Genomic DNA, 60,948 nt, shown 5'->3' on the forward strand with positions numbered 1-60,948 from the left:
ATTTAATTCGATTCCACTTTTGCTTAACTGATCACTTCCATTTTGTCTATCTATTTATTTACTTGTTGAGTTTAGATGAAAATCCATACAAAGATGAATAGGGGGAAAAACAATGACATTAAATTACAGCAAGTGACATGTTTCTTTTTTAACATGAAAAGACATGTTTTCTTATTTTAGTTTGTGACAAGTGTTGCAACAATGTACTTTGAAATCGTAACATGCTTTCACATTACAAGAAACTTTTTGTTGATCAGTTGATATAAAAACAACAAAAGAAGAGAGAGTTGGATAATACCTTCCAACCTCTTTCAAAGATAAAAAGATTACAGAACTTTTAAAGTAATCATTCACTCTGAAATATTCTCAACTTGAGACAGTCAACATCAACCCAACTTTAAAAAAACACAAGTTTCCTTATATCATCATCCATACCATTTGTTGAGGATGACTCTTATTTCAATCAAATTTGAGAAATAATCTTTTAGTTAAACTCTGTTTATTTATTTCAATCAAACTCTGATTAGTTTAGATTATTTTATTATTATTTGACCTATTAATTTAGTCTATAAATAGGCTCTTTTACAACCTTAGAAAATACACCCATTTAGAGATTAGAACTCATAACACATTTAGAGCATTTTGTGTTTATATTTTGAGGGTTCTTTGTTTTCAGGGTTTCAGAGTTTAATTTTTATCTCTATCTTTTGTGCTCTTCGTTCTTTTGCCATTATAGTGGGGGGGTTCACGTTAAATTTGTGTGTTCGATTTCTCAATTTCTTCCGCTATTTACTTGTCCGTTGCATAATCAGACCGATCCCTAACACCATTCCTAGCCGCTGAATGATTGTGAATTGAACTCGAAACAGCTAATTAAAACCATAGTTGATACCAATGAATAGATTCTGCAACATCCACAGTCAATAATTCCCTACCAACAATCATTCCAAAACAACACACGCACTAGATTTTCAATAACTTGCCGGACTTTCACATGCCTACCCATACCAATAAACAACCCGAATGTTGTTTTAATGACTATTACCCCTGCCAATTCCTAACCTATAGCCTCAATCAACCCAAAGAACAAGGCACATTCCACTCCTTTTTCATCACTCAAAACCCCACCACAACCAGCTTCATCCTCCATTACAACACCTACCACGTAGAAATTCATCCACTCGGAGGGAGAAGGTTCCCATTGAAAAACAATCTTGTTGGCAATGCTTCTCAAATATCTACATTTAGCAAGTCCACACCATCAAGATCCCTCTCACTACACCAAAACAGGCTTTTAGCGGCACTTTCAGTGGCGTTTTCATAAAAAATGTCGGCAAAAATCGAGCATTCGCGGCGTTTTGTTAAAAACGCCGCTAAAATAGGAGCATTAGCGGCGTTTTTGCTAAAAAGAACCATTAGCGGTGGTTTTAAGAAAAACGCCACAACAAACCAAAGCCCAACGACGTCGTTTTCCTACCTTTCGGGTCTTTAGCAGCGTTTTATTAAGAAGCGCCGCTAATGCTGTAGGCTTTAGCGGCGTTTTTGAATAAGCGCCGCTAATTCTATGGGCTTTAGCGGTGTTTTTGTAAAAGCGCCGCTAATGCTTTGGCCTTTAGCGGCGTTTTCTGGAAAAGCACCGCTAATGCTGGGGTCTTTAGCGGCGTTTTCTGGAAAAGCGCCGCTAAGGACATTTTATCTTAACTAGTTTATTTATATTAATTAAATAAAATTTAATTTATTTCTAATTGAATATTTAAAATCTTCAAAAAAAATAATAACATGTGGAAATAATTTGAAATAAAATAAATGAAAAATTAAAATACTATTATTTAAAATAATTTTAAAGTTTTTTGGGTACATGATTACTGATTGTTTTTTAATTTATATATTAAATAATTTCTTATATAATCGTAAAAGAGATAGTATTAATTTTAAAATATTGAATTAATTATCACTATAGTTTAGGGTTTTTGGTTTAGGGTATATATATGATTATTAATTTAAGATTTAAGGCCAGTTTAGGAGTTATTATTTTAAGGTTAATGTTTAGGGGTTAGGAGTTAGACGTTAAGCGTTAATAGTTAAGGATTTAGGGTTTAAGGATTCAATGGTCAAGTTAGGGTTTTGGGTTTAGATTAATTAGTTTTTAATTTATATTTTAAATATGTTTTATATAATTGTAAAAGAGATAATAATAAATTTGTTTAAGGTTTTTGGTTTAGGGTATATGATTAATTTAATATTTAAGACCGGGTTAGGAGTTATTATTTTAAGGTTTAGGGGTATGGATTTAGGGATTATGGTTTAAGGGTTGGGATTTAAAGGTTTAGGGTTTGGGGTTAGACGTTAGGGGTTAAGAATATGATTTAGGTTTTAGGCCAAATTCAAGGGTTGGGTTAGGGTTTTAGGTTTAGATTAATTAGTTTTTAAATTTATATTTTAAATATTTTCTTATATAATTATAAAAGAGATAGTAATAAATTTGTTTAGGGTTTAGGGTTTAGGGTATTAATTTAATATTTAAGGCCAGTTTAGAAGTTACTATTTTAAGGTTTATGGAGTATGGATTTAGGGATTAGGGACTAGGGATTATGGTTTAAGGGTTGGGATTTAAGGTTTAGGGGTTAGGGGTTAGACGTTAGGGGTTAAGAATTATATGATTTAGGGTTTAAAGATTCATGGTCAAATTAGGGTTTTAGGTTTAGATTAATTAGTTTTTTTAATTTATATGTATTGAATGGTTAAATTAGGATTTAAGGTTAATTAAGGGTTTAGTACTTAAGATTTATTAAATGATAAAATTTTATACAATTAATTAATGCTTTTATATTTAAAAAATTTAATCTAAACCATTTGATATATTTAAATATTAGTTTAAATAGAATTAATAAATATGTTATAAAAGTAATAGATTGATATATATATGAATATTTAGGTATAATTATTTATTTTGGATATATAGGACCACATTATAAGAAATAAAAAACATTAGCGGCGTTTGGGTAGAAACGCCGCAACTATGTACCCATTTTTTTGAAAACGGCGTCGTATCCATTTAGAAATTTAATTTAATTTGTGGCGTTTTTTGGGAAAACGCCATAAATATGTATTATAATTTATCAAAACAGCCCCGTTTCAGAAGAGGAGTGTAATCTATTAGTGGCGTTTATGCTAGAAACGCCGCAAGGATGTATTAATGTTTTTCAAAACGTCAACGTTTCACTTCAGGACTTGACATTTTAGTGGCGTTTTTTCGGAAAACGCCGGAAATATGGATTAAAGTTTCTTAAAACGGCATCGTTTCCTTTCAGTAAGTTAATTTTTAGTGGTGTTTTTGCTAAAAACGCTGCAACTATATATTGAAGGTTCTTAAAACGGTGCTGTTTCAGAATTTAATTTTGGCAATTACGCAGGACCACATTATAAGGAAAAAAAAACATTAGCGGCGTTTGGGTAGAAACGCCGCAACTATGTACCCATTTTTTTCAAAACGACGTCGTATCCATTTAGAAATTTAATTTAATTTGTGGCGTTTTTTGGGAAAACGCCATAAATATGTATTATAATTTCTCAAAACGGCACCGTTTCAGAAGAGGAGTGTAATATATTAGTGGCGTTTAAGCTAAAAACGCCGCATTGATGTATTAATGTTTTTCAAAACGTCACTGTTTCTCTTCAGGACTTGAAATTTTAGTGGCGTTTTTCGGGAAAACACCGGAACTATGGATTAAAGTTTCTTAAAACGACACCGTTTCTATTCAGTAAGTTAATTCTTAGTGGCGTTTTTGCGTAAAACGCCGTAAATATATATTGAAGGTTCTTAAAACGGTGCTGTTTTAGAATTTAATTTTGGCAATTACGTAGGACCACATTATAAGGAAAAAAAACATTAGCGGCGTTTGGGAAAAAATGCCGCAACTATTTTCCCATTTTTTTCAAAACGGCGTCGTATCCATTTAGAAATTTAATTTAATTTGTGGCGTTTTCTGGGAAAATGCCATAAATATGTATTATAATTTCTCAAAACGGCACCGTTTCAGAAGAGGAGTGTAATCTATTAGTGGCGTTTATGCTAAAAACGCCACAATGATGTATTAATGTTTTTCAAAACGTCACTGTTTCTCTTCAAGACTTAAAATTTTAGTGGCGTTTTTCGGGAAAACGCCGGAACTATGGATTAAAGTTTCTTAAAACGGCACCGTTTGTATTCAATAAGTTAATTTTTAGTGGCGTTTTTGCTAAAAACGCATAAATATATATTTAAGGTTCTTAAAAGCGGTCTTTGTTTGAAATTTAATTTTGGCAATTATGGAAGCAATAGCGCCGTTTTTTCCCTAAAGCGCCGCAAATCTGTATAATTTGTCTAAAATGGCGCCGTTTCTTTACACGTTGTTAAACATCAGTTTAAGTCTATCGATTTAGTATCTGAGAAAGAAGGAAAAGAAAAAAACACAGAGTAAGGCAGAGTAGAGAATCGAAAGGAAAAGAAAAAAACAGAAAGACCAAAATACAAAGAAAAAAATCAGAGGAGAACTCAGAAATCAAAAGAAACAAAGCAAGAGTTGAATCGATCTACACTCTGTTATCAAAGCTGCGGAATTTTTGTTTTAAAGGTAACCCTTTTTCCCTCAATAATCGATCTACATTTAGGGTTTTCTTTCAGTCAAATTCGGGATTTTTTTAATCGATGGTTAATCTTCTTTTTTTTCTTTTTGCATGTTAGGGTCGATAATTTTGTAGAAAAAGTTATGCATGTTAGGGTTTGTACTCCATTTGTGGGGATTCTATTTCACGGTTTATTAGTTTTGGGTCACGGTTTAACTTCTAAAGTATACCTGTTTTCTTATTTTGGTATCTAATTATTTTGGTATACTCAAATTTCCAATTTGGTTTCCATTATTTTTATTCGTTTGAATGTCTTTGACCATTCTAAATGGTTAATCTGTAGCAGAAAATATCATCATTTGATGTTTATTGAGAACTGTTTCTTAGCATATGTTGCAAAACATTAATATTGTTAATGGCTTTTTTAAGTGCAGGACACAAAAGGGAAAATCTAGCTAAATTGAATCTCAAAATAATAATGAAGTTATTATTATGTTTATTGAAACCTAAATTTCTATGTATTCAACTCAACAAGTGTTAGAATGCTGCTGCAGATTAAATTTCTATGTTTATTTTACTTGGATTTTGAGTGATCCACGATTGTGGAGATAATGGAATGTGTATGCCTTTTTAAAAAAAAATCATATATTTGAAGAATAATATCTTGTATTAATTATTGGGTTTGGTTTTCTAGTTTGTTTTCTAGTCTGTTTTGCGAGATTTTCTGTTTTCTGTTTTCTGTTTTGCAAATAGTTGTTTTGTTTATTTGTCTTGTTTTGCGATAGCAAAATATATTATTTAATAATAGATCTTTTTTATATTTAGTTAAATGTAACTAATTATATCTTGTGGGTTATGAGACTCAATGTTTGCTTTGCTTAAATTGTGATCAGAGAGGCAGTCAGAGAACAACAACTTAGCTATCATCAACTGTTCATAATTTGTAAAAGAATGGTTGGTTAGATCCTAAATTTAGGCTACTGTCAAATGTTCTTTGATGTGAATTTGATATTAGATATTTCATCTGAATCAAAGTTGTTAAATATTTTATATTAATATTTGGTATTAATAATGAAGTGAATTTGATATGAAAATATTTCATACGGTAATTTCAAGAAATATAGAGTCCTATTCTGCATTGGTCTTTATGTATTGTTGTGATTGTTGTCATAATTAAATTTTAAATTTAGATTTGAATCTTACTTTAGTTAAATATTCTTTTGTTTCCTTCAGTTATTTTTTTCCTGTTTTGTTGGTACTAATTTACTTGTGTGTGTCTGTGTTTTTTTTTTTACAGAAGTTTGCTTCGAAGTTGAGGAAATTTGAGGTATTTAATTATTCCTATATTTCCCTAGATAGTTTTCTTAAAAAAAACACCTCCCAATGTTTAAATTTCGGATTTGATTATATTTTAGCTTTATCGTTTAATTAATTTTTTTAGTTTTAGAAGGGAGTTTTAATTTAGATTTTTGGTTTTAAACCTGTGGGTATCGGATTTAATTATCATCTTTGCTTTATATGTTGCTAGCTCAATTTGCGTGTAACTTTGCAGCTTATTACATAATTGTGAGGTTTAAATTATGATTGTTATTTTTGTATGTATCATTTACCCAAGAAAGAAAAATTACATAAATTATTAAAATTAATATTTTAATTCTTAAATCACGTTTTATATTTGAGTAATTGAATAAATTATGGCGATTAGTTTATTCGGTTTAATGTGAATATATAACCTATATTTCAATTTTATTGTCAATAAATTTTATAATTTTAAAATAATTCTAAATGTTATTTTTAAATATTAAAACCTATATTTTTAATATATCACCCCATATATGGTATGGATATATATCCTACATTTCAATTTTACTAGTAATGAATTTTATAATTTTAAAAATAATTATAAATAAGATACATAAAAGTGAAATACTTACATAATATAAACTTATATATAAACTTGCATAACTTACATAATAACATAATAACTTACATAATACATAGCCTACATAACTTACATAATACACAACTTACATAACTTAAATAACTTACATAATACATAACTTTGATAACTAACATTATACACAACTTACATAATACATTACTTACTTAACATACATAGCCTACATAACTTACATAATACACAACTTACATAGCTTACATAATACATAACTTACCCGTGCAATTTATTGTCAACATCAGACTTCAAGAATTAAGATATGGACCGATCTTGGATGAATTTGTCAAGGGTAAGCAACGGTTATCGAAACAGAGTTGAGACTTTTCTAAATTTTGCATTTCAATATGCAAGCCAAGAGAACATGATTATTTGCCCGTGTAAGAAGTGTGTCAACATAAACTGGCATTATCGTGAAGTTGTATACGAGCATCTAATTGTTAATGGGTTTGTTCGGGGTTATAAAAAATGGCTTTTTCATGGAGAATGCCCGCCTAGTACCTCCTCTTCAACGATGGATGTATCTTATCCTGGTACTGCTTACCATCAGTCTATTGGAGGGGATGACATGGAAGGTATGTTGTGGGATGCATTTAATATGCACAATCATGGTTTTCAGCCGTCATTCCCAGCTGACTTTATGGCATCTGATGATTGTAATGTTGGTGCAAATGCTTTTACCGAACTGGGAACAAGTGTACCTCATAAAGAGCCGAATGCAGAAGCGGCGAAGTTCTACGCGCTACTTAATGAGATGAACGAAGAACTATATGAAGGATCAAAATTTTCAAAAATGTCTTTCTGCATTCGTCTTTTCCAGTTAAAATGTTTGGGAGGGTGGACCGGGAACTCATTGACAATGCTGTTAGAGTTTTTGAGAGAAATGTTTCCGTTTGCAAAAATCCCTCAGTCATGCAAAGATATGAAGAAAATGATAAAAGACTTAGGTCTTGGGTACAACAAAATCCATAGTTCCCCGAATGATTGCATGTTGTATTGGGGCGATCGGAGAAACCAACAGTGCTGTCATGTATGCGGCGAATCCCGTTGGATAAATAGAAACACAGAAGATGGGAACAACGATGAAAATGATGCACAACCAAGAAAGAAGCCGGTCAAGATTTTGCGGTATTTTCTGCTGATGCCAAGGCTTCAAAGGCTTTTCATGTCGTCGAAGACAGCAGAGTCAATGACGTGGCACCATGAAGGACGAAACGATGATGGATTACTAAGACATCCGGCAGATTCTTTAGCTTGGAAATCATTTGACAATAAATTTCCAAGCTTTGCAAGCGATCCCAGGAGTGTGAGGCTTGGCCTAGCATCTGATGGATTTAATCCTTACAAGATCATGAGTACTACATACAGTACTTGGCCAGTAGTGCTTGTTCCTTACAATCTGCCTCCCTGGATTTGCATGAAGCAATCTTCCCTTATCTTATCTATGATTATCCCTAGAGAGAAAGGGCTCGGGAATGATATCGACATATATTTACAGCCACTTTTTGAAGAGTTAAAACAATTATGGGCTGGTGTCGAGACATACGATGTGCTGAGAAAGGAGAACTTTAATTTACGTGCAGCTTTGATGTGGACCATTAATGACTTCCCCGCTTATGCCAATTTATCCGGTTGGAGTACCAAGGGTCGTTATGCGTGTCCTTATTGTGCTGCACAAACATGTTCACAATGGTTATACAATGGGAAGAAGTTCTCTTACATGGGGCATCGTCGGTGGTTATCGAAAAATCATAGATTTAAATTTTAGAGTTCGGCATTTGACGGTACTGAAGAGTTCAGAGAAGCTCCTTCGCAGACAAGTGGATCTGAAATCTTGTTAATGTTGGAAGATATGAATTTCAGTTATGGAAAGATGAATCAACCGGCAAACACGCAAAGAAATAGAAGATCAAATGATGAAGCTAATGATAACTCCGATGAAGAGGATGATCCTAATGAGGCGGACTTGTGGAAAAAAAGAAGTATTTTTTTTAGTTGCCTTATTGGGAGCACCACCTTTTACGACACAATCTTGATGTTATGCATATTGAGAAAAATGTCTGCGAGAACATTGTCTGTACAATTTTGAATGTAGACAGAAAATCAAAAGACAATCTTCAGAGTCAACTTGATTTAGTTCAGATGGGAATTCGACCTGATCTTCATCTGAATCCACTTCCAAATGGTAAATATCGGTTGCCGCCTTCTATTTTCTCAATGTCAAAGACAGAGAAAGAAGTGTTCTGCATGGTGTTGAAGGATATAAAGGTTCCAGATGTGTATGCATCAAATATATCTCGATGTGTTAGTGTTAAAGATCGAAGACTATATTCGCTAAAATCACATGACCATCACATCTTGATGCAAGATTTACTGCCAGTTACTCTACGATGTTGTATTTTGAAGAAGGTGACGTCTTGTATAATTGAACTATCCAATATAATGAAAGCCATTTGTGGCAAAGTTTTGGATGTTCAAGAACTTCAGAAGGTACAGGATCGAGCCGCTTTAACTTTATGCAACATGGAGAAAATATTCCCACCTTCCTTCTTCACTATTATGGTTCACTTGATAATCCATCTCCCGCATGAAGCAATTCTTGGCGGACCCGTTTTCTATCGATGGATGTATCCCGTAAAAAGGTGTTAATTACAATTTTTAAAATTTTCCTTCATTCACCTATATGCCTTTAGTTACAACTTTTGATAATGTTGTATATTGTGTTTAGGTTCCTATCCAAATTAAAGTCTTATTGCCGCAACAAGCGTTATCCAGAAGGATCGATTGCTGAAGGCTACTTGGCAAAGGAATGTATGACCTTCAGTTCAAGATATTTGGAAGATGTTGAAACAAGGTTGAACAGACCAAATAGAAATGCTGGACTCACGGATCATAACTTTGCCGATAATTATTTGTTCCAAAGTTTTAGAGAACCAATCGGTAAAGTTGAAATTACAGAATTAGATGATTTATCGTGGGTACAAGCACATCGATATGTTATGTTTCACCACGAATCAATGGAACCTTTACGCAAGTAAGTTCTAGAAATTTGATAAATATTCATCAATTAAAAATTGTTTATAGTCTAACAAACTGAACATATTTTTAACATAGTGAGTACAAACAAATATTGAGATCTCGTTCGCGCTCCCGAAGAACACAACATCGAGATATCAATAAGTTGTTTACAGAATCTTTTCATGAATGGTTAAGCCAAACGGTATGTAATTGGAGCTTTCACCGACAAATAATAATATTTACTCAAAACATTTTTAATTACTCAGTTTACTTTCCATTCAATAGGTTTGGAATGGGAAGAACGTCACCGACGAAGTTAAATGGCTTTCCCAAGGTCCAAATCGGGTGGTTAAAAGATATAGTGCGTTCCTCATCAACGGATTCAGATTTCATACAAAATATCGCGAGAGATTGAGGAGAACGCAAAATTGTGGAATAGTTGTTAATTCCTCAATTACAAGTTATGCTAGTGCTAGGGACAATAATCCTGTGGAGGGAAATGTGGAATATTTTGGACTTCTTACCGACATAATTGAGTTGGATTACTACGGCAAATGGAAAGTTGTCTTATTTCGAGGTGATTGGGCCGATGTTAATACTGCACGTGGAATCAAGCAAGATCAATTTGGTTTCACAATGGTAAACTTCGCTCGATTGATTCACACAGGACAACAATTGATTGATGAGCCATATGTATTTTCTTCTCAAGTCAAACAAGTTTTTTACTCAAAAAATCCAACTGATGAGGGTTGGTACGTTGTACTCCATAACATCCCTAGAGACTTGTTTGACATGGGCAGTGGAAGTAGAGATGGCATTGACGACAGAACACAAACTTTGTCATTTCCAGAACAAAACTTAAACAAAAACATCCCTAGTACTAGTACACAATTTCAATGGGTCCGCCAGGATACGAATGAAGATATTTACGAATTATAAAATGTAGTAAGCTTTTACGATTATCTAATTATATTTACGGATGAAGATATTTCAACTATTTTATATGTGATATTATTGTTGTAATTGTATACTAAGTTTTCAACTAATTTATTTGTATTGCAGAAAAAATGCCTAGAAGAAAAGTACGAGAGCACCGCATTGTTCAAGGTACTCCAAACTCGGCGGAAACAAACAGCACTGAACAACAGACTGCTATTGGATCTTCGAATGTTCCGGTTACACCTGAGGAACCTGTAGAAGTTCAAAGTAATTTAACATTTAATTTACATGTGTGTTGACTTCTTGTTTATTTTTTTAAAATTTCATATATTACAATCCTTTTATTTTTCAGTTGAAACTGGTGGGACGCGTAGAGTTCGCGGACGTACGGTACTGAGCGATTTATACGAGCTAGATCCAGTCGAGCGTGTCCAAGTATCCAGTAATAGCTTTGGTCAGCCTGTTGGATCAGAAGCTCGCCTTTTAGCAGGATATATGGGCATTCTAGCACAGAATGCAAATATGTTGCCAATTAACTTCGAGTCATGGCATAAAGTGCCCGAGAGTAACAAGAACCAAGCTCTTGATAACATTAAGGTAACAAAACGTGTATGTCATTTATAATCCTTGGGTTTAAGTTTCGTTTACATTTACTTTCTTAAGTTGTGTTTTTTGTAGGCGAGATTTGCTCTAGAGGTCTCCGATGCTTATGTAAAGAAGGCATTGGGAAAAAGATGGAGAGACCATAAGAGCACTTTAAAGAAAGACTATTTTAAGACAAAAACAACACTCGACAAGAGATTACAAAATGTCCCGCCAGGAATGCTAAGGTACCAGTGGGAAAAGGTCATTAGATTTTGGACTTCGAAGAAAGGAGAGGTATGTGTAACTTATAAAATTTTGTAATTATTTTGGTGTATAGTATTTACTAATTAACGTACTAATAATTTCATAATGTAAGATCGTGAACGAGTTGGAAAAAATAGTAGGCAGAAACAAAAATTCACTCATACAGCTAGGTCGAAAAGTTTTGTGTGTGTAGCTCATGCAGAGGTATTTTGAATTTTTTAATATTGGCAGATATTTATTACTTTCTATCAATTAATATTTTTACTATTGTATTGTAGGAACTGTCGTCCGGTCAAAAAGTTGGACGCCTTCAACTTTTTGACATTACACATAGGAAAAAAGATGGAAACCCTACGACTCCTGAAGCTGCAAAAATTATGGTACGTTTGCTTAATACAATTTCACTTGTTTTAATTATTTATAGTGTTTATTTTCTAATGGTTTATTTCATTTATTGTAATGCAAATATTGTTAAGTTATGTTGCATTGGGTTTTTTAATATATATTGCATTCCTAACTATGTGATTTATTTTTAGGAAAAATTAAAGGATAAAAGGCGAGTACTGGCGATTGCTTCCAAAGTGATAGTTCTGTTCATATTGACGACATTGATAACCGGATTATCACCAAGTTTTGGGTCCTGAAAGGTATGGTCGGGTTCGATTTCAAGGATCTTTTGTTAACCCATCCCAATATTTTGGATCTAGCTCGCAACAATATATGCCTTGGGAGTCGAGCTAAAGTCAAGTTCGAGAGGTTAAGAGACGGATGGCTCGGATGTAGCGACAACAACCGAGCAAATTACACAACTTAAAGCGGAGGCAACATCGAGAGAAGCTGAGGTTCAAAAAAGATATGAAGAACTCCAGCTACAACTTAAAGTAGATGCAGCAGCGAGAGAAGCTGAGGTTCAACGAAAGTATGAAGAACTCCAGCAGCAGCTTAAAGCAGATGCGGTAACGAGAGAAGCAGAGGCTGCAGCGAGGGAAGCAGAGGCTACAACGAGGGAAGTAGAGGCTGCAGCGAGGGAAGCAGAGCAGCGTAAAAAGTTCGATGAACTCCAGCAGCAGCTTCAGAGTATGATGAAGATGTTTCAAAGATGCAATGTACCGCCGCCTTAGACTATCGTGTAAATATACTTCAATTTTGACTTTTAATTATCATTTTAACTTTTAACATTTTTGTAAGAATAATGCGAATTTTATTTTATTTATTGATATTTATTATATTATTTGTTTAATATATAGATTTATTACTTTTGGCTGGTTTAGATATGATTTCTTCTGATTTGTTTTTACAGGAGGGCTGAAAATATAAAAAAATTTATTTTACAAATTTGTCAAATTTAGTGGCATTTTTTTCTTGACCTTTAGCGGCGTTTTCGACAAAAAGCGTCGCTAAAAGATAAGAGCATTTAGCGGCGTCTGTAGAGAAAGCGCCGCTAAAGATAATGGTCTTTAGCGGCGTTTGTGGAGAAAGTGCCGCTAAAGATAATGGTCTTTCGCGGCGTTTGTGGATAAAGCGCCGCTAAAGATAAGGGTCTTTAGCGACGTTTGTGGAGAAAGCGCCGCAAAAGATCAGGTTCTTTAGTGGCGTTTGTGGTGGAAGCGCCGCTATAGATCAGGGTCTTTTGCGGCGTTTGTGGGAAAAGCGCCGCTAAAGACCCTGATCTTTAGCGGTGCTTTAACGAAAACGCCGCTAAAGACCCTGATCTTTAGCGGCGTTTGTTGTGAAGCGCCGCTAAAGGTCTTGGTCTTCAGTGGCGTTTGTGCGAGAAGCGCCGCTATAGACCAACACCTTTAGCGGCGTTTATTTCTAAAAACGCCGCTAAAGTTAGCGGCGCAATCATTAGCGGCTTTTGTTGCGGTGTTGTTCAAAGCGCCGCTAAAGGCCTAAAAAAGCGCCGCTAAAAGCCTGTTTTGGTGTAGTGTCTATAAAATGAATGTCCTCATGAACCACCTTTGCCCACATCAGAGATCTTAGTTTATCATGAAACAACAATATATCAATAGACGTCGATGCTCTGACAAACATTTTATCGTTACGTGCCAACCACACTTTCCAACTTGACTCTAAAATCAATATCAGCCCACACTACACTTTTCGACAAGATGAACGATTAGCTTGAGCACCCCAGGCATGTTTCCATAGAGGCCAATGACATCCGACACCAGATTGGATTTTCCACCACACCCTTAATACTAGTTCAATTATCTCCATCACAAAGGATTATTTAAAGGCAATTGCCTCTAAATTGCAATTACAATATTGATAGCTTACCCATAAAAAATACCACTAGACTTAGACTTGAGAACCACAACCTGAAGAGAAAGTAAGTAGCACACTTTCAAAATTTAAAATCCCACTTTACCAAAACTAATCAGTTCAAATGGAATAAAAATTGATCTCACAATCCTCTTAATTTCTAAGTATACCAATAAACTCAAATTCAAAATTGACTTCACATCAAACACACTTCAACTAAAGTCGAGCAACAAAACTACCCTTTTAATCATTGGCAAGTGATGCAAAAACCTTCAATCACTTAACTCTCCACAACCCCTTCTATCATCCCAAGTTAAAGCCACCCCACAATAACTATAACCACACAAAGTCACAATTAAATCACATACCCTGATTATTATATACATCACATCCTAAAATTTAATTTCATCTTGAAACAACACATCCTAAAATTTAGTTTCATCTTGAAACAACGCGACCACCAGAATGGGCAAACTAAGTTATCCGAAAACCATACCAATAGAATAATAGATGCATAAGTTTGGACGCCACACTTAATCTACACATAAGATCTTTCCGTCTCACCCACTTCCCTACTCTCAATTATTTTTGTCCAATCTCTATAATCAAATGCTCAATATTGTCTGTTTTGGTTCTGCCCAACCCCCAAACTCTCTGTGCTTCACAACTCTACAGCCCTTCCAACATCATTATTTCATCTACTACTTCACGATCATCCCCTCTAATACTAAATCCCAACCTTTTTCCGACTTCCCAAGCTTTCTTTGCTTCCCCGAGAATCAACTTCTTTCTGTTGCTGATGTCAGAATCAGAAAGTGATGCATTTACTACTGCCTCTTCTCTATCCAATATTCCTTTCCCTTTAGATGCATGCTCATTGTGCATTTTAGCTGCAAAAATACTTTTGTTAATGGAATTCCAGTCAAATGCAATTTGCACAAGTAGACAGGAACAAGCTTTCATGAGTCTAATTAAAAACAGTTAGTTAGACCCATATTAGATGCATGCTCACTGTGCATTTTAGGTGCAAATACTTTTGTTAATGGATCTGCAACCATGAGATGGGTACTTATATAGTTCATAGTGCATTTCATGTGTCGCGAATTTTCTTATGATTTAGTTATTTACATAATTGATTTTAAAAGTTTCTTAACTTTTTTTCCTCCAAATTGTGCTCAGAATTTCGACTTTTACAATCACATTATCATAGATCTGTCTATTGCTAACAAAGGCATTCTGAAGCGGAGATATCAAGCTTTCCATATAGGATGGAAATTTAATTAAAAAGTGGTTTATTAAAAAGATTTTACTTCAACGCTATCAGTTTGATAAGAATCAATGCAAGTTTAATGTAGTTTAGAGTAACCTAAATGCGTTTACACAAAAAAGTTTAGGAATGAAACCGAAGGATTAAATTATTCAGAAATTATTCCTCAAGTTCAAAATAAATATATTTCTTTCCGTAAGCAAGTATAGACAACATTGTAGCATAAATAAGAGAGAAACCTGTTGAATCTGAACATAACAGAGGGTACCTAGCTAGAAAGGAGAAAACATGCCTGGTTGGCCACGTTACCCACCCTGTGCAAGTGGTACTTGCACTGATGTTGTTTGCTGCGCTCATGGTACATTCGGTCCCCTCTTTTCAATTTCTTTTTTTCCCTCTTTTAAGTTGCAATCTCAATTATGTATATACGTATTTGTTTGAATGTTGCAGGACATAAACTGAGGTGGCCTGAACTGTTGGGTGAAAATGGAGCAGCGGCTAAAGCAACAATCGAAAAAGAAAATCCAGAAGTAACAGCTGAGATAGTGACACCAGGAAGAGTTGGTCCTCCTAATTTTTGCTGCAATCGTGTTTTTGTAATTGTCGACACTCATGGCAATGTAACCAATATCCCTACTATTGGTTGAGTTCACACAATCCCACTATTTCATCATCTCAACCTTATTTATGAATACATTATAATAATGAAATTTTTAAGTATTAACAGTGTTTAATTCCGTCTTGTTTCCTTTTTCTTGTTAATTGGAAATAATACATTATTATCCCTTTTTTTTAATTCACAAATTTACATAATCCAAACAAAATAACTTAACGGCCACCGTCTGCACGAACCAACACTTTGTCAAATTAATTTTAAGAAAGGCATAATTTATTAGGTAAATTACATAAATGGTCATTAAAGTAATGTCCGTGTTTTATTTTGGTCACTGAATTTTTAATTTTACTATTTTGATTATTAAACTATACAAAATCAAATATATAATAACCAAATTTTGTTCGGTCCTGTCCTAAGTCAAGTTAAAAGAAGGCACAATTTTAATTGAAATGAATTTTAATTTTTAAAACACTGGATTTTGAATTAAGAATATAGGAGTTGTCGTTGATCTTTTATGCTAGGTACAATTGATAACCTATGAAAGTATCATTTTAAGAAGAAATTTTAAATCTTTTTAAAATAAGATAATTTTTGTCTGCATTTAAAACCGAATGAAATAAAATTGCACTCTAAAGTCAATTACACGTAGCGCTTAAAATTGGTATCTTTTAACTACCTATTATCTCAAGTCTTGAAAATACAAGTTAAAAATTCAGTATTTAATTATAATTCCTAACTAAAACAATTAGGAAGGGTTTTTTAGTGAATTGGATTTTCTAAAATATGCATAAGTAAATAAATAATACTTTCTCATTTCTCTTAAATTGAGGAAATTTAAAAAATTATATTTAATTATTTATATTTATTTGATTTTGTAAATGATATTTCGTTTTTAATTATAATAAGTGATATCTCTCCCAACAAACTTAGAAAATGTTAGCTTAATTTTTAAAATTGATTAAAACGAATATCCAAGTACATACATAATAACATGAAGCGAATAGCAAGCCAAATACACTCACATCAATCGTACAATGATTAGAATATATATATAATAACAGTCACCTCATATTAATTAATATATAATATATATTAAATATAATACTAAGAACACCATACTGTCATTCTACTAATAATCTAATAGATAATTAACAACGTTTCTGGTAAGGGAATTATCAGTGGTGCCTCAATTGCAAGGATGGTCAAAGAAGAGAAATTGATTTAGCAGTACATCATCCCCGTCATATCTCAATAAATGGAATAAATGTAGTTCTCTAAGATCCCCTTGCTTTGTCACTGTATTTTATTATTTTTTCAACAAGTGATAGATTCGAATCACACAACTCTAACAATCTATTTAAAGTCACGATTATAATTGATTTTGTTTCTATGAACTAACGTCCTCCAAAATTTTACTTATTTCGAAAAAGCTATAATCTATTAATTGCAAACGATTATATCATTTGCCTTATTCATAATAGGGTAAATTTCCTATTTAATCACCTGAGTTTATCGGCGCTCTTATTTTGGTCACACATTTAAAAAATTATTATTTTAGTCACTCCTATTAGATAAGTTGTCAATTTTAGTTACTCCAGTTAATACATTATCAATTTTAATCACTCTACCGTTATAAATTTAATGTTTGAATTGATAATATTAATTAACTTTCAACCATGAGTATTTTTAAATTTTTTGGGGAGAAAAAATAATGCCTACAAGGTAAAAAAATTCTAATTAGTTATTTCTCTCATCACTTAAAAAAAGTCAATATTAGTATTAATGGTGTGTAAACGTAACTTGTTAAAGAACTATTCAAAGTTCCTAGAACTTTTTGTAATACTTGTTGGAAAATTCATTGTTGGCATAGTTTTGAGGGTGTGTTGCATGTTATAAGAGATTGTCTTGCGGCGCGGAATATTCGGAATCATTTAATCCCTGTTGAAAGGCAGGATCAATTTTATTATGGAAATTTGCAGGAATGGGTTAATGCCAATTTACAGGATTGTCATGATTTTTCCCTGGATGATGGTGATTGGAATTACCTCTTTATTTTTCAAGGCGGAGCGGTAGTGATATCTTTAAGGCCTCCTACAGTATATACCGATAGAGAGATGGCGATTGAGCTGAACTGAGCGTCACCTTGCCAAAATTTTGTCGGGAATTGGGTTCGTTTGTACACTGATGGTTCAGTTAATCATGACGCGAGTTTTGCTGCAGCAGGGGGAATTGTGCGGAATCGTTATGGGGGTGGATATCTGGGTTTAACAAATACTTGGGGAGTTCTTCAGTTTTTGACGGGAAGTTGTGGATTATCTTGGATGGGTTGACCATTTTGATCAATTGGGGTTCTGATAATGTGTTAATCCAGTCTAATAGTCTTGAGGCGGTTAAGGACTTACAAGATAGTCCTTTGGAGGGTTCCAATTCTGCTCTAACTAGGAGAATTCAGCAGATGCTGTCCCTATTTAGTTGTTGGATTATTATACACATATCTAGAGAAGATAATCAAGATGTGGATAAATTGGTAAAGATGGCCCACGAGAGATGGCATGGGGTGCAACTGTTTGAAGATCTCCCGTTTGGGGGAAGGGTTTAAGTTCTTGTAGCTAGTTTTTTAATTATATTCTTGTCAACAAGAAAAATATTCATTGTTGGACTTGATTAATCACTCTTTGTTGTTCATAATAAATGGTTTTATTTTTTTAATTTTTAATTGTTTCAAAGTCTTGTTAGTTGAATCAATCAAATTCTTTTTTTTTTTCGTTTTATTTCGAGTATCCATTCACTTGAAATTTATCTACTTTATTTTTACTTTCCGTAATTTGTAAAATTTTGAGTGATTAGATTTGGTTTCCATCATACGTAAATGCATATTTATTCTAGCATAAGTCCGGATTTATTCCAATTTTCAATTCATTGTATTTTATATTGAATTTATTCTAGTTTTAATTGATCGAACATGTATTACTTGTGATTGTATCAATAGTTATAGGTGTAAACTTCTTTTAAATTAATAATTTATATGATCAAAATTTAGGACTTAAATTATCAATCCATAATGAAAGTAGTTTTCCAACTCGAATTTGAGGTTTGAAACTTTTGGATACCACTCAAGTTTATTTTATAGGACATAGTTTTAAATTCAAACATAGTTCGAATGGTTCAAATTCATAAATTAAATTTATCTACTTAATAAAAATATTTTATTTATGATCCTCGCTTTAAACTGAATCATTTCTATTCAACTTCAAATATATTTTTAAATTACTAAAACATAATCAAATCACTCAAATCAAACATTAAAATATACAAATTTAAAGCTCATAAGCTCAATTTTTATTTTCTCGAATCGAAATCGAATAAATTGATAAAGAATTTCGTTTACACCCTATTTACAAGATGCAACAAAAAATTTCCATCTTCAGTAAGCAACTAAATGTTAGATCTCTTTCAAATCCCTTTCTCTACATTACTATCTCAAGCCGAACTCAAGGTATCCTCACCTACTAAGAAAAAAAAAGAAAAGAAAGGTTTGATACAAAATGAATCAAATTCATAGTTTTGGCCAATTCATTGACACATTGGAAGCAATCTTTAGTGAGTCTTGTTACGAGGGTAAACATACAATTTGATTTATGTTGCCCCGACTCTTTGTTTTTCTTGAAGTACTCGTGTTGTACATCCGAGCCAACACATATCTGGATATGGGTACGAGGATATCACCCTCCAAAAACCCTCCAATACATAAAGAAAATCTTAGGAAAGTTGAACATACCCGTATCCGACACTCATGTCAGAGTTCGAGTACAATAGAACTTGACAATAACCTACCATATATCTTCAACTGTAAAGTGAGTGAGATGAAGAAAGTGTAGTGAGAAACTAACCCTGAATTGTGTCCAGTGCCGCCATGAATCGTCCCCCATAGCCATGTCAATGACCGAGGTGATAATCTTCTTCATTTAAACACTCAAACCTCCATAAAACTGATTGAATGTGCATGAAAGGACACCGTTTTTCGAAGTTGAATATATGGTTGAAATATAACTCTTTTCTCAAGTGTCCTCTACAAAAACTTTGAAAATAAAGTCCCGAAAGCGTTTTGAATATTGCTTAGGATCAACAGCTGAAATCGATGTTGGATCGTACTGCATCGATTTATATGCATGCTCGAGCTTCTTGGTAATATCGTAGTCTTGTAGAATGTCGATTATACCGAAGAAGAGGATTACATCATAGAATACACCAGTTGGTTCTCCAACTAGCTGAGAATCAGAATCCGATTTTCTCACCGTCTTTTCGGCCCGAGCAGGCATGTTAGTACCTAACCTAACGGAAGACCACCTGCAATCATATTGAAAGATCATCAAATTAGACTTTTCTCTGTTTTTCTTTTTTTCTTTTTGTTGAAAAAAAAGGAAGAACACAAACAAACACAGGTAAAACATGAAGATATTCATATTACCGATCACTAGGAAACTGATCCTTGCTAGCTTGAGATAGCCGAGGAGCGTCTTCAGTTAGAGGATCTTGATTTCCTGCGAGTTAAGTCCGAAACATATCTTAATCAGATAAGAAATCCCTGATAACATAGTCAAGGAAAATTTAAGTTCCAAAGAACACTAGAAATCACCAGTAGGCGTGGGAACGTCGGAACCACAAGGTGAGGAAACTTCTCGAAAATGAAAACCAATCAGCAGACTATAGTCCATAATTCTCTCCTGTTCGAGAAAGTCACAATCTCGGTCGACTTGTCTGCATGAAAATCACCCAAAACAACCACAAAGAAGATTATATTTAAATTCAAGAAATCTGATCAAACTTTGAAGGCACAATTGATTCAAACAATGGTTTGGCCTTTGCTAACTGCGTCTTTTAGAGATTTTCGATAAAATTAAACCGAGTATCAATTCAGATGCATGTTACAAAACAAATGATATGGACCGAACAAGAGGGGTATATTGACATAGTACTAGGAAGAGGTTAATAGAAAAGATAATCACCTGCAAAACTCTTGGAACCATAGTTTCTGCAATCGAAATATATAATTGAGATCAAGGTCTTTGAGGGTTGTTGTCGGATCAACTTCTGATTCGGGTTTAGAAGATGTGCGACCATGTGACGAACCTTTCAAGTCAAAGCGCCTATGAATGGCATAGTGAGTACAGAACAGATTCTCCATTATAACAAAGCGCACCTAACTCATCGATCCCAAATGTAGAAAGTATGAGATTGGTTTCTAAAATCTTACAACTTTGAAGCATGTTTATGTTTGATGTTGAAAATTATGTAACATTGAGATTACCTTCTTCTGGGATGTCCCGGTCAGTTTCACACAGTGAAGACCAAAAAATTTGGTGACTAAAGTGTTCTGAAACGACCGAACATGATTATAGTAGGCTGGGAGCATCCTTATGAGAACCTGCAACATGAATCATTAAGAGTAATTAGTGCAGTTCATAATTTATACAAACAGTTCCCGGAAATCAGAAAATTCATGAACTTCTGATTGGTGAGGACCAACTATTGTCATCTACGGAAATTTACTCAATTTATAGTTCATACTGCAAAGCTAGCTTATAGTTTCCAAATTCAACTAAAAAAATGCAAAAGAAACAAGTACAACACACTTTTACTTCTGCCTTCTTCATTGTCTTTATCATGTATCTGTCATCATTGGTCAAGTAAAAGAACATTCCACTTTTTCCCGGGGATGATAATTCCCGAAGGGCATCGTTCCCACATATCGAAAGCATGTAATCAGCTGCATCCACATTGAACAATTTCCTAAGGGTCCTGGAAATGTACAAAACAATATGATGTCAGGAAATACTACTTTCATCTAACAAATTGTTTTTTTTATATTTGCTTACAACTAATTTCACAATTAAGCTACGGTAGATGGTCCGGTTTCTAACCTGAACACAAGTGGACAGTAATCCTTCCACCTGAAATCACAAGATTGATGTGGTGGAGTGTGCTTGGATCCTTCGGGCGGAAATTTGGTCCATACTTTTTCTTTCGGATCAAAAGCCGAAGGCCTTAGATCAAGGGATACAACCGGACCAGGCCTTCCAACAGAGTGTCTACAGTGTAAACAGAGAAAACAAAACATAATTAGGACATAAACTCCATACAAGCATCGGCATAAGCTATAAGACAATGCAACATTAGAGGTAAAAGAAATCACTAGTACCTGATACCTAGTTGCAAATTGAGCATTAGATCATAATGCTTGTGGCCTTTGGATATGGTCTGGCCTTGCTTCTTCATTATCTTCTTAAACTGTGGCCTACTCTGTCTTATATCTGAATTTTCAGGGTTAGGTTTTCTTACAACTACATCTTCAACCTTTGAATCCCCTTCACCTGCAGTTGAAACATCAGTTATATCGGAACCATAACTAAGATTTTTGGACTTCCTTTCAACCATTCTCCTTTGCCTCCCTTCACTTCTCTTAGCCATGGCAGACCAATTTGGCATCTTTTGTGATGGCAAAATGGACACATTTTCACCAGTGCATATCTTGGCATCTTTCAAATCCTCTAAAAACACTTGCTGAGGATCCCAATCTAGATTCTCAGATGGAGAACCAGCTGGATAATAGGTTCCATTTTGATCCTTACCATCTTTAGTCCAAATACCAACATAAAGGCTTCCATCTGGCCATTTGAAATTACCATTTCCTCTAGGAAAACCATCTTCCCAGGAACCATCATATCTGTTCCCATTGCTCCAAATCATGGTTCCATTGCCATGCATCAATCCATTCCTCCATTGACCCATGTAATGGTTCCCATTCTTCCATTGGTACCTCCCTTGTCCATCTGGCAACCCACGGCGCCATTCGCCTTCATAGCGATCCCCACTGGAAAAACTATGTGCCCCTTCTCCTTGTTTGAAGTTCATAACCCAAGACCCTTTGTATGTATCCCCTGAACAACCCGTGTAAGTCCCTTTGCCATCCATGAAACCACTCTTGAATTCACCTTCATAGGTAGCACCTGAAGGCCAAGAGAATTTGCCTTTCCCAGTCATCTTTCCTTTATACCATTCACCCACATACATACATCCATCCGTCCATAAATACTTACCATCACCATGGGGCAAATTATCACACCATTGGCCTGTATAAATATCACCTCTTGGAAGGGCTTTTTCAATATTGCGAACTTCACCAGGGGTTAACTCTTCATCATCAACATGAGCTACAGACATAGCTGTAAATATGCTGATTGCTTTCTTCTTTGCAGCAACTTGTGATTTCTTTAGTCTAGTTTCCAAGGCCTTTCTAAAGCCAAGTTTTTTGCTCATCTGTTCATTCTATATATAAAAGAAATAAAAAGGTTATTATCTTTTTTCAAACTACAAATTCCTATTTTCCTTCCTTTAACCACTAATAAACCCAAAGATCAAAAATTTATAACTATCTCTGTTCTTCTGTCTTCCTATTGCATCAATGTGGGAACTTGAAAATTTTAAGAAACAAAGAAAAGAACTAAATCGACCCCCGAAGAGAGAAAATGGAGGGAAATACAAAAAACCCAACCCAAAAATCCAATCGTCTTTTTTCCTTTTTGGATTGTCAAGTTGGCTTTAAGAAATGGGTATTTATCAAATAATGAAAAATAAAATTACAAAGAAATAGGAGCTGTTGGATTGGAGAGGAATGGGTTCAATTTTCTTTTACTCTCTTTGTTTCTGGGAAATTTTTCTGTTCTTTTTTCTTTTTGGGTTGGATTGGATGGGATAGAGGAAAAAAAACAAACAAAAAAATTTTCGTGTGATTTCCGGATTTAGCTCCTAAAATGTCTAGGAAACCAAACAATTGGTGGGAAATTATAAATTATAATGGTGATAAGGTGAACTGATGAATGCAATTGCCATTTTTAGACTGTTCAAAACCTCCCAATTATGACTAATATTAGTTCTTTATGTCTTAATCGTGTTTTCCTCTTAGGTTGTCTAAATTGTATATTAATTGTAATCATTTATCTTCTTAAAACATAAAGGACAAAAGTCAATACATGTATTTTAGGTTTAAATATTGTTTACCGTTTACTTAACCATCTTTTGTTAATATAAAATCAAGAGATTAAAATATTAAATTCTATTAATTATTAATAAAATTTTGAAATGAAATATCTATGTTAAATGCATTTGAAGGCTTAAATACTGGTTTCTTGAAACAAGTAAAACCATTATCTATAGTTGAAGACTTTGAATTACATCAAAATTTTTAAAAAATTATAAAGTTGATTTTTAGCTTTATTTTATAGAAAATTGATTAGATTATAACTCTTATGTAAACAAAAGTTAAAGTATTGTATAAACCTCGGGTTAAAGAAAGATTAAGAGAGCAACCCAAGACTTTGAGAGTTTGTTAGAGTACAAATTTGTGCAAGTTAGGAACATATATTTATGTTTTATGTTTTATCTTTTTAAGCAATCGTGAGAGTATCTCGAATTGCAAAACTTAGCTTTCGAGTGAGGAGTTTAGTGAGAGAGTGATCTAGTATTTATACAATAGTGAGGTCACTGAATTGGTGAGTGTTAAAACTAATATTATGACTTAAATCATTAATTATACTGTAAGAAAGGTAGTGAATCATTACTCTAAATAACACCCTGCAAACGCAGACTGAAATCGAGTTGTATAAACATTCTTGGTATTCATCTTAATTTTAGTTGTGATCATAATTTTAAACACAATTTTAATTTGCTAAGCAAAAAACCCCTTGTTATAATTCAATCTAGATTTGTAAAAGGATAAGAAAGCATTTCAACATTTTCTTCAACACGTTACCAAAATCATAAAATTTTAAATTAATTAATTTTTATAAAACTTCATCAAATATGGATAAAAGAAAATTAGGAGAATGATTTAAGATAAAAAAAAATACAGGGGATTTAGTTAAAGAGAGGAGTTTGTTTTGCAATGTTTTCGGGTAGAAACAAACTTATTGCAAAAGAGGAACAATAGCTACAAATAACAGCAAAAGCTTACTCAACTTTTTCATTAAATCTAGAGCAAAATCCTAATAACAATAGGACGCAATTCGAACCCCAAACCACAATCAACATCATCAAGTTAGCACATGAAATTTAGTCATTTTAATATCTTGACTACATAACTCTTTGGGTAAGTTTAGATGGGCAAATAAATACGGTGTTTTTATCTCACGCTACAGTATCTAATCTCACCGCTACCGCTGTTTTTACACTAACCGCAAATAAACGCACCGTCAATCAAATTAAACCTAATTCTTGAGTTTCAATCACAATAGGAGTTGATTTCATTGTGGGAAAAAATTCTTAATTACACTAAAAAGAGAAAATTAAATGAAAATGAAGGTATTTATCGCGCTGACCATGAAATGTTACCACTTTTGGAATTATAAAAGTTGACTTCCATTAAAGCACAGGCCAAAAGCAGCAACAATGCTTCTACTTACAAACGGCATCTCAACTTAAACCAAGTATTTTCATAGATTGGCTTAATTCTAGCAATGCTTTCATGCATGCTTTTATTTCGAAATCGACTGCATATGAACCCGAGAATCTAAAATGGTGACTGTCCGTAACATTCTTAACTATAGGCCACCCAGAGATCAAGGCTCCTGCTAAACACGTTCCTCTTGCAGCAAGCATCTTCGATGCTATTAACCCGATAATTGAGCATGATTACGATAAGGAAAAACACCCAAGATGCAACCAATCCAAATTTATACATCCTTTCCCTTGCATTAGGAGTGTACCTTTTATTCTTGAGCCTGAAATGCTCGTCTTGAAACTGACTAAGAACACTTCTTTCGTTGTTGCAGGTCTCCAAATCATACCAATCATATGTTTCAGATGTTCTTCCAAGCTTGTACCTTGTGCTAGCAGGGAATGGTGGAGCAAGGCTTCCTTCGGTGCATGGTGTTAAGCCATGTCCTTCCTCGGATAATCTGCCAATCCGCCTTGGGAACTCGGATGTTGTTGAGAGATTGAAATTGCAGCCTGCATCAATAGAGGTCAATTAGCGAGTGAAAGAAGGCTTGACAAATGTCACCTTAGAAACCAAAAATCACAGAGTAAGTGCATAAACAGAATCTTCACCTCTTGGATGCTTTTGTTTAATTCACATTACTTTCCAACCATTGCTTTCAGTGATTTAAGTTTTAACCAAAGTTTGAAAACAGATCGAGGAAAATAGTGGCAGTATACAGGTCAGCATCTTTTATAACCGAGAATTTCATGACTTTAACAAAGGCTTAGAAATAACCGACATCACACTGGCAAAGTGTATGACTTCATAAAATCAGTAGCTGTTTGAAAGGCAGTGGATAGTGACAATGGTCCAATGCATATTATTACTATTACTGGAACAGCAAATTCTTATCCATCAAAATAACAATAAAACAATCAAGAAAAGCCTAAGTGACTCAATTACTCAGCACTTACCTTGGAGTTGCAGAGTAAAGGCTTGCAATGCAAGAAGAACTTTTTTCATTCTCTTCTTGGATGCTGGATCAATAAGGTTGCCATCACTATCAAACTTCGCTGGAGACTCATATGCATTCAAGAAAAACTCGGGTTTGTTTATAAAATGAAGATCAAGATAAACCCCAATCTGGCGATAATGATATTGTGCTCGCGCACCACCTAAACTTCCTGCGACACTTACGATGGCAGCAGCTTTATTGGCAAAAACATTTGGCGGTCGAGAAGCCCAGTCAATTGCATTCTTCAGGGGTCCTAGTATAGAGCAGATAACAATATAGTTTTAACAAGATTGTTTATGTAAAACCTTCAATGCTGACTTACAAATATCACATAAAAACAAAAAGGTCAAACCAGTTAATAAGCTTGTAACCAAGTTAATGGGATGAAATCCAAAATTGGGAGAACAGACTAAACCATCTACAGTATTCAAAACCTGACATTGACATTGCCTTACACATGAAAAAGTACCAAACTGATTGGAGTTTCTAACCCAGCAAGGCAAGCAGCCTTCTATCAGCTTGCAGTGTAGAGTGGTTTCAAACTAAGGGACCTCGAAAGGCTTACATCTAATCAAAATTCTTCACATAAGAATTCCAAGGAAATGAAATTAAATTTAGGGTGTCTATTCTACTGTTTGAGTATTTAATACTTTGAGGCACTCTTCTTAAGATGCACCATATTAACACCCCCACCTATTCTGAACAGAAAAGAAAATCCAATAAACCTTATTCTGTGTTAAATAAGAGAAAATTCAATATATTCCAAACCAACTGATTACTGTGAAAAACATGAATAGATCCTTTTAAAATCAAGATAGACTAGAACATTTCACTCTTTACATCTTCAGCTAAAAAGTTTTGAACTTTGTATTGATAAAATAAAATAAAAATTATGCCTTCTTCCACCTATGAACTTAAATGAACAATCACCCCAACCTCACATATACCATATTTTCAGCTCAAAAAAATTCTCTATTTTACACTTTAATACACCCTGACTAACTCACAATTCCTCCACATTGTCAAAATTAAGCTTTTCTTTTTAGAACTTCTGATAAAATGTCAAAAGTGCTTCCAAGTCACCAAAATTAACATTCATGGTGACAACTTTGAACATTGTGGAGGAAGTTTTGTGTATATCATAGCATAAATTATAGAAAATTTAAAGAAATGAAATCCCAAAATACTTTAGTGGCCAAGAAATACTTTTGAATGCTTAATACCAGTAACAGAGTAGTTGTACTCAGGGGAAGCAAATAGGATGCTATCAGCCACCAAAATCCTCTGCCTGAAAGCCTCGACAACAGGCGGATACTTTCCATCAACCTCGAGGTCAGTGTTGAGCATAGGAAGCGGCGAAATGTCAATGTAATCAATCTGAATCCCTTCAATCTCTTCCTTAGTTAGCTCCATTGCTGAAACAAAAAACACAAAACCCAAATCAATATTTTTTTCCCAGAAACTAAAACAAGAATATTCCTTTAGACGTCAATAGCTGAAGGGGGAAAAAAAACAAAAACCCAAAAGTCCCAGAAACCAAAACAGGAACATCCCTTTGGACGTCAATTTGCAAAAGAACCTTACCATAACGAAGTAAGCCTCTATTGTAAGAGCCTTCCCTTAAAGACCCACAAAGGGCAGCAACTTTGATCACTGGTTTCGCTGCTGCCATGGCTTCCATTGCTCTGTAATTTCTCAGAACTCTCTCCAGGCTTCTCCTCTGCTTGAGTGAGTAAGTTGCTTGAGTATTGACTTGTGTTTTTTTTTTTTTTTTTGAAAAATAATAAATAGATGCCATTAAAGATGAAATATTAATCACAATCTCTACATGGGTGCCACGCGTTCGGCTCTCCTACATCTATCAGACAGTGGAGCAAATCCTAATTAATGAGACATCTGTATCCTACACACCTCACCTCCTATGGGACTTTAATCGTCCGGTTCTAAAGAACCAACAGTGTTGACTTGTTTGAATGTAGAGGAAGTGAATTGATCAGACGCAAATCTTTGGTGACTTGAGGTAGGTAGATATAGAGATTTGTGACCGTCTGATTGAAACAATTTCTAAAAATATATCTCGTCATCTGTGCTTTCCAAAAGTAGGAATGATGAGGTGTTTTTAAAAATAATTATAATTATGTCTCTTTTTTTTAACTACCTTTTTTTTTCAAGAATCATTAATATTTTTATATTTTTTCTAGGAATTATTTTATTAAGAATTAATTATCTAAGTTATATTTAATTTAAATAGATGTTTTGGATTTCATCTTCTCTTTTAGCTTTTTAGTATTTTTAGGAATTAAATATTATATTAAAATTAAAATTTATTATGAGATATTATTCACTTAATTTTGGGTAACTAACAAATCAATCACATTGGTTTTATTTTCGTCACTCAACTTTAAAAAAATAACAAAACAGTCACTAACGTTATCAAAAAGTGACAAATCAATCATTTATTAACATTTTCCGTTGCTGTATTAACAAGACCGCTGATGTGGCAAGCTAACTAGTTGATGTGGTCAGTTAACTTCTCACGTTGGACAAGGAGTCGAAGGGTCAAAAAGAGAAGATGATTAGTTAAGGGTAAAAAGAAAAATAGGAGAAATGTAGAAGAAGAAGAAGAAAAAGAATAGGAGAGGAAAGGAAAATAGGAGCTTATCTCCATTGCAAAAACAGACCATTGAACCTAGAACTATTTTTGCAAGAGAAAGCCACATTGGACAAGCATCCAAGTCCCTTTGAATAAGTCCTTTGAATAACCTGGAGCTTATCTCCATCAATTTGTGAAACAGCAGATAAATACATGCAAACAAAACATACATGGGGTTAAAAAACAACTGTAAGAAAAACAAGGAAAAAAACTTGATTTGATGGTTGAATAAGTCCTTTCTTACTCGTTTTCTTCTGATGATCTTTTATGGAGATGGACTTAACCAAACTTTCCTTCCTGCCTTCGTTACTGGCAATGACTAGCATAGATTCCTCAGATGTGGCATCTAGGGCAGAAGATACGGAGTTAGATGGCAGGCTTTCATCCAAGTTAGTTGCTAGAACCACCCCGGAATGTTTAGCTGCAGCTGATAACAACTTGGATGTTAAAGATTCAGTTCCAGGTTTTGGTTGTTGTACAGTGCTCCCCTGACAAGCATGCAAGTCCCTTTGAGCCTAAGATAAGCTAATCTTGCTAGCTGGAATTGAAGGTTTGACGGACCTAACCTTTTCAACAGTAGGTAAGCTACTTGACAACGAGGAATCTACAACATTTTCTCCAAGAGAAACAATGGTTGGCTTAACCTTAACCTGTACCGAACTACTATTCTTTAAAGCCCAAAAAGCTGAACTTTTTTTTTTTAATTGACATAGATAATGATTGAAAATACAATTGACATAAAAAAAAGTGAGAAAAGGTTTGAGGGAGAAATAATAATAAAACAACACAATGAATTTGAGTTCAGGAGGAGTCAAATGGGAAACGGTGTTGAATCAACATAGATCAGAGACTGAAGCTTCAAAAATTAGATGAGAGAAAGTTGATTTTAGAATGGAGGATGAATGTGGGGGATAACGATGACGATTCGTTACATTTAAAGTTTGGAGGACTCACTTGTAGAGATGCAGTATGGGATTGATTTGAAAAGTGGAGGCATTTCTATTTTTCTTCTTCTTCTTCTTTTCCTCTTTCTCTTTTTTTTTTTCTGCATAAACCCTAAATTGGTGCTAAAGGGACTGTTAAAATTGGTGCTAACCAGCCAACTGGACGGTTAATGCCACCAAGCAATCCATCACCTGCCATGTCACTTTATTGTTATGTTTGTAATATAAAATGGTTAAAAGGACTGTTTTGTTATTTTTTAAAAGTTGAGTGACTGAAATGAAACCAATATGATTGATTTGTCAGCTACCCAAAATTGAGTGATTGTTGATGCAATTTACCCTTATTTTAATAAAGTCTAACTGTTATCTTCAAAAAAAAAATCCAATTAACATATGAATTTCTGAACATACTCATACTTGATTTAAGTTTTAAAATTATTTTTATACAATAAATTTTTTATTTTAGAATGTATTTTATTTTTAATTTTAATTGTATGTTATTTTATTATTCTCGTTTGAACAATCTAAAAATTTTATTAAAATAAATAATTTACCATTCAATTGATCTACTAAATAATTAATTAAATTACGCTATATATATTACAAATTATTCGTAATAAGCTCAAGTGCAAAAAATCATCCATGTAAACTACCACATGTACAAAGGCAGCTGACTCATCATCTATTAACTATCACATCAACAAATGGTTTATTTGACCAATGCTTAACTAAATGTAAAAAGTTTGAAAGGATTTAATTGATTTTTAAAATATTTTGCGAGCTTCTTTTACCAGTAAATTCTAAATAAAAAAAACAAATGTGTAAAACACGTAACAATTTTTAATTTAATTGTAGAGTTGAAAAACACCCATACTCACGAATAACAATCCATAAAAAGTACATAATATGAAAAAAATATACATAATTGAAAAATAGGACAAAGTTTGTATGTTGAATGTTGAAACATTTTTTCCAAGTTATTTTCTAACCTAATATTTTGTTCAACTCTTCCAAAATATCAAATGTATCTTGGATTATATTTTGTTTTCTCTACTAAAATGGATAAAGTAGTAGTCCATATAGTTTGAATTAAAGAGCAAACTATATGTTGTTAATATGATAAATATTTTTAGAATAACAAATATCCTCTCAATCATATGTTGAAACCTTAAATGTTTCAAATTAAAGAGTTAGTGAGTCGTGTTTGGTATTTGTGTCTAACTCCATTTTCTCAAATGGTATCATATCCCGTGATATAGTGTAAAAAATCTTTTGTATTTGCATAATTAGCATCTATCATATAATATTTGAGTTCATGGTGCAAATAATCCATAGCTTTAATTATAAAACTTATATAAACTTGATTTTAAGAAAGAATTATACAAAGTTATAATTTTTATAATATGTCAATTAAGTAAAAATAATATAAAATTTATAATATATAGAAAAATTATAAAGTGTCCTACAACTTTTATATAACACTTTTATAAATAATATTTTTTGTCATAACTTTAGAATTTTTTTTTACTTAATAAGTTAAATAAGCATATTACTTTAAAATATATAGCATGTACACATAAATAAGTTATGTTCATATTTATCGATCATAACTTTTATAATTAAATATTTTATAACATTTTTATAACATGTAAATTATTTTTATAATAATTTTTAAAATTTTAACTTAAAAAGTTAAATATAAATAATATAATTTTTATAACTTTATAAAATGGACATACGTTATTTTATAATATAATCTTTTAGGATTTATAATATAATACATCATTGGCTATAACCATCCAAACACTTATACATTTTTATGTATATAATATAAAATTTATAACTTAAATTTGAATAAAAAATTTAAATTAAATTTAGATGTAATTAATCGTAATTATTCCAATTCTCTCCTACCCCTAAGAATTGGGAAGCATAATTGGAATGCTCCAATTACATCCAATTCAGTAGAACTCACCAATTATACCTAAATTCAATTATTAAATACCTTTATAAACACTACCTAAAAGTTTTGTTATTTTTATTATTACATACTGACATAACTGACAGAATAATTAAATAATAATACATTGATATTTATCCATTTTAAGTCCAAAACCCCACATTTTAAATGAATCGGGCTTTGTCACTGTTTATTATTAGGGCATTAACATAAAATAGTGCATGTATTTCAAGTGGGCGGGGCCTAGTTAAGCACAAAAACCATTAATTCTCTCTTTGAACCCTGTCCGACACATGGTTCAACTTTTGTTTTTTGGGTGTTTGAAGTAAGTTAAACTTTATGGTTTTTGGAGTCAGAATAAACTTGGAATTGATCGAAATATGGTTCAAAGTAAGAGATTGGGTTGATTAATTCGCAAATAGATCAATTGAATCGATTAAAATTTCAATTAAACAGGTGATTGAACAAGTTGAATTAATTTTTCTTTTATTTTTTTATAAGTTTTTAATTTTTTTTATGGAATCAATTCTGAAAATTTTTATTAATTATTGGTGGGTGGGTGAGTTGTGTAACCAAACACAGAAGTCCGGCAAGATAGTGTTTGTGGTCTCTCCACTATCAACAGTGCAACATTATAGATTTTGTAAGTTGAAATTTTGTAGCATTGTCTGTTATCCATTCAATTTCTATATTTTTCGATTTTGCAATCCAAAAGAAAATTGTAGCTTACTAATAGTAAGGGGTTGTGTGACCTCAACAAACAACCATCCATCCACTAGAGCCTCATCGTCGACACCAAACATGCCGGCGTTATGGTCAAAAGAGGCGTCACCATTGCATTTAGCCCAATATCAACCAGTGGAGCATGCCATGATGACGCTGAATGGAACATTGAACTATTCTCAATGCAAAGCTGCTATACTAAGGCAAACCAGTTGTGAGCCTTCCTCAACTGCCAACGAAGAATGGTAGCAAGGCTCTTTGAGCATAAGTTTTAAACATATTATTAAATTTTGTATATTTATTATTATTAATTAACAATTTAAACTTACCTTACACCATTCAAAAAAATAAAAAATTGAAACTTGATCTCGGAGAAATTGCCGATTGAGTATTAATTTGATTGACATTAACATTGTTTCCAGTGACGCATTATCTTTCTATTTAAGAAATAGGAATTGTGAGTAGTTTTAAATTTTATATTAAAAAAACAAATATTATAAGAAGTTATAATAAAACTAATATTAGAAAATAATACCAAAATGTTAAATAAAAGAAAATGGGTGCAGTCATCAACTATTTTTCCCTTCTCTTCTCCCCGTGTATAAGTTTGAAAATAAGGTATAGGATTAGATTGACAGCTTTTTATGAAATTGAAAACAACCTCATATATCATAATCTGTTTGTTTTATTCCAAAATGACAAATTCATTTGTAGTTTCACGTGCTACTTCAATTTAGTGATTTTAATTGATATATATACATATAAGTTATATAATAAATTTAAATAGGTATGATGAAAATGTTTTTATTTTTTATTAATTTTACTCTTATTCTTTTTATAATTACTTTTTCCAATAAAAAGGTTGACTAAAACATTAATATTTCAACCATGTTGATATGCAAACATAATTCTTCAAAGCGAAGAAATACTTGAGAAGATGACTAAACTGAAGAGTCTTCACTGATTCTTACATCTTGCTGTAGGCTAAACCTACCCCTTTGTGTTGTTTTTTTTATCCTAGTTGTCCACGGCTGGAAACTTTTGTTTGGTATTGGAAAATGGAATCCCCCAAATCTTAATGAAATGGTTGAAAACAATAATCAATCTTTTCTTTTTTAACTCTTAATGTAATTTCATCTATTCACCAAAATTTTATTATCTTCACAACCCACAAAAATGTGAGCTAAAGGGTTAAAAATATCTTTTCTTAATAATTTTTTAAAATTTTAGAATTACAACTAAATTAATAAATTTTGTAAATTTTAAATGTTAAATTTTTTAGAATTTAAATTAAAATAAAAATGTTATAAATATTTTACATTTAGGATGTATAAATATTAGAGGCTAAATTTATTATTATGCTATTAAAGAAAGTCCACATCAACTTTTCATCGATCATCTAATGCGGAAGAGTGACCAAAATATTTAATTTCGAGAAGTTTAGTGACTACATTCGAAAAATTAATAATTCAATAATCAAAATAAAATAAAATCAATAGTTTAGTATTTGTTTAAAATCTAAGATGTTGCTTGGAATTTAAAAAAGGTTATAGCATTCATACAGAATAGATTATAAAATAGAGAAAGCTCAGTGCCTCCTTTGGATTCTAGTTTAGAAAAGGAGCACAAATGATGTAAATCCTTGTCCATCATCAAAGGCTGCTCAAAATATAATTTTCTGAGTGAGGCACACTTAATTAGATCCAAAATACTCACAACTTTTCCTTTTACAATTGAGATTACCAATATTAATATTTTGGCTGACTCAAAATAAGACTAATTTAAGAGGTATATTATTGGAAATCATCCATATTTATGGAAAGTCAAAGATATGGGTATCAAATAGGCATAACCATCTCTCATTTTGTATATTATATTTGTCATTCTCTACTTAAGGCATTGTTCTCTCTCCCTCTCTTTGTAAATTCTCACTTGTATTTTGGAGTGAAATGCATTTGGTAGTGCCCGAGGACGTAGGCAAAATTTGCTGAACCTCGTTAAATTCTTGTGTTTTTTATTGTATTATTCTGCATGAATTGTGAGTGTGATTGAGTGATTTATTGTGCTATTAAATTACAATTGAGGAATATTCTGGCTAGGAAAGACTTGGTACTTAAGCGATCCTTGTGATCCACTTCTCTTTCCTGGGAATTGAACTTAGTGTGATTTTTTAATACAATAATTTTACTTTTTTACACACTTCTGCACAACATATATTCCCTTTGGTCCCAAAGGAAATGGGAAATGGAAAATGGGTTTGGTCCCAAAGGTGAGAATGCTCTTAGTCTTCGGGTAATGAAAATCACTCTTCCATCATCATGATGTCAACATTTAAAATATAAATTAATTAATTAAAGAGATAAATATTAAATTTATAAATGAATTTTGGTTCAATGTGTAATTTGATATATGAACTTTGATTTGGTGTTGTGACAGCCTGATTTTGACCCTAATCGAAACAGTGGTTTCGAGACCACAAGTTCGAGTCTAAAAAATATTTTAATATTATTTTCTATGTTAATTATGTGTGAATTTACATATGTGAAAGTTTCGTGAATTTATTTTATTGTTTGTGTGCTAAATTTGAGAAAATGGCTTAATCGCGTAAAATAAAAATTTAATGGTTAAATATGAAAGTACCTAATTGTTGTTGTCTTTATAATTTGGAGGTTCTATGATGCAATTAGCCCACTATATAAGTTAGTGGAAGAAAATGGTCAAGAATGACCTTATATTATATGTTATATATATTAACTTATAAAGGTTAAATTAGTAAATAAAATATTATAATGTTTTTATAATAAAACAAAACATAAATTAAAAGCATTATCATGTTCATCTTGCCGAAAGTTGCTAAAGAAAAAGAAAAGAAAAGATATTTGAAGCATTCGGCCATTACTAAGCTCAATCAAGGTATGTTTCGGTTTTGGTTTTTGATGATTTTTAAGTTTTTGAGATCGTTGCTTCGAGTAATACAAAGCCCATGCTTGAATTTTTGAATTGGTTGTGTATTTTGTGATATGTCATTGAAGAGATCTTGTTGTTTTTGTTGTTAGATCATGGAAAATAAATATATGTTGTTAGATTTTCATGTTTTAATTAGTAATTTTTGATAAAAATGTGTATTAAGGACTAAATTAAGAAAAGTGTAAATCGAGGGGTCAAAATGTGAAATAAATGAAATGTGTGGACTTAGATAGACTATAGGAATATTCAGCCCTAGCATGATACATGCAAATTTTGTGTATTTTGTGTTTTATGCAATAGGGACTACATTGTAAAAAGTGTAAAATGTCAGGGGCAAAATGGTAATTTTCCCATTTATGTGTTTTTGGATTGAATTGAATGGAATTATGCTTAAATAAGTTTAATTTGAATATGTTTAGATCATGAACCAAAGAAAACGGATTTGGATCGGGGAAAAACAAAAATAATCGAATAGTCGTCTATTCCGTCCGTCAATATCCGAGGTAAGTTTATAAGCAAATAGATGTTATAATTTTTAATTAAATGTGAATTATATGTGCTGAAATGAATATGTGAATAAATATATGTATTAGCCGAATGTGTACAAGCTTGACAGCTATGTTTATGAATTCGTTTCGACTGAGTTACGACGTCTGAAAGCCCCGTATGAACCTTAGGAATAGTTAGGATACATATGTCATGACATAGGATTTCAATATGTATTTTCGTGTAAGACCACTTCTGGGACGTTGACATCGACTTGTGTATACGTGTAAGACCATGTCTGGGACATTGACATTGTATTTGATTTGTGTAAGACCTTGTCTGGGACAGTGGCATCGATATGTGATTACATGTAAGACCACGTCTGGGACGTTGGCATTGTACGAGCCTTCCGACTATCCAAATATCCTTTTTAATTCCGAATGGTTCAACGGGTAAAGATAAGTTGCGTACGAATGTTTAAATCAGGCTAAGTGACCAGGTATGTGATAATTGATTATCTATTTGAAAATAAGGTAAGTTGTATACTTGAATTGATGATATGAAGTTATGTGAAATATGAATTATGTGATTGCATATTTGAATATATATGTATTCGGCCTTTGATGTATATGTGTATTGAGGAAAGTGATGATTAGTTATATTAATGTTCAATTGATTATTTGGTAAAGAGGGAAGTTATTACAAATTATATAAGTTTTGATATATAAGTTGATAAATTGAATTATATGTGAAATTATAATGGTTTATTACTAATTGTCTAGCTTAATTTACGTAAATGATTAAATATTTATTTGCTTATGACTTACTAAGCTTTGATAGCTTACGGTGTGAAATCGCTTTCTGTTTTATAGATTTGGAAGTTGGTTATGAGCTCGGCGATCGTCAGAGAAGTCTATCACACTATCGAGTACTGTTTTCAGTATTTTACTAAGTTTGAAATTGAACTTATGGCATGTATAGTCTAGTTAATATGTTTGATTTCGAGTATGTTAATATGAGCCATGCGAAAATGGCTTATTTATTTTATTAAGCATGGTTTTTATACTTTTGATCAAGTGTTAGATATGTTGATTTTGGTATCTCAGCCATGGAATATTTATTTATGTGAATTATGTTTGATATGTTTGATATGTATGATTTTATTATTTGAATCGATATGGTTTGATTAGGAAATGACATATTTTGACGTATGATTTAATGGCTAAATCTTGTACAATTTATGAGGTTATTTATGGATGCTAATTTGTTACTGAAATAAATTAGGAACGTGGAGTATTTAATAAAGGTACAATTTGCTCATGCAAGTGGACTTAATATTCGATTTTGAATTTGTAAAATGATATGAATTGTATGGATTTTTGGATATGGCTAAAATGGTGTTTTCATATGCTAAACTTGTAATAGATAAATATGCATGTTTTTGGTCTTTTAAATGATATAAATAAATGATTTTTTTTAAAGTAGGCTTAAAATTTATGAATAAGATACATACAAATTGAGTAATGATATTTAAGTGAGTAATACAAGTTTGAATTTAACTTTTATAAATTTATTGGATTAGTCGATTAAAGGATAAGTTGATTTGTATTGAGCGTGTATAGTTTATGATTGAATTATTTCATTGAAATGGTCATATGTGTATAATATAATGACATTAAAGGTATGTAAGGCCATAATATAATGTTACCAATGTTGCATTTGTGATTGAACATTAAGTTGTATACATATTGGTTTCATTATATACATATGCGAAGTTATGAAATGCAAAGTTTGATATTTAGATAATGAAATTATGTACGTACATATTCTCTCGATATGAAAAGTGAGGATATATGCTTGAATATGATTTAATTATGAAAATGTCATTAATACGATGGATTTAGGGAAATTGAATATTGAAAGTATTATATGCTTGAACATGACTCGTGTATACAAGTTTGGTTCAATTTGTTAATTATAGAATATGTTCGATTGAGCTTTGATGTATGTATAAATTGAATTGGTTTGAATTTTGTAATGTGTTTATTTGTGATACATGCTTAGTAAGGTATGATTGATTTGAATTGTAATTATCATTTATATATTTGAATTTAAAACAATTGAATTAAGGATATTCAAGTTTGATAATGTTATAAATGTACCATTATTCTTTGGTGTATGAAATGTGATAAATGACTGTGCTGAACTGTGTCTTGTTTGGTAATGCCTCGGAACCCTAATCCGGCGACGGATATGGGTTAGGGGTGTTACAGGTGTAATTATATACATGAAACTTAAATTGCATTATATATATATACATGAAATTTTAATTTTGATTCAACTGTTCATATTTTAAAAAATGAATATATACTTTTATCCTAATATTGGATTAATATAATTGTTTGTGTGCAAAATATCACATAAAATGGTGCCAATTTAAAATTTTGTCAATAATTTGTGAAAATTGAATCAAATTAAAATTTCATATAAGAAATTAATTACACAAAATTAAAATTCATATATTACATTATACATTAAATTAAAATTTATGTATAATTTTAATATTTATTTCTTAATTAAACCTAGCAACAAGACAATGCTTTGACACTATAAAAGATTGTTATTAATTAAATAATATTTTAAATTGAATTTAATAGGTGGAAATCATAAACATTTTATTTCTAATGTATCACATTGGAATTGGTTTGGTCTCCACTATAGTTGATGAAAATAATGTGTATTTACTCGATTTAGATAATTGATATTCAATTATTAATATTTGTATTTACTCTAAATTTATTACAGATAATAATTAGAATATTTAAATATAAATATTATGGGGATCAATAATATATAAATTTACAAATTCTAAGTTATGGTCTATTGGTGGGTGTTCATCTATTCCGAGAATAGTTTGACTTCAAATCATCGCTATAAAGAAAACAAGATATGAATCTACAAATATTTAAATACACTATGCGTAAATGTGATATGTATTTCAAGCTTTATTTTTATTTTTGGTAGAATAAAGGAGCATTCATAAAAACTTACATTAATAAAATTAAGCTAGGAGGATAATAATAAACAAACAAAGTCAAAGAAAAGCATTCAGGGAGGAGAAACTTTGTGAAGAGAAGATGTTGCTGCATTTTCTTTCTAAAGCATCAGGACAAAAGTTTCCTTCCTGTAAAACATGAAGCAAACGACTACATCAGAAGGTCTCCAATAAAGTCCTACAATATACAACCAAAGAACAAACAATAATAGATCTATTATTGTTGAAGTGGATGCCACTACTACTTGTCTAAGCAAAATATCAACGTAAAATATCAGAGAAGAACTCTTGCACCATTAAAGCAAATCCATGATCAGAAAAGGGTCAAGTAATTTGGTTTTTGAGAGGACCAAGTTCGGTCTAATTATTAAACCAGAAAGACATTGAGGATCCAGTAGAAACAAACTAGCTAAAGCCCATTTCAAGGAGGCGTTGAACACTTTTTAAGGCATTCCAAATAATCAAAGAATGAGAGTGATTACTTCTACAATTTAAATATTTCGAATGAAGATAGAGGCCCAAGGGGAATTTGGGTGGTGAATAAGCCTCTATTAATGTAAATATGATTCTAGCATGTAAATTTAATTCTAGCATGCACATTAGGATTTTGTCTAGTTTGTTTCTGTTAAGTATGACTCCTATTTTCAGTCAAATTTGAGAAATAATCTTTTAGTTAAACTCTGTTTATTTGTTTCAGTCAAACACTGATTAGTTTAGATTATTTTATTATTATTTGACATATGAATTTAGCCTATAAATAAGCTCTTTTACAACCTTAGTAAAAACATCCATTAGATATTAGAACTCATAACACATTTAGAGAATTTTGTGTTTACGTTTTGAGGGTTCCTTATTTTCGGGTTTTTAGGGTTTAGTTTTTTATCTCCATCTTTTGTACTCTTCATTTTTTTGCTATTCTAATAAAATTATCTTTGCTCGTGGTTTTTTATCTTCTTTGGAGGAGTTTTTTCACGTTAAATTTGTGTGTTCAATCTTCTCAATTTATTCCGCTATTTTTACTTGTTGCTTAATCGGGACGATCCTAACAAGTGGTATCAGAGCTAGTTCAAAGATCAGCTTATTCAGATATGGCAACAAGGTTTGAAATTGAGAAGTTAGATGGTGAGATAAATTTCAATCTGTGGCAAGTTCGGATGATGGCAATTCTAGTTCAATCCGGTTTGAAAAAGGTTGTTACCGGGAAAAAGCCTGAGAATCTAAATAAAATAGAATGGGAAGAGCTTGATGAAAAGGCCTTGTCTGCAATCCAGTTGTGCCTTGCGAATGCGGTATTGTAGGAGGTATTGATGGAGAAGACCTTATCCGTCTTGTGGAAAAGGTTAGAAACTCTTTATGCGACTAAGTCTCTGGCTAACCGTTTAGTGTTGAAACAACGTCTATTTACGTTTCGTATGAACGAATGTGAGCTTCTTAGAGATCACATCAGTCAATTCATTACTCTTTTAAATGATTTAAAGAACGTTGAGGTTCATATTGATGATGAAGATCAAGCTATGCTATTATTGTGCTCTTTACCCCCTTCACACAAGTCTTTCAGGGAGACCCTGATTTATGGCAGAGATAAAATCTCGTTTGAAGATGTGAAGGGTTATTTGTTGAGTAGAGACAAACTCGACAATGAGCTTCATTTGGATAGCAAGACAGATAATCAAGCTTCCGTTTTGGTAGCATCAAAGAAACGAGACAAAAGATGTCGCTATTGTAAAAAGTTAGGTCACGTCAAAGCAGATTGTTATAAACTGCGAAATAAAAAAGCTGCTGAGAGTAACGAGGAAGATGTAGCTGATGCTAATTTGGCCGATGAAAGCGGTGATGATTTCTTGTTAGTGTCAACGAGCGATAACTCCAAGCTCACGTTCGAGTGGATCCTAGATTCGGGATGTTCTTTCCACATGTGTCCCAATAGAGAATGGTTCTCTACATACAGTTCGGTTGAAGGTGGAGTTGTATGCATGAGAAACGATTCATCTAGTAAGGTAATTGGTATTGGTACTGTTAAAATTAGGATACACGATGGGACGATTAGGACACTCTCAGATGTCAGGTATGTACCTGATTTACGAAAGAATCTGGAGTATTTTAGACTTGAAAGGATGCAAAATCAACATCAAGTCAAGCGGCATTAAAGTATCTCGTGGAGCTCTCGTTTTGTTAAAAGGTAAAAGAACTGGCAGTTTTTATATTCTGGAAGGTTCTACAGTGACCGGTGAAATCGGACGTCCCTCGTCCGTTACAGAGTCGAAGTCAAGTCGTTTGGAGCGGAGGCAACTTGGTCATAGGAAGGAAAAATGTATGATCGTTTCGTTGAAGAGAGGTTCTCTTTTGGATTCAAGTTTTGAAAAGTTAGGGCACTGTGTTCGTGAAAATCAGACCCGGGTTAGTTTTGATTTGGCAGTGTACAAGTCGAAGGCTAGAAGTCTTCCAGTTTTTAAGCACAGATTTGACTCAGTTTTGATTTGGCAGTGTACAAATCTGTGCTTAAGTATGACCCCTATTTTCAGTCAAATTTGAGAAATAATGTTTTAGTTAAACTCTATTTATTTGTATCAGTCAAACACTGATTAGTTTAGATTATTTTATTATTATTTGACATATGAATTTAGCCTATAAATAGGCTCTTTACAACCTTAGTTAAAACACCCATTATATATTAGAACTCATAACACATTTAGAGAATTTTGTGTTTACGTTTTAAGGGTTCCTTGTTTTTGGGTTTTCGGGGTTTAGTTTTTTATCTCCATCTTTTGTACTCTTCATTCTTTTGCCATTATAATAAAATTATCTTTGCCCGTGGTTTTTTATCTTCTTTGGAGAAGTTTTTCCACGTTAAATTTGTGTGTTCAATTTCTCAATTTATTCCGCTATTTTTACTTGTTGCTTAATCGGGACGATCCTAACAGTTTCCGTCTCTTTTGGTCATACTTTAAACATTATGGCCCCTATTTCTTCCTCTTTTTCTATCTGTTGGCCAATTGCCCCCACCGTTTTTCGTTATTTAGCTCCTATTTCTTCACTGTCTCTCTATCTGATCTATCGCTATCATGGAGAAAATGGAGATTTCCCGTTCCATTTATGCTATTCTGGATAGAACAAATTATAACCTTTGGGCTTTCAAGATGCGTAGCTTCCTTATTGGTTGAAAATTGTGGCGCATTGTTACCGGATATGATATTCAATGTTTGTAAGACGGATGAGACTGTTACCGAGTAGAAAGAACGTTTGGTGGATTGGGATAGTAAGAATTATCAGATTATCACTTGGTTTTGTAATACTTCTGTTCCTAACATTTATGCGTAGTTTGATGAGTTTGAAACAAAAAAAGAGATCTGGGATTTTCTTGCTACTCAATATTGAACCACTGGTCTTGCTTACTATTTCTAACTATATAGTACATTGCACAGTCTCAAGCAAGAGCCCAGACAATCTCTGAATGCCTTTTTAGCCAAAGTGAAGCTGATCTGGACTATTGTCCCAAGCCAAAATCAATGAGGATCATCTTCGCCTTATTCAAGTATTTATGGCACTTCCCTGAATATGAGCCAGTTCGAGCCTCTCTGCAACATTGGAGTCCCCTTCCATCCTTAGACATTGCTCTTAAAGAACTTATTTTTGAGGAGACCCGTCTGGGGCTGGTTCAAGCATCTTTCTCCGACGTTGCTCTTACTACTAGACCACTGCCTTAGAAGTTTAGCTCTAGCAATGTTTTCTGTAAAAACTATCGTAAGAACGATCATCAATTCTCCTTTTACCCTAAGATGGAATATGAAAAAAAATTGTATTTCTTTCACCATTTAAAATCCAATTTGAACGAGATTTAAGAGCCCACAAATCTTGTTTGAAATCCAGAATGGAGTTATAATTGTTCAAAAGGTTTTTTTTTTCAAGGGATGAAAGAAAATCCGAGGGGTGATGAGAAAGGGCTTTTTGGATAGCTCGCAAGTCGTGCCAAAAATCTTTTCTTTTTATCATGAATATTACCAAAAATATCCTTGTTCCAGATAGAAAGAGCTAGCTGAGTATTCCTAATAGACGCAGAAAGGTTAAGACGACCTTCACTCCAAGATGACGATAAGAGAGGGAAAAAACCTTGATGATGAAACCATATTGTTTCAAAACGGAAGGGCTTGGGACAAAAAGCAATGTCTACGAGTTTTAAAAGAGAGTAGCACAAAGCAGTGGTTAGAGTGGGTATGGGTGAGGTAAGAAATCGAAGCCTCAAGGAAGATCGTTTGCCAAGATGAAATTGTGAGGGCAAGATTAAATCATTTTTGTATAAGTGAACGTAAGTTGGACAAAGTGAAATGAGGGCTAGTAAAAGGAATATCAGATAAAAGACAAGAATCCAAGCAATTCTAAAAAGCATTTAAGCGAGAATTATTCAATGGGTTCCTGCCTCTTTTATCAATGAAATAAGCAACCAATAGCCAAGACAGATAATGAACATCATGAATTGATTTTAGTAGAAAGTAACCAACTAACATCAACGTTGTTTACCTTCACAATGTTGGTGTGTGGGGATAAAAATAAACTTATTAGAAATTAACAAAGGCTTCAAGGTGTGTATTAATGTCACTTTCTTTAAGGTTTTATTCGTTTCCACTTATATTATGGTGTGCAAAAGAGTTATTGGAAAATAAACCTCGAGGATACAATGAAGCCCAATGACTTTCTACATTTTATACTGACGGAAACAGTCCACTGAGCACCGAGCGGAGCATAGCAATGATATCAATTTCTATAAAAAGTATAGAACAATCTGGAAATATAAAAGATGGTGGGAGAATAAAAAGAAATGTTATTTCTATGTTTTTGGGTGTGTTATACAAATGAAATTTCACTCTTATTTATAAGAGGTATCATGTTTCTTAATAAGGACATAAACTATCCAAATGGATAGTCATATCTTTAGCAATAAACATAATTATTCAATAGATATCTACTTGAATAATTATGACTATTTGTTAATAATCAAGTGACATAATTTTTAAATTTAAGAGACATAACTCATCACTATAAATAATGACAACTTTTAGTTAATAACAAAGTGACATGATTTTTTTTATTCATTTGCAACTATTGAAACACCTTAGGAAATATTCACAATAATGTATATTTCTTAGTTTGTGCCACAAAAATAATTTACCAGAGAACCAAATCATTAAATTTAACCAAATGTTGATTTATAAACAGTAAAGAAAAGGGTTACCATATCACAAAAGCCACTTTTTGCTGCTTGTAAAGTGGCTATAGAATCCCTTAGTTTTTCTATTAAATTGGCAAGCACACAAACACACGAGAAAAATGAAAAACCCAACTTTTTTTTCCTATAGATTTTCAAATCAAGCTTGACCCCTAGAACATGCTCAAAATCCCTCTTTCTCTCTCATTGTGACATAATGTGTTGAAAATATGATGAAAGTGGACAAAATATTACTTGTAGACCACATAATTTTATGTAACATAAATTAATAAAGTATTTAACTTTGTATAAATATATTAAAAATTAATATAAATATAAGGCGAATAATATACATGAAATGATTCAAACAGATATTATTTTTAGGTAGAATTGGACAAGGATTAGAGGTCCGGGCCTCCAAAAACAGCAAATGGAATACAGTCTGTTAAGCAAAACAACCCACTAAACTATATGTCAGTATACATGTCACTCCACTCCAGTTGGAAGGTTTCCCCACTTCTATATAATTATACATACAATGTATATACATACACTCCAATCCAATTAAAAGGCAAGCTTCCCACTTCTATTCTATCATTCTAAACCATCAAACAAATTTACACATTCCGAGAAAACTATGAAAACCCACATATATTTTTCTCTGGTTTTCTTCTTGTTTTCAGTAGCCCAAGGATTGAACCCCAAATGTGAGACCCAAGACCATGGTTCAAACCTCCAAGTGTTCCATATTTACAGTCCCTGCTCACCCTTCAAGCCCTCAAAGCCACTGTCATGGGAAGAAGATGTGCTCCAAACACAAGCCAAGGACCAGGCCAGGCTTCAATATTTGTCGAGCCTGGTGGCTAAGAAATCTGTGGTGCCGATAGCTTCTGGCAGGCAGATTGTGCAAAGTCCCACTTATATCGTGAGGGCCAACATTGGAACCCCACCTCAAACCTTGCTTATGGCCATGGATACTAGCAATGATGCCGCTTGGATACCTTGCACTGGCTGCCTTGGCTGCTCTTCTACTGTCTTTGACAATGCTAAATCCACCACTTTCCAGTCCCTCGGCTGCCAAGCTCCTCAATGCAAGCAGGTAACCTCCCAACCTTTCATTTCTCCGCAACTTCCTATGAATGCCAAAACCCTATCCATCTTAAGATTTTACACAGATTTGCTCCAAACGTGGATGTTATTCTTGTAAAGTTTCAGCAGCCAAAGGGTGCAGGAATAGGCTAAAATATTATTTTTATTTCCACATATTATTCAAAAAATCAATTAATATTTAAAATTTTAAATTTGAAAAATATAAAATTAAGATTTTAACTAATAAGATTTTATTAGTACCATTTAGATCTAGAGTAAAATTAAAAAAATACATTAAAATTAAATAATTCAAACAAATATATGAATTAAATTTAATTAAAATAAAATATAAAAATTAAATTACTTTCAATTCTCAATCGGAAATAATTTATTGGCTTAATACTTATTAAATGTAAATATTTAATATTGATTTTTTTAATATGTTTTAGCTGTTGAATTAGCTTTTGACTGATTTAATGTTTATTTGACTTATTATTCACCACTGATTTCGGATCCAATCTGATTTTTATCCTTAGCTTTAATAAATGATTGATGAAACAGAATTTGGACAAGACAAACCCAACATCTGCACCACTTTGATCCATTGCCAATCTATCAACTTTCCATGTACCTTGTCAATCTAATATCTTAAAAGCACTTGCATGACATGATGGATTCAGGTACAAAATCCCAGCTGCGATGGCAGTGGCAACACTTGCATATTCAACATGACCTACGGGGGTTCAACCATTGCAGCAAACCTCTCACAGGACACATTCACCTTAGCCAACGACTCTGTCTCGAGCTACACTTTCGGCTGCCTGCAAAAGACAACCGGCAACTCGGTGCCACCACAAGGTCTATTGGGGCTCGGCCGAGGTCCATTATCCCTTCTATCTCAGACCCAAGACCTGTACCAAGCCACATTTTCATACTGTTTGCCTAATTTTAGGTCCGCCAACTTTTCTGGGTCATTGAGACTTGGGCCAGTGGGGCAGCCAGTGAGGATCAAATACACCCCATTACTGAAGAACCCGAGGAGACCATCCCTTTACTTTGTGAATTTGATTGGAATTAGGGTTGGAAACAAAGTTGTTGATATCCCACCATCTGCCATTGCTTTCAATCCTACCACCGGTGCTGGCACCATTATTGATTCTGGTAATTTTTGCCTTTTATTCTATCAAAATATTTGCTTTTTTTAAAAAAGAAAATTATTTAATTTTTATGTGATGCAAAATTATAAAAAATAATATAATATATAATATAATTAAAATATATGTTTATTAAATTAATTCAAACTTTAAATGTTGAATTTTTTAAAGCTCTTTTTTGTGTTAGGCATAATTCCAATCTTATCAGTTGTCTTTAAAGTTGAGAACATAATAATGACAACATGCTGCATTATCGTATTCCAATTGCAACTGTTGAATATAGTGTACTTACTTTTGATTTTTTTTTTAAAAATATTTTCATTAAATGTTTCATGAAATTTAACTAAAAAAAGCGTAATTTAAAATATCACAATAATTTTGGCATTTAAAATTTCAGGTACCGTTTTCACCCGGCTAGTTGAACCAGCCTATGTAGCCGTCCGAGACGAGTTTCGAAGACGAGTTAAGGTGGCCAACGTAACATCTCTTGGCGGTTTCGACACATGTTACACAGTCCCGATTGTGGCTCCGACGATAACGTTCATGTTCACCAGCATGAACGTGACACTGCCACAAGACAACCTGTTAATCCACAGCACAGCAGGCAGCATCACATGTTTGGCGATGGCATCGGCACCGGATAATGTGAATTCTGTGCTGAATGTGATAGCCAATATGCAGCAACAGAACCATAGGATCCTTTTCGATGTGCCAAATTCCAGGTTGGGCGTTGCCCGTGAGCTCTGCACCTAAATTCTAGCTTTGTTCCCTAATTTATTTATCCCTGTTTTCGTGTATTTTATTGTGTGACCATCGTATTTAAAGTATTTAATATTTATGTAAACTTAAATGTATTAATAATTTGCAACATTAAATTTTGATATTTGGTATATTTGTGTTGAATTTTTGTACAACATATTTATTACTAAAATCTAAGTTTATTTTATCAACAAGTGGTTGGAAGAAGTGAGAGTGAACTTCTTCTTGAAATATTTAAATCAAGTTTCAATATTGGAATTGACATTATATGGAGGGTTTTACCAAAATACCACTTCCGGCCTGAACAATATTAAACTCAAACAATAAAATAGATGATAGCACTTGTGCGTATAAAAAAAAATGTAAATCAATTTTTTGCTTTTAAAAAGAAAAATTCAAAATCATGGGCTCTGGCATATTTATTCGAGAGCTAAATTAGTTCAAGTTTATTCAGCTCAATTTGTAGAGGTGAATTTAGGGGGGCTGGGCCCGACTTCCCTAAATTTTTAAAATAATTATTAAGTCCTCAGGTTTTAAAATTTTTATTTTGATATTATAATTAGTATTTTTAGAAAAGATAAATTTGTGTTTGGTTCCCCAAAGTTTTTTTAAATTTGAATCCTTTAATAGAATTTATAATTTTTTATTATAAAGTTAGTAACATTTTAGTTTAATTTGGTAAACGAATACAATTTAGTATCTAAATATTAATCGATAAAAATAAAGTTTAATAATTGCAATAACTAAATATAAATGTATTTAAATATTAATTAAGTAAAAAAATTAAATAATCATAATATCTAATACAAATTGAGCATTTAACTCTTTTTTTTCTAAATTTTGATAATAAAATTATCTCGAATTTAAAAATAGGCTTAGCCTGTACTTTGAACATGTATATTTTATAAAAATACCCGATCCCTCTTATTAACAATTCTGACTTCATCTCTGTCAACTTGAATTAAAATTTTAATATTAAAATTAATAATTTTATTTGAATTGATTGTATAAATATATAAACATGCTTTCAATATATTATTATTATAAAGTAGTGAAATGGGCATTTTAAGATTCAAGCCTGGTTGGAATAGGTTTAGGTAAAATTTTCAAAAAATTGAGCTATGGGCTGGCTGGATTGAAAATGTCCATAGGTTAGATCTAACTCATGTATAATATCAATGTTGTAAACTTAACTCTATTCAAGATATAAGCTTTGAATTTTTCTAAATCTAACTCTATTCAAGCACGTCACTTTTTATAATTTTTTAAATATAAATTATTAATTTAATATAATTTTAATATTTATATTAAAGTATTTTATATTGTTAGATTTTTTTTGATTTTAACTAAACTTGAATACAAATAAATAAAAAGATTTAAACATAAATGTATGGGACATAAAATAATGTAGAGGAAATGAGAAATTCGGATCTCACGGGTGTCACTGCTGCTGAAGGGTGTTATAGGATCATACATTTCCCAAATCCCAAACTGCATGCAAAAGAGGAGGTGAAAATAAATAAAAATTTTCAGATATTAGTTACACTAATCTATGAAACTCGGATGAATATCATATATGAATATATACAAGGTTATAATTTATTTAAAAATTCATATTTCGTAACTGTATTTCGAATGTGTTGAAGAATTGGAGTAATATTAATATACCTTGGACTTGTATCACTTTTACTCCTCTGAATCACTTTCTTCTTCTTCCTCCGTATCATAGATGAATCTATTATCAATCTGAACAAAAGGGATGCGAGCAATGTTGGACCAGTCTTTCCCTTCATCCCTTCTGCAACTTTCTTTTAACAATGGACAGTCATGGATATATAATTCCAACAATGACATAAGCATGTCTCTTCCGGGCAAACATTTCAGCTTTGGAAGTTTAACAATGGACAGACATTCAAGGAAGGGAAGGTTTTGAAAGCCCTTGGAAGACAGGGTTTCGACATTTGGGAAATCGCTGATGGCGAGTTTGCTTAGAGAACAAGGCAACATCATGCCTTTCCCTTCATGTGGAAACATTACCCCATCTGAATATCCTCCATGGATTGCAAGTCTTTTAAGAGAAGTGAGCTTATGGAATCCCCAATGGATCAGTCCTTCAAGAATTTCAGGTTTTGAGATTGTAAGCGAAGTCAAGTTTGTAGGGAAACCTTCTTCAGGAAAGGTTAATAAACATGGACAGTTTGATATCTCCAGTTCCTGAAGATATGTGAGGCAATGCAGGCCATTTGGTAGAGCTTGGAGTATACGGCACCAGCTTAGATGCAGCACATGTAGGCCGGTTGAGGGCAACCTGGAAACCGAAACCAGATTCCGAAAGCATTCGATATGCAGTTGCTGCAGATAGCTGAGCTTGTCCAATCCATCTGGCAGATACTGAATTTTTTCACACCTGGCAATAAAAATGGACTCAAGGCAAGTGTTGTTGTGAACTGAATCTGCAATGGATTCCAGCATTTGGCAAGTGTCTATCCGCAGGTGTTTAAGCCCCACAGGTAAGTAGCCACTTGATGATAAATAGGCCAATTTTGGACAACTCCATATCTTCAGATGTTGAAGCTTAACAGGTAAATCACCTGTTGATGATAAAGATGCTAGAGAACGGCATCGTTCAATTATCAGATGGCTAAGTAAAGATCTTCTGCTGATGTTCATACCATCTTCATCTAATAAACACTTCAAATTATCACAATTTTTTACCACCAACCCTTTTAGCGTAAGAGGCAAGTTGTCGTGTGAAAATGACAACAGTTTCGGGCATTTTACAATCTCTAGCTCCCTAAGGGATGTAAGATTGTACATAGTTGCAGATAACTTCTCTAATTTTTCACAATGCTTGATTCTTAGATGTTCAAGACTGCAAAGTGTTTCCATTTGTCGCACCTCTTCTTTTTGCCCTCCTATGGATATCCCCATTGAAACAAGTTGAGAACAGTTCAAGATTTCCAAATTCCGGAGGAAACTTGATTGTGCTAACCATCCTGCTCCATTGTGGCACAAGGAAGGAAGCTCTCTACAACCACCGACCCGAAGAAACTCGGTTTGTGATAAGCCTAACATCAACCCTTTTAAACAAGAAAACCATGTGATATTTGAGAGAGTGGCCTTCTTGATTGAGCAAAGGTCAAGAGAGCCATCATGTCTCACTCTTTTGCAGCCAACAATTTCTATTTCATACAACCTGGAATGCTTTGGAACTGAAACTTCCAATAGTTGACAGTCATGGATCACAAGCTTTTCCAAGCAAGGAAGATAGTTTGGTAAGCTCCCCAACAGTTTGGGGCATTTCTTGACAGAGAGATCACGGAGGCAATTGAAGTTTCCGGTTTTCTCATCGGCTTGGTATGTATTCCACTCCTTCAACTCTGGCATTTCTTCGAAACGAAGAATCTCTAATGCCGGAAATGCATTTGAGCAATTTTCTCCATAGAACTCAACACCTATCTTATTGACATAATCCATTCCTTTGACATAAAGGGCCTTCAAAAACGGCAGTTGTCCAAGTGCTGGTAATGAAGTACACTTGTGGCAATGTTCAAACTCTAAGAACATTAAATTTTTTAATGAACAATCTCTGACCCATGTCGGGAATGTCTGACCACCATAACACTTGATGGAGAGTTTCTTAAGTTTCTTATGCGGTTGAAGTAAGCTCAACACTTCTTTTTCGACTCCTGCGTTTTGTAAATCACCTTTCACGTCCGCACTCCACTTCAATTCTAGATCATCAAGGCTGAACTTACTGAACAACATAGCCTCCGTTGCATCTTGAGCATTGACAAGATGTTCCAATCCTGAGATAGAAAGTTGACCTTTGAGATAAGATAAATTCTTCAGCTCCCTTATCTGATATCCAACACCTTGGCCTATAACAAAGTTGGACAATGACTGGAGACCAATCAATTCACCGATTCCAAACGGCATCCGTTCAATTGAATTTGCATCAGTAATATCAAGATGCTGTAGATTGGCTAAAAGTCTCAAATCAGATGGTAAGTGTTTAAGGCGATCGCAGCCTCTCAACAACAATGTCTGTAGGTTAAAGAGTGTACATATAGATTCAGGGAGGCTTTTGATTTTAGTGTAAGAGAAGTTAAGGTAGCGGATATGTGTCAGATCACCAATTGAATCTGGTAGCTTGGTGAGGTAGTACCCTTCGAGAGAAAGCACTCTTAAGCGTCTCAATCTCGGCAACAAATCGATAAGAACACTGTTAGATAGGTAGCAGTCTCCATCATTTGGCAACATAAATGACATAAATGTTCGTAAATGCTCTGCATCACCGACTGTATGGAACCTTTTGAATCCATTATACCTACTTCTGATGAAGGATGAGTATCGAGCACAGCTCAAAATTTTCTCATCACCCTCTAGTCTAAAGCATATGTCTCCTGCAACCGATCGAGCTAGATCATTGATGAGGTCATGCATCATGAACTGAGATTTATTCCTGCTACATCTTTGAAAGAAAGACCTTGACACAAGATCTTGAAAGTACATGCTACCTAGTTTTTTGATTTGCAGCCTTTTAGTGTTTACTTGTTGCAACATTCCTTCTGCCATCCATAACAGCACTACTTCCTCCTCTCGGAACTCATAGTCTTTAGGGATAATTGAGCAATACGAAAAACATTGTTTTAGATGTTGTGGAAGGTGATAGTAGCTCAGCCTTAGAGCTGGAATTATGCCACTTTGCTCTTCTGATGAATTCCATATCTCATTCTCCAATACATCTTTCCATGCATCTGGATCAACACGAGTTCGAAGCAGGCCTCCGATTGTTTTAGCTGCTAAGGGCAAGCCTTTACACTTCTTCACAATCTGTTCTCCAAGTTCTTTCAAGTCCAAATGACCACTGAAATCTTTGGCTCCTATGGAATGTTGAGCTAAAATGAACAAACAATCATCATTTGACAGTTCTTTCAGTGAGTAATCCGGAACCGTTTTCATAACTGATGAGACGTTCTGGTTTCGCGTTGTCACAAGAATCTTGCTTCTCGAATCCCCTACTTCGAAAGGAGATCGAAGGATGGTCCAATCATTGTAACTCATATTCCAAATATCATCCAAAACAAGCAGAAATTTCTTTTTGGACAGCTTCTCCTTCAATTTGACTTGAAGCAAATTCAGATTATTTACATCATTGCAAGATGCATCACAAGTGACCGACTGCAAAATCGATTTTGTTATCCTAACGATATTGAAATCTTCAGAAACACACACCCATGCTTTGACGTCGAAAAGATCTTGGACCCTATTATCATTGTAAACTAGTTGAGCAAGAGTTGTCTTACCAATTCCTCCAATGCCAACAATGGGGACGACAGAAACTTGAACATCAGTATCACCATCCATTAAAAGCAAATCAATCACTACATTTTTATCATATTCTCTACCATAAACAAGAGCTTCATTCACCAAAGAACTTGTTGGTGGTCTTTCAACTCTCTTAGGCCTACCAACATCGAACTCTCTTAATTGCAACTCATTTTTCCAAGTGACCAAATCATCCAATCTAGAACTAATGGCTTTAATCTTGTTCATCATCTTATATCTAAACAAGAAAGCATTCGGACCAAAACTTGCAGTGAAGCTATGAATGATCTTCCTTACCTTACTTCGGTGCGCTTGTTGATCTTTCGTTAACTTGTTACGAAGAGCTTCTGTAGCAAACTCGTCCAAGATGTCGTCGACATCGAAAGCCAAGTCTCGGAGCTTGGACAACCACATCTTCACATGCTGGTCCTTCAATTGCTTCTCCTCTGCATCAGCAAGCACTGCATGGACAGTCCTCAGTACTGTCTCCAGCTTGTTAAGTTCCTTTTGAACCTCTTTTTCAGTGGCGAAGTGGAGGGTATCAGGAGAGGTTAAGTTGGCAAACAAGGCCTCAAAGAAAGAGGATATGGCAATTTCTCCAGAGAAGTACATGGCTCAACCTTGAGCAGCACTGAGATGGGAATTGATTGATAATTCAACAGTAAGGGGTTGGATTAAAAGTGTGAAGGGACTTAAGACAGCTAGAAATCCTGTCATTTTCTTTTGAGTTTTCTATAATACAAATATGGATGGATGGACCCCCAGTGTTTGAAAGCAAGGGTAAAAATTGTCAAAGAATCAAAACTGTGTTGACTTTAGGGATGAGGATGCTTCCGCGTAGTAATGAATGACCAAATAATTTCAAACCAATTCGATAGTAACATTTTGTTACTTTTAAGCAATTTTTCTCTGGTGACACCAATGTCATATCCTACGCCCAATACACAAGTCAATTATGATCCATCTTTTTGTTTTTAACAAATTTAAAATTTAATTCTTTTTATTTTTTTAAAATTAGGTCCAATTATTAATGTTTTAAATTTCTTTTAGTTAATTTTATTGATGTAACGTTTTAAAATAAAAAAAAGTTACTCACTTGATCATAATGTAATTAAAAAAGGCATTGTAATGTCAGCAACCTTTTAGCCTAGTGATAAGAGCATCATATTGTAGGCATAAAATAAGGGGCTGTGCTATGGTGTTGCCCCTTTCTAGCTGCTGTTATATCTGCTGCCTTGAAGCTCGGAAGTCGCCACCGTCGTCTCCAACTGCCGCTGCCGGCGTCTAGTTCAGGTGAGGCAGTTGCTGCCGTTTTATTTTTAACCAACTTTTTGTTTGTTTGTTTGCGTTGTAAAATGTTAACAAAGTTAAGCTGTTTGCTAATGTATTTTGACTTCTCCTTTATGGCTTTATGTGCTTATTTTTTTATGGGAGAGATGGGGCTATTTATTGTATCCATTTCCAATTGGTTTTTCCCATTTCTATTATTTTATTTTTATTTTTTAAAATTTTCCCATATTTTACTTATTTTTAAAATTTTATTTATTTTAATATTTAGACTAGCCAATTCAAGAGTTAAATTGACCAAAACGATTAAACTGAAAACCGTGATATGAACGATTATAAATAGTACAATCTCATGATTTTATTCAAAGATTAAGTGAATATGTACAACTAACCCTATATTATAACATTTTACTATAACAACTAAATTTATTGTAGAACTAATTTTTATGTTTTGTTGTTACCTTTTATACCACATTTTCATATATAACAACAATATTCATAAAGTACTAAATTAATTATCTATAAAAGTCTTATGTCTCAAATTTTAATTATATTCTTAAGTGAAATGAAAATAATGAATTTTAGTTAAATATTATTTCACTTAATACTTATTCATTTTGGCACTGGTCTATTTTGATCAATTTGACTCGTGTGTTTTATTTTGTATATCCCATTACTCTAATTTGATTTTTCGTTAAAAAATTAAACCAACCATAATGTGTCAAAAAATTACTTAAAATTAATAACAGAAAATTCAAATTATTAAAATAAAAATTATAAAAGTCCAATTTTTTTAGAAAATTATAAAACTAAAAAACTATAATTTATTTTTGAAAATTATAAAATTATAAGTATGCAAAACAAAAACAGATTTCATAACATTTTAAAATTTTGTTTGTTTGGAATTTATGGATTTTAAAAATTTTAGAATTTTATGAAAACTTTTAAAAGTTTTAAGAATTTCTTTTATATATTTTAAGAAATTTCGAGTTTTTTAGTAAAAATAACATAAAATTCTTAAAAAATTCTGAAAAATTTAGAATTTCAAATAAACCATTTGTTTAAACTTTATGGAAATTTCTAATTTTTAAAAAGTTTTACATGTAATTTTAACTTTTATAATTTTCAAAAATAGATTATGATTTTTTATTTTTATAATTTTGTTTTTGGACTTTTTAGGTAGGTTTTTTTTTTTGGATTTCTAATGATTTTTTTAGTTTTGTTATATTTTTAAAAATTCAAGTGAATTTTTCACTTTTTCTTCTACATGGCGGTCAATGGTTAGTTTAATTTTTTTAAAAAATTTGGGTTGGGATAACATAGATTACAAAATTAAAGTACAGGGCTTAAACTGATAACAAGAATAAAGTATAAGAGCCAAACTAATAAAAAATAGTATAAGTACTAAAGTGATGATTTATCTATAATAAAAGGGCCAACAGAGATACTAAGCCATATTATTTCAAGAAAACCTTAAATTTTATTAAAAATTATATTAATCATATTTATTAAATAAAAATAATATTAAATAATTAGAATTAAACCTATAAAATTTATCATATTTATTAAATATACTATCTAACTCTCGTTAATTAACAATAGGGTAAACTACACATGTAATCACCTAATTTTCATAAGTATCATTTTAGGAAGAGTAGTTTGTATCTCTTTTCATTTTGATCATCTTTCCCAATAAAAGTTAATGGAAATCCCACGTGGAATTCCAATTCCTTTTCTTTCACTCGGAAATTTTATAATTAATAAATAATTTTTATAATTTATACCAAACTTAATAAAATCTTTTTTTTTATTTCACTTATTTTCTTCATCCTCAAGAGCAAAAAGAAAAATCAATCTCCCAAGCATCAAATCTTGGTCGCCTATTCACCGTCGCCGTCGGTCTTGAAATGCCGTCATCAGGCCACGCTTCGACGATAACCCACTGTCCAAAGCCACCCAAGACAAAGTCTTTCCTTCTTTTCTTCGCTATTTCTCTTTTTTTTCTCCTTGAGTCATCATAGCCACTATTGCCCCTCTACCCAAAACTGCTACCCCCATTAAACCTCCGCCATCAAACACTGCTTAGAAGCTTTTTTATAAAAATCATTCTAAAATTTTGAAATAATTACAAAAATAATCCACTTTTTTTTTATTATGTACATAAATGACCTAAAATGAATCGTGAAAGTTGGTAAAACCAAAGAGATTGATACCACCAACATGCCATGTCAGCCAGTCAGATTAAAAAAAATCAATTTTTCTAATGGAGCCATATAGAAAGGCGCCATTTGTATAAATACAAGAGAAATATCATTATTTTTCATTAATAGAACCATAAAGAATGGTACTACCACTTTAATGTGCCAATTTTTTTAGAATCGTTTTTTCTTATTTAAAAATAAAATTGATATTTTATTTGGTGGAGCTATAGAGAATGACGCCATCAATATTCTATGTTAGTTTTTTCTAAATGTATTTTTTTAATTTTAAATTAAAATTTATATTTTATTTGGTGAAGTAATTCTCTTTGGCGTAATTAAATGACTATATATAACCTCAATGGTAGTTCACTCTAAGTTGAAAGAGAGATGAGTGTTTTTTTATGTTTGATTCTTTATGTTTATTTAGAAAATTTTATAATTTAAAGGTATGTCCGACACCGACAAATTTAATGATTATATTCGACGACAATCTCAAGTAAAATTAGGGGTCTCGGTTGCCAGCTATTTATTTGGTAACGGGTTCAAATTGGTTTTGTAAGTCTTTTCGTTGGCTGTGGTAGGACGATAATGGGTTTAAATTGGTTATGCAACTAACAAGTGGATTATTTGGGATTCTCTAGGTCAACGGGATGTTTGAAGGTTTTAAGGAATCCCAAATCGAATTGCACGAGTAAGATCATCAATATCAGCAGCATCCGAGCTACAAGATAATAGCACCAAAAAACTTGCTCAGTTGACTTGCTCGTGTTGCGGTTAAATATTGTATTTTTCAATTTGTAAGACACAATGTTGTTGGTCTTGAACAAAATCGTTTAATTATATTTTATCTGTAAGATAAAATGTTGTCGACCTTGAACAAAATCGTTTAATTATGTATTATTTGTAAGACACACAATCATTTAATTTTTTTTTAGTATTGAAAAAGTTGCTTGTGTTGTAAAATTATATATTGTAAGTTAAGTGAAATTATTTTGAATGTTGCAAATGTAAAATTATCTTTTGTAAAATATAATTTGTGAATTATGTAAATTGATAGTTATTTAAAATGTTGGCAATATAAACTAATTTTCATTTAAATTATTTCTGTAATGTGAATTAATAGTTTGATAATGGGCATTTTAAAAGAAATATAAAAGAGAGGACCAAAAATAAAGAAAGTTTGGTAAAAAATGAGAAAGAAGAAAAAAAGAAAGTGGGAGAGGGAGTTGGCCGAAAAAGAATGAGAAAGGATTGATTTTAAAAAAATATATATATACTAGGGAATTTTTAAAAGAAATTTAAAAAAAAACCAAAAAAATAAATATGAAAAAGCTTATTGATTGGTCACATCGCATCAACCGCATTAGCGACGTGACTAGTCAGGAGAGAGGATAGTTTCTTCTTTTTAATGTAAAAAAAGAAAGAAAGAAAATTTTACTTGTTGTTGAAGTCGGCTGGGCTTTTTTTTTTTTATAAAAATAACCTTAAATTTTTGAATAAATACAAACATGACTTTTTTTTATTATGTACATAAATCCCCGCACGACGGTTGATGCACTTTGTCATCTAGAAAGCTTTCAAGTTTTGAGAATATAGTTCTACATTCATCGACGTCGCCCTTCAAGCGTTGTCTTCCATGACATTCTTCACATGTTCGACGTGCACATGCCTAACATCCATTTGTTTTGTTTGTCTCAACCCCATTTTTAGCATAAAGGTTGTCAGTCTATAAAACATAGCTAAGAACGCGTATGCCTCAAGATGGAATTAACGACCTTAATGAGGTTGTCGTCATATGACCATATCGATACATATCATCAAAACATTGAGTCCATTACCACGACTCCATGCTACCCAATCATTGTTTGAAAGAAAGATTAAACCCTGCCATATCAATCTCCAACCTCGCCAGCTTATGTCTGAATTGATGCGATTCCAGTTCGTACCCTACATATGTATTTTGATAAAACATGTTACAGTCCTTTTAGTAAATGGACTCAAAATATTTACAAAGACAGTTTTAATTACAATATTTGTACACATGTTCACGATTTGTTTGCACCAGTCTTTGTTCTTGTACCATTGTGGAAGTTGACAGCGTTGTGGCGAATGCAATAGACGAACATCCACGGAACCTTGGATCGACAGATCGCAGCAACAAGACCCTTGGATCTGTTAGAGACAATGCAATTGTTGTCTTGCTTGACAACATGCCTCCGCAAGTTTCTAATGAAAAATTCCTACGATTCGAAGTTCTACAACTCCACGATGGCGAAAGTGATCGATAGTACATTTCGATTACCGTCTTCTGCAACTGCAATCAGTAATATCTATATGTATTTTTCATAAAACCATGTTCGATCAACCTGCACAAAGGTTTCAGTGGGAGAAGGCCCTAATGTCACAAAAGCCACTTTTTGCTGCTTGTAAAGTGTAAATAAAATCCCTTAAATTTTCTATTAATTTGACAAGCAGAAGTTCATGAGCGCGCACACACACAAGAGAAATGAAAAACCCAAATTTTTTTCCTATAGATTTTCAAATAAAGCTTGACCCTTGTGTTGAAAATATGATGAAAGTGGACAAAATATTACTTATAGACCACATAATTTTATGTAGCATAAATTAATAAAGTATTAAACTTTGTATAAATATATAATACTTTTAAAAATATTTTAATATAAAATTTAATATAAATATATAAGGCGAATAATATACATGAAAATGATACAAATAGATATAATTATTCATATGTCACTCCACTTCACTTGAAAGGTTTCCCCGCTTCTATATAATTATACATATATACAATGTATAAACATACACTCCAATCCACTTAAAAGGCAAGCTTCCCACTTCTATTCTATCATTCTAAACCATCAAACAAATTTAAACATTCCAATAAAACTATGAAAACCCACATATTTTCTCTGGTTTTCTTCTTGTTTTCAGTAGCCCAAGGATTGAACCCCAAATGTGAGACCCAAGACCAAGGTTCAAACTTCCAAGTGTTCCATATTTACAGTCCCTGCTCACCCTTCAAGCCTTCAAAGCCACTGTCATGGGAAGAAGATGTGCTCCAAACATAAGCCAAGGACCAAGCCAGGCTCCAATATTTGTCAAGCCTGGTGGCTAAGAAACCTGTGGTGCCGATAGCTTCTGGCAGACAGATTGTGCAAAGTCCCACTTATATCGTGAGGGCCAACATTGGAACCCCACCTCAAACCTTGCTTATGGCATGGATACTAGCAATGATGCCGCTTGGGATACCTTGCACTGGCTGCCTTGGCTGCTCTTCTACTGTATTTGACAATGCTAAATCCACCACTTTCCAGTCCCTCGGCTGCCAAGCTCCTCAATGCAAGCAGGTAGCTCCTCAATGCTAATTCCAGGTTAGGCGTTGCCTATGAGCTCTGCACCTAAATTCCAGCTTTGTTCCCTAATTTATTTATCCCTATGTTTGTGTATTTTATTGTGTGATATTTAATATTTATGTAAACTTAAATGTATTAATAATTTGCAACATTAAATTTTGAAATTTTGTATATTTGTGTTGAAATTTTGTACAACATATATATTATCAAAATCTAATTCTATTTTATCAACAAGTGGTTGAAAAAAGTGAGAGTGAACTTCTTCTTAAGATATTTAAATCTAGTTTTAATCTTAGAATCGACATTATAGGGAGGGCTTTACCAAAATACCACTCCTAGCCTAAACAATATTAGACAAACAATAAAATAGATGATGACACTTATGCATATAAAAAAAATGTAAATCAATTTTTTGCTTTTAAAAAGAAAAATTCAAAGCCATGGGCTCTGGCATATTTATCCAAGATAATAGCATCGAAAAACTTGTTCAGTCGACTTGCTCGTGCTGCAGTTAAACATTGTATTTTTCAATTTGTAAGACACAATGTTGCCAGTCTTGAACAAAATCGTTTAATTTTTTTTTTAGTATTGAAAAGGTTGCTCGTGTTGTAAAATTATATATTGTAAGTTAACTGAAATTATTTTGGAATGTTGCAAATGTAAAATTATATTTTGTAAGATATAATTTCTGAATTATGTAATTTGATAGTTATTTAAAATGTTGGCAATGTAAACTAATTTTCATTTGAATTATTTCGTAATATGAATTAATCGATTGATAATGGGCATTTTAAAAGAAATAAAAAAGAAAGGACCAAAAATAAAGAAAGTTTGGGAAAAAAATGAGAAAGAAAAAAAGAAAGAAAGTGGGAGAGAGAGTTGGCTGAAAAAAAGAATGAGAAAGGGTTGATTTTTAAAAAATATATATACATAATATATATATACTGGGGCATTTTTAAAAGAAATATAAAAAAGACCAAAAAATAAATATAAAAAAGCTTATTGACTGGTCACATCGCGTCAACTGCGTCAGCGACATGACTTGTTAGGAGAGAGGGTGGCTGCTTCTTTTTAACATAAAAAAGAAAGAAAGAAAAACTTACTTGTTGTTGAGGTTAGCCGAGCTTTTTTATAAAAATAACCCTAAAATTTTGAATAAATACAAACATGACCCTTTTTTATTTTGTACGTAAATCCCCGCGCTACAGCTGATGCACTTTGTCATCCAAAAATTTTCCAAGTTCCTAGAATATAGTTCTACATTCATCGACCTCACCCTTCAAACATTGTCTTCCATGACTTTCCTGACATCATCGACGTGCACGTGTCCAACCCCATTTTTGGCATGAAGGTTGTCAGCCTATAAAATGTACCTAAGAACGCGTACGCCTTAAGACGGAATTAACGACCTCAACGAGATTGTCATCATATGACCATATCGGTACCCATCATCAAAACATTGAGCCCATTACCACGACTCCATGCTACCCAATCATTGTTTGAGAGAAAGATTGAACCTCGCTATATTAATCTCCAACCTCGCCAGCTTATGCCTGAATAGATATGGTTCCAGTTCGTACCCTGCATATGTATTTTGATAAAACATGTTACAATCCTTTTAGTAAATAGACTCAAAATATTTACAAATACAGTTTTAATTACAATATTTGTACCCATGTTCACGATTTGTTTGCGCCAGTCTTTGTTCTTGTACCATTGTGAAAGTTGACAACGATGTAACGAATGCAATAGACGGACCTCC

General features: G+C 32.8%; 4 protein-coding genes and 1 long non-coding RNA gene across 6 annotated transcripts; 2 read left to right on the plus strand and 3 right to left on the minus strand.

The window, feature by feature from the left end:
• Positions 1–18,862: 18,862 nt before the first annotated feature.
• On the minus strand, positions 18,863–23,311 carry LOC105770518 (phosphatidylinositol 4-phosphate 5-kinase 6). The gene is made up of 8 exons (XM_012591743.2): positions 21,713–23,311; positions 21,435–21,602; positions 21,147–21,312; positions 20,822–20,938; positions 20,520–20,713; positions 20,150–20,271; positions 19,982–20,054; positions 18,863–19,860 (listed from the first exon to the last, which is right to left on the minus strand). Exons 1-8 carry the CDS (start codon positions 22,828–22,830, stop codon positions 19,572–19,574), a joined length of 2,247 nt encoding a protein of 748 aa, XP_012447197.1. The 5' UTR covers positions 22,831–23,311; the 3' UTR covers positions 18,863–19,571.
• A 1,543-nt stretch (positions 23,312–24,854) lies between these two features.
• Positions 24,855–29,271, minus strand: LOC105770519 (NADPH:quinone oxidoreductase). Of its 2 annotated transcripts, XM_052631755.1 has the most exons (6): positions 28,901–29,271; positions 28,685–28,772; positions 27,588–27,723; positions 27,227–27,418; positions 25,963–26,256; positions 24,855–25,518 (listed from the first exon to the last, which is right to left on the minus strand). In XM_052631755.1, exons 2-6 carry the CDS (start codon positions 28,721–28,723, stop codon positions 25,106–25,108), a joined length of 1,074 nt encoding a protein of 357 aa, XP_052487715.1. In that variant the 5' UTR covers positions 28,724–28,772; positions 28,901–29,271; the 3' UTR covers positions 24,855–25,105. The 2 variants fall into 2 exon arrangements, with proteins under 2 accessions (XP_052487715.1, XP_012447199.1); XM_012591745.2 differs by lacking the exon at positions 28,901–29,271 and having other exon boundaries at positions 28,685–28,798.
• Positions 29,272–35,123: 5,852 nt separating this feature from the next.
• Positions 35,124–36,935, plus strand: LOC105770521 (uncharacterized). Its single transcript, XR_001126230.2, has 3 exons — positions 35,124–35,196; positions 35,670–35,753; positions 36,609–36,935. It is a non-coding gene; the product is annotated as an uncharacterized LOC105770521 (long non-coding RNA).
• Positions 36,936–44,541: 7,606 nt separating this feature from the next.
• Positions 44,542–47,124, plus strand: LOC105770540 (aspartyl protease AED3). The gene is made up of 3 exons (XM_012591786.2): positions 44,542–45,090; positions 45,761–46,241; positions 46,632–47,124. Exons 1-3 carry the CDS (start codon positions 44,629–44,631, stop codon positions 46,985–46,987), a joined length of 1,299 nt encoding a protein of 432 aa, XP_012447240.1. The 5' UTR covers positions 44,542–44,628; the 3' UTR covers positions 46,988–47,124.
• A 1,215-nt stretch (positions 47,125–48,339) lies between these two features.
• LOC105771384 (putative disease resistance protein At3g14460) lies at positions 48,340–53,013 on the minus strand. The gene is made up of 2 exons (XM_012592831.2): positions 48,662–53,013; positions 48,340–48,484 (listed from the first exon to the last, which is right to left on the minus strand). Exon 1 carries the CDS (start codon positions 52,934–52,936, stop codon positions 48,680–48,682), a length of 4,257 nt encoding a protein of 1,418 aa, XP_012448285.1. The 5' UTR covers positions 52,937–53,013; the 3' UTR covers positions 48,340–48,484; positions 48,662–48,679.
• Between the last annotated feature and the right edge of the window lie 7,935 nt (positions 53,014–60,948).

The sequence above is a fragment of the Gossypium raimondii genome, chromosome 5 (genome assembly GCF_025698545.1).
Source record: "Gossypium raimondii isolate GPD5lz chromosome 5, ASM2569854v1, whole genome shotgun sequence".
NCBI classification, from domain to species: Eukaryota; Viridiplantae; Streptophyta; class Magnoliopsida; order Malvales; family Malvaceae; genus Gossypium; species Gossypium raimondii.

What these genes read in the sequence shown, in the direction of transcription:
- LOC105770518 (XM_012591743.2), bottom strand. Translation starts at nt 22,830, where the DNA reads ATGAGCAAAAAACTTGGCTTTAGAAAGGCCTTGGAAACTAGACTAAAG. An exon ending in CCGGGACATCCCAGAAGAAG is followed by an intron (nt 20,714 to 20,821) that starts GTAATCTCAATG and finishes TCGATGAGTTAG; the next exon opens with GTGCGCTTTGTTATAATGGA. An exon ending in TGGTTCCAAGAGTTTTGCAG is followed by an intron (nt 20,272 to 20,519) that starts GTGATTATCTTT and finishes ATTTTCATGCAG; the next exon opens with ACAAGTCGACCGAGATTGTG.
- LOC105770519 (XM_012591745.2), bottom strand. Translation starts at nt 28,783, where the DNA reads ATGGAGATAAGCTCCAGGTTATTCAAAGGACTTATTCAAAGGGACTTG. An exon ending in GTACAACTACTCTGTTACTG is followed by an intron (nt 26,257 to 27,226) that starts GTATTAAGCATT and finishes GCTCTATACTAG; the next exon opens with GACCCCTGAAGAATGCAATT. An exon ending in CTTTACTCTGCAACTCCAAG is followed by an intron (nt 25,519 to 25,962) that starts GTAAGTGCTGAG and finishes CTATTGATGCAG; the next exon opens with GCTGCAATTTCAATCTCTCA.
- LOC105770540 (XM_012591786.2), top strand. Translation starts at nt 44,629, where the DNA reads ATGAAAACCCACATATATTTTTCTCTGGTTTTCTTCTTGTTTTCAGTA. An exon ending in AAGCTCCTCAATGCAAGCAG is followed by an intron (nt 45,091 to 45,760) that starts GTAACCTCCCAA and finishes TGATGGATTCAG; the next exon opens with GTACAAAATCCCAGCTGCGA. An exon ending in TGGCACCATTATTGATTCTG is followed by an intron (nt 46,242 to 46,631) that starts GTAATTTTTGCC and finishes TTAAAATTTCAG; the next exon opens with GTACCGTTTTCACCCGGCTA.
- LOC105771384 (XM_012592831.2), bottom strand. Translation starts at nt 52,936, where the DNA reads ATGTACTTCTCTGGAGAAATTGCCATATCCTCTTTCTTTGAGGCCTTG.